Here is a 72,089-nt window from a genome sequence, read left to right on the forward strand (position 1 = left end):
CCTTCCACATTACACTAATACCACCCTCAGCCCTTCCACATTACACCAATATTGTCCTCATCCCTTCCACATTACATCAAAACCACCTGCAGCATTAAACCAATATCACCCTCAGTCTTTCCACATTACACCAATACCAACACCACCCTTTAGCCCCTCAACATTACAGCAACACCACCCCAACCCTCTCCACACATTAAACCAATATCATCCTCATCCCTCTCCCAAAGCGTTACACTAATAACACCCCCATCTCTCTACTCACACATTACACCAACAGCTCCCTCACTTCTCTCCACACATTACACCAATACCACACACAAACATACATACATTTACCAAATCATGTTCCAGCCTTCACCTGCTGTGTCTAACACTCAGCTGCGCGTTACTCTGCACTTCCTGGAAGGAAAGGTTCAAAAGCCCCTGCTGCGGACTGCTGTCACTGCACACTGCTGGTTCCATGGGGAAAACCAAGCAGAGAGATGGGGTTGGATCTTGGGGGTGGGCTGGCCACTAATAGGCCAGGGCCAGCCCTGAACTGACAAAACAATTTTTAAAAAAAAACGTCACAGGGGTCACCGGCCTAACTGGAAAACTTCCAGTGATGCCTATGGCCAATCCGCCATTATGTCCTCTAGTATTTTTATGTACTCAAACCTGGGGTCTGACTAGGATTTAAACGAGGAAAGGACCTGACATAAGGACCAAATGAACAGCCAGCTCCTGATCTGACAATGGCCATTTTGCTTTCACACTTTGTCAGTAGCAAACAAATATTTTTTTTTGCTGAAACATCTCTATCATTGTGTTGCACAGTATGACATTGTTTTCAATGGCTCTCCAATACTACCAGATCAGATATAGCGCCTAACTAGCTTATAGTGGTTTGTATTCTCCCTATGCATAGAAACTGCTGAGAAATACAAGTACTACTTGACATAATGTAGTCATTTTGGCTAACACTTTCCAAGCCACTGCTAACTATAACACACATTTATGTAACTGCACAAATGCAGACACACTTTTTTATATATAATTTTGTCCACTGAGTACTATGCCCCATTACACTATTGGGAAGTGCAATTGTTCAGATGTTTTATGCGACCATCTGCATGATTTCCTCCAAGACGGCAATGCACATGCTAGAAAAAGCAAAAACATTACTTTAAAGTCCTACTATGACTTTCAGACCACCCCCTTAATCTTTATTTTTTGTACATAAATTTGCATCTGCAAAATGTGTTTTCCTGTATAAATTGCATCTGAATTTTGCAAAAGACATCCCATTACTTAGTATATGTCATCTACTACTCTCTCTAACATCCTCACTTCACCTCTCTCAGTGGATTGAATCTGCTACTCATCAGGATGGCCACTGTCTTGATCTTGTTTTCTGTACAGTTATGGCCAAAAGTTTTGAGAATGACACAAATATTATTTTTCCCAAAGTCTGCTGCCTCAGTTTTTATGATGGCAATTTGCATATACTCCAGAATGTCATGAAGAGTGATCAGATGAATTGCAATTAATTTATTTGCCATGACAATGGACTTTATCCCAAAAACAATTATTCTTCATTTTACCCCTGCCACAAAAAGACCAGCTGACATCAGGTCAGTGATTCTCTCGTTAACAAAGGTGAGAGTGTTGAAGAGCACAAGGCTGGAGATCACTCTGTCATGCTGATTGAGTAAGAATAACAGACTGGAAGCTTTAAAAGGTGGGTGGTGCTTGAAATCATTGTTCTTCCTCTGTTAATCATAGTTATCTACAAGGAAACACGTGCAGTCATCATTGCTTTGCATAAAAAGGGCTTCACAGGCAAGGATAGTACTCCTAGCAAGATTGCATCTAAATCAACCATTTATCGGATCATCAAGAACTTCAAGGAGAGAGGTTCAATAGTTGTGAAGATGGCTTCAGGGCCCCCAAAAACAACCAGTAAGCACCAGGACCGTCTCCTCAAGTTGATTCAGCTGCGGGATCAGGTCACCACCAGTGCAGAGCTTGCTCAGGAATGGCAGCAGACAGGTGTGAGTGCAACTGCACGCACAGTGAGGCGAAGACTTTTGGAGGATGGCCTGGTGTCGAGAAGGCCAGCAAAGAAGCCACTGCTCTCCAGGGAAAACATCAGGAACAGACTGAAATTCTGCAAAAGGTACAGGGATTGGACTTCTGAGGACTGGGGTAAAGTCATTTTCTCTGATAAATCCCCTTTCAGATTGTTTGGGGCATCTGGAAAAATGCTTGTCCGGAAAAGGAAAGGTGAGCGCTACCATCAGTTCTGTGTCATGCCAACAGTAAAGCATCCTGGGACCATTCATGTGTGGAGTTACTTCTTAGCCAAGGGAGTGGGCTCACTCACAATACTAACAGCCATGAATAAATAATGGTACCAAAACATCCTCCAAGAACAACTTCTCTCATAGTAACATAGTGACATAGTTGATGAGGTTGAAAAAAGACACCAGTCCATCAAGTTCAACCTATTTTGGATCTCCTGCAATCCTGCACTTATATTTGAAATTGATCCAGAGTAAGCAACGCCAATCTGTTTCAATTGTGAAAACCCTCAGACCCAATATTGCAGTCCTATTTTTACCCTACATCCACTACTGTCCTTCATTTTAATTAACGGTCGTATCCCTGAATAGACTTTTCCACTAAAAATTTGTCTAACCCTTTCTTAAACATATCTATTAAATCTGCCATTACAACCTTCCCTGGCAATGAATTCCATATCTGCTCTTACTGTAAAGAACCCCTTTCTTTGCTGGTTGTGAAGTTTCCTCTCCTCTAACCTTAGGGGGTGACTGTGTATAGGCCTTGGGGTAATAGGTTCCCATGAAAGTTCTCTTTATTGACCCTTAATGTATTTGTACATAATAATCATATCTCCTCTTAGACACCTCTTTTCTTAAGTAAACATGCCTAAACTGGCTAACCTTTCCTCATAACTTAATGACTTCATACCCTTTATCAATTTTGTCGCCCTTCTCTGAACCCTTTCTAGTTCCAAATTATCTTTTTTATAGAGTGGTACCCAGAACTGTACTGCATATTCAAGATGAGGTCTTACCAATGATTTATACAGTGGCAAAATTACACTGTCTTCCCTTGCAGCTATGCCCATTTTTATGCATGCCAATACTTTATTTGCCCTTGCAGCTGCTGCTTGACATTGAGCACTATTGCCTTAAGTCTACTGTCTACGAGCACTCCCAAATCCTCTCAACCATCTAAGAACAATTTGGTGACTAACAATGCCTTTTTCAGCATGATGGAGCACCTTGCCATAAGGCAAAAGTGATAACTAACTGGCTCGGGATCAAAACATCAACATTTTGGATCCATGGCCAGGAAACTCCCCAGACCTTAATCCCATTGAGAACTTGTGGTCAATCCTCAAGAGGTGGGTGGACAAACAAAAACCCACAAATTCTGACAAACTCCAAGCATTGATTAAGCAAAAATGGGTGGCCATCAGTCAGTATGTGTCCCAGAAGTTGATTGACAGCATTCCAGGGCGAATTGCAGAGGTCTTCAAAAGGAAAGGTCAACACTGCAAATATTGACTCTTTGCATAAACTTAATGTATTTGTCAATGAAAGCCTTTGACACTTATGAAATGCTTGTAATTTGCTTAAGAATACCATAGCATTATCTGACAAAAAGGTCTAAAAACACTAAAGCAGCAAACTTTGTGAAAACCAATACTTGTGTTATTCTCATAACTTTTGACCATGACTGTAGGCTATGCTTAGTTTCTCATTTCCTTAAAACTCCTTTCCCCCTCTTGGCTCATCACCTTATTAGCTGCTCGCTCACTCCCAGTTCTTTACCTTCCCTGCTGTCAAACTCTTCCAAGCCTCCTCACACCTGCAGTAATATTAACTTTTTCAACAGTTTTCCACCTCTCTTCAACACCTTCTCTCTGCAATTTCTACATTCTCCTCCCCTGATAGGGCAGTACTTTATTTTCACCAAACCCTAACAAACTGCCCTTCTTCAAGTGGCTCTAGCGACTCTTTATACTCCACGTAGACTTCGTTGCCAACCGTGGCACACTAAAGTAACATGAACTCTACAAAAACTTTCTCATAAAGCAGAATGTAAATCTTGTACCTGTAAGGATTTCATCACATATACTGCTATCTACCACTCCTATCAAAATGCTCTGGACACTGCAAAACAAATATACTTCCAATCTCTCATCTATGCTCACAGCTTCTAACCCAAGACACCTTTTTAGCTAGAGATGGGCAAGTCCGGTTCCCCGAGAACCGAACCCACCCGAACTTTGGGTATCCGAGTACCGCCCGCTTGGAATCCAAATCGAGGCCGAACGTCATCGTGACGTCGTCGGATCTCGGGGCTCGGTTCTCGCGATACTTGAAGATTATAAATAAACGCCTCCACAGCAATCCATCGCCATTTGACAGAGGGAGAGAGCAGGGTGTAGTCACAGGCTGATTAGAGCCGGGACAGAGAATACAATATTCTCATTCCAATTGAGCTATCAAAAATCGCTAGAGAAGAAAGGAGGATAGAGGATTTTGTTTTTTTCAATATTTGGCACTCCCCAGTGCTTTTGGGGTGTCCCACATAATTGTGCATAAATATTTCTGGCTGTCAAAATTACTATCTGTCAACAGTATCTACCAAATAATTTGTAGCACTCCACAGTGCTTTTGGGGTGTCCCACATAATTGTGCATAAATATTTCTGGCTGTCAAAATTACTATCTGTCAGCAGTATCTACCAAATAATTTGTAGCACTCCACAGTGCTTTTGGGGTGTCCCACATAATTGTGCATAAATATTTCTGGCTGTCAAAATTACTATCTGTCAGCAGTATCTACCAAATAATTTTTAGCACTTCCCAGTGCTTTTGGGGTGTCCCCCATAATTGTGCATAAATCTTTCTGGCTGTCAAAATTGCTATCTGTCAGCAGTATCTACCAAATAATTTGTAGCACTTCCCAGTGCTTTTGGGGTGTCCCCCATAATTGTGCATAAATATTTCTGGCTGTCAAAATTGCTATCTGTCAGCAGTATCTACCAAATAATTTGTAGCACTACAAGTGCTTTGGGCTCAGAATGGATTCAAAGTAGGGATGTGCACCGACCACTTTTCGGGTTTTGGGTTTTGGGTTTTGGGTTCTAATGGGTTTTGCCAAAACACCCCCCTCAAGGTTTTGGGTTTTGGGTTCTGATTTTTTTTTTTAAAAAGCATAAAAACTACTAAAATCCTGTTTTTGGGTTTGTTTTCACTCCTACGCTATTATTAACCTCAATAACATTCATTTTCACTCATTTCCAGTCTATTCTGAACACCTCACACCTCACAATATTGTTTTTAGGCCAAAAGGTTGCACCGAGGTAGCTGGATGACTAAGCTAAGCGACACAAATGGGCGGCACAAACACGTGGCCCATCTAGGAGTGGCACTGCAGTGGCAGACAGGATGGCAGTTTGAAAAACTAGGCCCCAAAGAGCACATAATGCCAAAAATAGAGGTGCAAGATGGAATTGTCCTTGGGCCCTCCCACCCACCCTTATGTTGGGGAAATAGGACATGCGCACTTTAACAAACCAATCATTTCAGCGACAGGGCCTACAAAACTGTGGCTGAAATGATTGGTTCGTTTGGACCCCCACAAAACGAGCTGGCAAAAAAAACAAAACACTGGACTTATACGGCAGGATCAGTGAACTTTGTTATATAGCAGTACCACTGGACTTATACTGCAGGATCAGTGAACTTTGTTATATAGCAGTACCAATGGACTTATACTGCAGGATCAGTGAACTTTGTTATACAGCAATATCAATGGACTTATACTGTAGGATCAGTGAACTTTGTTATATAGCAGTACCACTGGACTTATACTGCAGGATCAGTGAACTTTGTTATATAGCAGTACCAATGGACTTATACTGCAGGATCAGTGAACTTTGTTATATAGCAGTACCAATGGACTTATACTGCAGGATCAGTGAACTTTGTTATATAGCAGTACCAATGGACTTATACTGCAGGATCAGTGAACTTTGTTATATAGCAGTACCAATGGACTTATACTGCAGGATCAGTGAATTTATATAGCAGTACCACTGGACTGGACACAGGACAGCACCACTGGAATTATGGCAGCACCATCACTGGACTGAGCAGGACAGAGCACAGGACAGCACCACTGGACTGAGCAGGACAGAGCACAGGACACCACCACTGGACTGAGAAGGACAGAGTACAGGACAGCACCACTGGACTGAGCAGGACAGAGTACAGGACAGCACCACTGGACTAAGCAGGACAGAGCACAGGACACCACCACTGGACTGAGCAGGACAGAGCACAGCACAGCACCACTGGAATGAGCAGGACAGAGGACACCACTAACACACCCTCCCTCTTTCCTGATCAATGCCCGAGTGAAGATGGCGGCGGCAAGCGGGGACTAATATTAATCCGGATCTCGCGAGATCCGACGGCGGGATTATGACGTTTTGCCTCGTTTTGAGTTTTGCGATCGGCGAGAATACCCGAACAGTGCTCGGATTAGGCTCGGATCGGCACTGTTCGGGGGTGTTCTGATTACTAAAATCCAAGCCCGCTCATCCACATATGAGCAGAATGAGCAACCAGGTTCTGTCACCAGTCCTGATGGTAGTGTTCCCAGTACGTCATCTGGGCAAGGCGATGTCAAACTACACAGTGTTTCGAAATCAGTCCAAAAAACAAAAACAAAACATTTTTTTACTGTGTTGAAGCGAAAAAGAAGTGTTACTGAGCAAAAGTTAAGTGCCGATAAAAAAAAAGTTGCCAACATGCCATTCTACACACGCAGTGGCAAAGAGAGAATGAGGCCTTCACCTTTGGCTATTAGTGGCAGACCCAAAAAGTTACCGAGCCTACTATTGGTGCACAACTACTGTTACGCGTCAAAGCCGAGCTGCAAGATAACAGTGAGGCATTAGAGGATAATGTTTGCTCTGATTCACAAATGACACCAATCCCTGTGGAGAGTCCATCCAACAGTGGTATGTCTAATTGTGAGCATTCTGTTAGTGTACCCATAAAGAAGGGCCCTTTCAGCAGTTCTGCTGATGTGTACCTGAACAGCCCGAGTGTAGCCGGTGATACACAAATTGAGGATGCCACTTTGGAAATAGAGGACGAGGGGGAGATTTGTGGAGGTGAAGAGGGCGCTAATGAGGATGTTGATGATTATGATGCAGACAGATACCAAATTGCCTTTCTCAATTTCTATTTATATTCTAGATAATATAACGGCTGAATAGTTTTCTATTTTACTCCTAGTGGAGAGGGGATCTGATGCAGACAGATACCAAACTGCCTTTGTCCATTTCTTTGTATATTCGAATTTCTAGTTCCACACAGGCTGCTTTTTTTATATTCAACTACAAGTGAAGGGGGGGGGGGCGGGGGCATAGATAGCCACCAAACTACCGTGGTCCATTTAATTTTACTTTCTAGTTCCACAGTCTGTGCAGGCTGCTTTTTTTTTTATATACAACTACAAGTGGAGGGAGGGGGGGGCATAGATAGCCACCAAACTACCATGGTCCATTTAATTTTACTTTCTAGTTCCACAGTCTGTGCAGGCTGCTTTTTTTTTATATACAACTACAAGTGGAGGGAGGGGGGGGGGCATAGATAGCCACCAAACTACCGTGGTCCATTTAATTTTACTTTCTAGTTCCACAGTCTGTGCAGGCTGCTTTTTTTCTATTCAACTCAGGGCCGGATTTACCACAATGCAACCTAGGCAATTGCCTAGGGCCCAGCGGGCCCCACAGGGCCCTCCCAGGGCCGGCAGTGAGACCACCCTTTAAAAATGGGCCGCTACTTATGGGCTAGTTCTATATGCTTGCCCCCCCGGGATCAAGTCTGCCAGCCAGCCACTGAATAGGGGTATATGTTATGCTAAAAAACTATAGTGCTATGCTATGGATTTTTTCAGGGAGGGGGCCCCAAACCAATATCTTGCCTAGGGCCCCATGAGGTCTAAATCCGGCTCTGATTCAACTACAAGTGGAGGACGGGGGGGGGGGGCGTGCACAGATAGCCACCAAACTACTGTGGTCCATTTCATTTTGCTTTCTAGTTCCACAGTCTGTGCAGGCTGCTTTATTTAATATTCAACTACAAGTGGATGGTGTAATATACACCCAAAGACGATGGCTACATTGCCAATAATCAAAGATGGAGGAGGTGGACAACCAGGTTTGTCTGTATAATTTGCAGACAAGTGTTCGAATTAAGGACGGCCTACCAGGGATTAAACTGTTTTTTTTCATAATTTATTAGCTTTAGAATTACCTCACTTATCTAAGAAACTGGTGGAGCACTAAATTAGGTTATTTTAGACCAAAAAAATTGTATTTTTTTCAAAAATAGCAAAACAAAACCAAACGAAACCAAAACCAAAACCAAAACAGGCAAGGGCGGTTTTGCAAAACCAAAACCAAAACCAAAACACAAAGGTAATCCAAATACAAAACCGAATACAAAACCAAAACACGGGGGTCAGTGACCATCTCTATTTTTAACACACATGTAAATCTCTTCTAAACCCTCCCACCCCAAACCCTCTGACTACGGTCAGTTCCCAGGATCTTATTTCAAGGACAAAATTGTTAAGATCAGACTTGAAATGGTATCATCTCCCTCAACAAGCAATCGGCTCAATTTCTTTGTAGCACCCTCTGACACTCACTCTTCATTTGATCCCACAAATAAAGAGGAAGCTTCTACTCTCTTCTTATCTTTCTACTCCCCCTCTTGTCCTCTTGATCCCATACCCTCACAAATTGGTAGGTCCCTATCTCCTGTGCTCATTACACCTCTAACTAAAATCTGTAATCTCTCTCTCTCTACTGGTATTTTTACATCACTATTCAAGCATACAGTGATTTCTCCTATTTTAAAAAACAAAATTCATGCCTAAATTCTCTCTCAAATTACCGTCCCATCTCTCAGCTCCCATGCCCCTCCAAATTTCTCGAGAGTTGCCTACACTCGCCTCACACACTTTCTTACAGCAAACAACCTACTAGATTCTCTTTAGTCAGGCTTTCACTCTCAACACTCCACAGAGATTGCACTGACCAAGGTGGTCAGTGATTTGATAGCAGCAAAAACTGAAGGCCATTACTCTCTTCTAATTTTCCTGCTGCATTTGACTCTCTTGACCACTCTCTCTTCATACAAATGCTACAATCCCTAGGTCTTGAAGGCAGTGTCCTATCCTGGTTCTCATCCTACCGATCTAATCTCTCTTTCATTGTTAATTTCTCTGGATCCACCTCTACTCTTCTTCCTTAATCAGTTGGAGTACCACAATGCTCAGTCCTAGGTCCTCTGCAATTCTCTATCTACACCACTTCTCTTGGAAAACTAATAAGCTCCTTTGGATTTCAGTATCATCTCTATGCAGGTGATACACAAATCTATCTATCCTCTCCTGATCTCTCACCATCTGCGTTGTCTCGCGTTACTGACTGTTTTTCTGCCATTTTATCCTGGAAGTTTTTCATCAACTCAAACTCAATCTTTCAAAAACTGAATTAATAATATTCCCACCCAAAAACAGAAGCTTTCTGCCTGACATTTCTATTTCTGTTGATGATATGACCATAAATCCCACCCCGCAAGCTCGCTGACTAGGTATAATCATTGACTCACAATTATCCTTTGTTTCCTACATTATTATTATTATTATTATTATCATTTATTTGTTAGGCGCTACAAGGTTTCCGCAGCGCCGCACATAGTACAAACAGTAGACTATACAGGGTATAACAGTACAGAACAATAAACAAAAGTACCAATACTTCAGAAACCCCAGGCAGGCAGATGCAATAGACAGGGAGCAGAAGAACGGGTAAGGAGACAGAAGGGAAGAGGGCCCTGCTCAAGCGAGCTTACATCCTAAGGGAGGGTTAAACAGACCAGGCACAAGAGGAGCCAGTTGAGGGAATGGGAGAGAGGGGAGAATGAGTGGAGGAGATGGGGGCTAAGTGGATGGTTGGTAGGCTTTGAGAAAGAGGTGAGTTTTGAGTGCACGTTTGAAGGAGCATCGACTCTATATCTAAATCATGTTACATACATCTATAGAACATTTCCAGAATATGCACACATCTCACACAAGACACTACAAAAACCTTAATTCATGCACTCGTCATCTCCTGCATCGACTATTGCAATTCCCTTCTTACTGGTCTGCCCAAAATCAGACTTGAACCCCTACAATCTATTTTGCATGCAGCAGCTAGATTGACTTTCCTTGCAAACTGTTCTTCCTATGCTGAACCACTCTGTCAATCTCTACATTGGTTGCCTGTTTTTCAATGAATCCAATATTAAATTCTTCTACTAACATACAAGGCCGTACATACATCTCCTCACTTTTCTCAAAATATCTCCTAACTTGACACCTCCATTCTGCACAAAATCTTCGTCTCTCTTCCACTCTCATCACATACTCTCATGCCCGGTTTACAGGACTTTTTTCAGGCTGCACCCACTTTGTGGAATTCCCTCCCTCGCACAATAAGACTTTCCTCTAGTCTTCAAACCTTCAAGCGTTCTCTGTAAACCCACCTCTTCAGACAAACTTATGATATTCTTCAACCAGCAGATTAATCTCCCTGGTTACTCTATTACCACCCTCTACACAGCTAACACAAGACAACAACCCTCTGACCAACATTGCTGTGTGACAGATCACACAGCCCACTCAATACTTTTCACCTTTGCATTCTAGTTGGACCAACGTGCCCTTGTGTATCAAACTCCCATTGTCCCATAGATTGTAAACTTGTGAGCAGGGTCCTCTTACCTCTCTGTCTGTGTGTTAGGCTGTGCTAGCTTGTCAGGATTTGAAGTGTATTAAAATTTGGAAACACTGCTACATGAGGAAAACACTCAACAATCATCTGTGAGCTCTGAAATCCTCCACCACCTGCATTGTGCACTGCCTGCACACACCCTGCTGATCTGTTTTTCAACCTTAATTCTTGCATCTGTTGTTTGATTATGACTTGTTGGTTGCACTTTTGCTGTTGCTTGTATTCCCACCTTCAAAACACACAGCTACCTCAGTGCACCTTCCACTGTGGCTAATGTTTTAAAATCTCTCTGCCCTCCTGTCCTATGTCACTGTCTTACTGTTTCTTATTCACTTATCCCTTATCTCTACTGTCCTAACTACTTCCCATTCCCTTGCTGATCCTTTTACATATTTTCTTCCTCTTCACTCTCCTACTACTTCTATAGTCTCTCACTTTACTTACTTGTCCTGTTCTCTTTCCTCACCTCACTTGTAACCTGTCACAGTCCTTTCCTTCTGCCATACTCTCATTTGTCTTTTCCACGCAATATTTCTCTCCTATTTCTTGACTCTGCAAAGTCTCAATTACTACATCTTCTGTACCTTATTGCTCGCCAATCAGCACGCACTTCCACCCATTCTCCCTCATGGCTCCCGACATCACTATTCCATACTACAGACTCAAGCCTATTCCCTCTATCCCCTGTCACTCTCCTGTACCACATATTACCCTTTCTCCCCCGAACACTCAATCCTGCCAACCTTATTCCCATCACTCCTCTTACTCACCTTCGCCTGTCCTGTGCACTATGGAATGCAAGATCTGTGTGCAACAAACTCACTCCCATTCATGACCTCTTCCTCTCCCATTCCTTTGGTCTCCTGGCCCTTACAGAAATGTGGATCTCTCCCTATGATACAGCTTCCCCTGCTGCACTCTCCCAGGGGGGGCTCTCCTTCTCCAACAGTATCTGTTCTGGGGACCGCCAAGGAGGTGGTGTAGGTGTCCTACTGTCTCCTGGATACACCTTCAGTGTTACTCCCCCTGAACCCTCCCTCTCCTTCTACTCCTTCGAAGTTCACTCCATCCGCCTCTTCTCTTCTTTTCACCTTTGTGTTGCAGTCATCTATCGTCCCCCTGGTCCATCCTCTCAATTTTTTGACTTTGCTTCCCATTTCCTTGTTTCTGATCTTCCCACTATTATTATTGGGGATTTTAACATCCATACCGACTCTCCTATTATTACTGCTGCCTCTAATTTCCTCACTCTCACTTCCTCCCATGGCCTCTCCCAATGGACAACTTCTGCCACCCACAGTGATGGTCACTCCCTGGACCTAGTGTTCTCCTATCTCTGTGACTCCTCCAACTTCTCCAATTCTGTCTTCCCCCTCTCTGACCACAATCTCCTTTCCTTTACCCTCTTTTTACCCCTTGTCCCAACTCTCCCACCCAAAGTCGCTCGCACGCTGCATCCCATCAACAGCATTGACCCCATCATCTTTGCGTCCTCTCTTGAACCCTTACTTGCTACCATTTCTTTCCTATCATGCCCTAAAGTTGCTGTCTCTCTTTACAACACCACACTCTCTGTTGCCCTTGAGACTGCAGCCCCTGCCACCCCCCTTCGTCCCCATCAATCTAAACCCCAACCCTGGAACTCCCCTCTTACTCGTCTCATCCAAAAGTGCTCCCGCTCCTCTGATCGCCAATGGAGGCTATCCCGCTCCATTGCTGACTTCACCCACTATAAATTCATCCTTTCCTCCTACTATTTTGTCCTCTCTCTTGCCAAACAAACCTATTTCACATCCCTCATCTCCTGCCTGTCCAATAAGCCCCGACGACTCTTTGCTACCATTAATTCTCTACTGTATCCTCCCCCCACCTTCTCCCCCCTCGTTCATCCCCGCTCTTGACTTTGCCACCTACTTCAAAAACAAAATTGACTCTATACACAATGATATCTGTTCTCGTCAGACTTGCCTCCCCCCACCTGTCCTTTCTATCACTCACTCTGTCACCCTTGGCTCCTACCCTCCTGTTACTGTGCCTGAGATACTCTCTCTTCTTTCCTTCTCTTCTTCTACAATCTGCCCTCTTGATCCTGTCCCCTTCAAGTTTCTCTGCTCCCTCTCTTCCAAAGCCTGTTGTCACCTTGCTCACCTCTTTAACCTCTCTCTCTCCACTGGTATCTTCCCCTTGGCCTTCAAGCATGCTCTCATCGCTCCTATTTTCAAGAAATCTTCCCTTGACCCATCCTCTCTCTCCAATTATCACCCCATATCTCTGCTTCCCTTTGATTCTAAAATTCTCGAACGATTTGTCTTCAATCATCTGACCCACTTTCTCTCTTCCCACTATCTTGACCCTCTCCAGTCTGGCTTCCATCCTTCACTCAACTGAAACTGCCCTAACTAAAGTAAAAAATGACTTGCTCTTAGCTAAGTCCAATGGTCACTTCTCCCTTCTCGTACTCCTCAACCTCTCTGCTGCTTTTGACACCAATGATCATCCTTTTCTTCTCACCACCCTTCACTCCATAGGTCTTCGCGAAACAGAACTCTCCCAGTTTGTCTCCTACATTTCCTGACGCTCTTTTAGTGTGTCTGTTTCTGGCTCTTCCTCCCACCCCCCTCTTCCTCTTTCTATTGGAGTCCCACAACTCTCTGTCCTTGGCCCCCTGCTCTTCTCTCTCTACACCACCTCTCTTGGTAAACTCATTCAAATCATTTGGCCCCCAAATACTACCTCTATGCTGATGACACGCAAATCTATCTTTCCTCCCCTCACCTCTCTCTCCCACTGTCCTAATCCAGGTATCTAGCTGTCTTTCTGCTGTAACTACCTGGATGTCACAGAGCTTCCTGAAACTCAACATCTCTAAATCCGAGCTCATCATCTTTCCTCCTGCCAATCTTGATATCTCTCCAAATCTCTCCCTCTTGCTTGGAGTCACCCTTGATTCAGCCCTCAGCTTTACCCCTCATATCCAGTCCCTCACCAAATCCTGCCACGTCTGCCTCCTCAACATTATGAAAATGCATTCCTTCCTATCTCAGCAAGAAACAAAAATCCTGGTCCATTCACTCATCATTTCTCATCTCGACTATTGCAACCTCCTTGTCACTGGTCTTTATCGCTCTCGCACTTCAATCCATACAGAATGCTGCGGCTAGGCTCATCTTCCTCTCCCACCGCACCTATTCCGCTTCTCCTCTGCGTAAATCCCTTCATTTGCTCCCTGTTTCAGAATTCAGTTCAAGCTCCTTACCCTCACTTACAAAGCCCTTACCAACACTTCTCCCCCTTAAATCTCTGACCTTGTCTCGAGTTACATACCTACCTGGCCACTCTACTCCACCTCTGACCTCCGCCTCAATTCACCCATTACGTCCTCCCATGCTCGACTCCAAGACTTCTGCCATGCTGCCCATATTCTTTTGAACTCTCTACCCCATCTGACTCGACTCTCCCCCAACCTTCAGTCCTTCAAACGCTCACTCAAAACTCACCTTTTCAAGCTCGCTTTTCCTACCACCTCCTAACCATTATATCCATCACCTCTTCTTCCTCGTCTGCCATCTAAATTTTTTCTCCCAGTTGGTCCTACTGACCCTCACCACCCCTCCCTTTAGAATGTAAGCCCTCGCGGGCAGGGTCCTTTCTACCTATTGCTCCACGTCTGTCTCCTGTCCCTCGTACGTCCCGTCACGTCTTTTGCTGCACTCTGTGTGAGTTCCCATAGCATTACTCACACCGCATTGCTGCTGACATGTATTAACTCATCTATTTGTTACTTGCTTCTGTATCCGGTGCTACGGAATCTGTGTCGCCTTATAAATAAATAAATATATGTATTACCCATTATTGTTTTATTAATGTTTGTTCTCCATTGTAAAGAGCTACAGAATTTGCTGGCATTATATAAATAAATGTTGATGATGATGAAGATGTCGTCAATCAGATCATTTTGTGGGGCTAAAAATGCTCCATGGTCACCTGTTGAATGGGAAACATCTCTTTAAATTTACAAATTTCACCCCTGGAGGTTCATTTACATATGTCATCCCGCAACACAAAATCTAACTTTTGCCCATGGGGACAGACGCATAGATGGGTGATGTCATGCAAAAATAGGGCATGAAGTCACAATTGGCATTTGTGCTGTGTGGTTGCAGTTTTGCAATTTCATAAATTACCTTTTATATCCAGGTAGAACAGTGGTGTCTAGAGATGATCAAAATTTCAAGCAATATGAAATCATGCAGTGGTGCAAAGCTTAGGGGATACAATCTTCAAGTTCTACTCCGTTTTGCCATTCGGCGGAATGCCATCGGAATGCCATCCAGCACAATATTTGTAAATATGATATGAATAGAGCTAGGATAATGATAGTCAATTCACTCTGCTTTGTAAGGTGGTTTGCGTAGGATTGGAATTAAAAAGGCCAAATTCCACCAGAGTAACATCCTCAATGAGGTGAATACTTAACTGAACATTTTTGAAAATTTCACTCATGTCTAGTGGTGTTACTTTTGGTCCTACAAGTGAGACGTACATTACCATTTCAGAGAGGCAGCAGATCGAATTCTGATGAGGGGTAGAAGCATAAAGTGTTCTTGCAGCCTAAAACATGACTGAATAGTCAAACTGTAATATAGATAGATAGATAGATAGATAGATAGATAGATAGATATATGTGTGATAGATGGATAGATAGATAGATAGATAGATAGATAGATAGATAGATAGATAGATAGATAGATAGATAGATAGATTTTGAGATAGATAGATGTGTGATATATAAATAAATAGATGGATAGATAGATAGATGGGATAGATAGATACTAGATGCACATTTAAGGCTTAAATATTGATTTTTCTTCAATACATTTTCAACATCACCCAGCCCCTATAGTGGGGAAGGCCACCGTCTGGGTTTGCGTAGGATTGGGATTAAAAAGGCCAAATTCCACCAGAGTAACACCCTCAATGAGGTGAATACTTAACTGAACATTTTTGAAAATTTCACTCATGTTTAGTGGTGTTACTTTTGGTCCTACAAGTGAGACGTACATTACCATTTCAGAGAGGCAGCATATCCAATTCTGATCAGGGGTAGAAGCATAAAGTGTTCTTGCAGCCTAAAACATGACTGAATAGTCAAACTGTAATATAGAAAGATAGGTAGAAAGATAGATAGATAGATATGTGTGATAGATGGATAGATAGATAGATAGTTTTTGAGATAGATAGATATGTGATAGATAGATAGATGTGTGATAGAATAGATAGATGTGTGATAGATAGATAGATAGATAGATAGATAGATAGATAGATATGTGCGATAGACGGATAGATAGATAGATAGATAGATAGATAGATTTTGAGATAGATAGATGTGTGATATATAGATAGATAGATAGATAGATAGATAGATAGATAGATAGATAGATAGATACTAGATGCACATTTAAGGCTTAAATATTGATTTTTCTTCAATAAATTTTCAACATCCCCCAGCCCCTATAGTGGGGAAGGCCACCGTCTGGGCTACAGGGTTTGTAGATAATGTATTACAACTGGAGGGAAAGCTGATTTGGTATAATTAATGGTGCTCCTGGTAATAGGATTTCCCCGCCCCAAGGTATCTTTTTACATAAGATATTGGCTGGAGAGTTATGATTTATAGGGGTCTGAGAATCTGCAAGAGGACTCATGGCAGAAAGACATTCATCAGGAGAGAGGAGAAGAGACAGAAGCAGAGGGCTAGGAGCCTGGTAAATCAGGGAGGGAAAAAATGAAAACACCAGAAGGCATAGAGAAAATACAAAAGCGTTTTATTGATCAATAGCTAGAAATTAGGTCAGAGGTTAATAGAAATCTTGAAAACGTTTTGTTCTCTTAGACAGATAAGGTATTTGTTGGTGTCCTGACTCCCTCCAGTGAACAAATTGAGTATTGTCAGTTAGCTAAAGCAGTACAAGTGTAAAGAGAGTCGTTGGTTTACATGATTTTATTTAGAAGGATCAGACCATTCCCAACTGTGATTTAAAGTTCTGAAGCTCAGACAAACTAATTGCACTTCCTCCACATACTATCATTATCACTGGCCCCAGTGACTTTTCCAATTTGCCCTCCTGCTGTAGGCGCTGGATGTGTCCTGAATATACTGCAGCAAGGGCAGCTCCACATGCAGCTTCCACTAGCATCAATTCATCCTCTGGTAAAAAATATGAGAGAGATGGAGTCAGAGGACTGTGTGAGATCCAATTACTATGTATTTAGCATGGGAAGAAGAGTAGGTGTATTATTAGAGACAGTACAGGAACAAATGAACAAGGGGTTGATTCAAGTAAAGTAGGAGAAGCAAAAACAAGCTCCTGTACAAAATTTATTTATTGAAACAGAGAGATATTCAGAAAAAAAGGAGACAAAATAAATCGAACATTGCTGCTATTCCTGGTTTCTCTGTATGAGATAAATTCAAAAAGTTAGTTGGACCAGCGCATTGTTATTCAGATCTCTAAATAGAATTTATACTATTCTGTACAATGTAGGCAATTCAGGGGCGGATCTAGAATTTTATTTTACAGGGGGCGATTTAGGGGGGGAAGGGGGCGATTTAGTCCCCTCCCCCTTTTTGACAGCTAAGGCTGCCAGCGGCTGCACACTATGTGCAGGTCCGTTCGGCAGAGACAGGCAGGGAGAGTGTGCTGCCCGGCCGCTCTTATTGTGTTTCCCAATCAGAGCGGCAGCAAGCCCCTGCTGGATCCGCCACTGATGCAATTCTATCTATTCTCATTCACTTGGATTTATAGGTAAATATTTATGGAGCTACAATATTTAAATTGTACAGAAATTACATTATAAGTCCAGAAAAAAACAAGTCTGGTACTGTAATAAGTGAAGGTTGTCTGTGACATGTTGAGATATTCACCAGCAAAGTGTCCCAGGAATTAATTGTACAAGTGGATGTGCTGCCATTTTCTGAGTCTCAAATTAGCTGTAGTTACAGGGTAAAATTTGGATAGTTGTCATCAGTGAGTGCACTGCAGTCCTCACCTCATTGGATCACCGTAGCACCTATCCAATTAGATCACTCTTTCATTGCACACATACCAATGCCAGCCACTTAAATCTTACCTGAAGGTTCCACTACTCCATCACCTGCATGGTTCCATGGTGATGTCTGTGGCAGTTAAAGCGGCTATTAAGCGGTTATTAGGGGGGAAGAATCCCCACTAAACTGTTACCCAGCCTAGAGGCTTTCTTATGGGGAAAACTTCATTTTGACTGGTGTTTATCTTTAACACACTGTCATATTGACCTTAAAACAATCTTAATATTTAACTACATAACCCAGAAATTGAGCCTTGACTTGAAGCAACCTGGGGAGAAAGGGAAGTAAGTGGAGTAACACATTTTGGCTCCAAAGTAAGTACAAGCACTCAATAGTGGTTATGTGTTAGATCCTGCTGCTTATGCTTTGTAGATGGTTTGCATACACCTACTGTTTGGGACGGTTTCCCATTAGCATGTGCTAAATGTAAAAATATTATATTTTTACTGTATGGAAAAGAAGAGAGTTATGGAAACAAAATATATGAATGAAGGCAGTCACCAGAAAGAGACAGTAAAATGACACAATAGAACAACCATCCACTACCTACCTAGGAACATCTCCAAAGCCCGCAATGCATCTCTATCATCCACAGTTATAGAGATGACTCTGTATTTTCTTGCACACTCCAATGCTCTGTCACATACTGTTTTTGCACCGAGACACTTTGCAACACTGAAAGATACAGACACTTTAACAATACATGCTTTAATGTACAGGGATTAATAGAGACCACTACCCAATCTTATGAACAAGATCCCTCTAGCCTACTCATGTGCAAGTGTCTGGGTTAAAGAGGCAGCTCTCACTTCAGAAGTGTCAGACTGTCACAGTTAATTGGACAGTCCAATCTGGTGATAGACCTGAAGATGTCAGACATAGACTAGTTCTTAATAACCCTAGTGAATTGCAGCTATAAGAGAGGTAATAATTACAGGCACTTTTCTTCCCAGTAAAAGACTGGTCGCTTGTATTTCTTTGGCTGTGTCCATTTGTTCAGTGGAATGAGGATTACAGAGATTGCGGTATGCAATTGTTTGCCTATGTCACTCACAGAATTCACGGCAAATTGATTCAGTTGCATTCCCCTATTGGCTGCTATAATTAATTTATTGTGTAGAAGTCATTGCCTCTTACGTCGACAAATGATTGTCACTAGTAATACAACATATCTGTCCCCATTCAGCACAAGACTGCACATTTATATTGTGCAGTTTGTGGTATAGCTATGATTGCTATCTGGAAAACATTATTAGATATTTCATTTATCTAGCTAGAAAGGTGTCTTTTCATGTTTTAATTAAGTCATCACCCAACCAGCACACCTATAGGCAGGGATATACATCGTCTTTAGCTACTGTGGTTGTAAGCTGAATAAACAATTCTAAGTCTGGAAAATCTAATAGCAGGTTGGGGTTTAAAATAAAAGCTATTTGCACTGTCTGTGGCTTTTAAAGCTACTGATACCTCTACATTCTATGCCCACCCTGTGGATAAATAATGCTATTTGATTTTAAAAGATTAAGATAATGTTAGATTCAATCTACTAGGGAGTGTACCCAACCAATGGTTTAAACTGGGTAGAGAATTATAGTGGCAAAATAGATCATGATGTTTGATCATTAGTTGATTGCAAATAATTATAAAGAAAAAGAAATGGCTGCAAAGGATATCTGTTATAAATCGCAAGTGTTGTATGGATGAAGCAGTTTCTTGATCACATGTGTTCTAGTCAGAATTATGTCTGTATGACTTATAATATGGAACATGGTGTGTGATATGTATAACAACTGTGCAAAAATGTGCTTTCTCCTTTTTTTTAGTACAGTTTAGAAAAGGAAAGTAAATATTTGATTGGTTGTTAGGGATTGATTTAAATTTTTGCAGTTTCCTCTGGACCAGATTTCATAAATAATCCCATTGTGTGTTTAAGACATCTCACCTTGTAATGTCAGGTAGGGTGACCAGTTTTCCAGCTTGGATGGCTGCATTCAGACAATGGGCTCCTAATGTCTCCATGGCAATGATGGGCACATCAGACCACCCAACCTTGGAAATTCCTTCAACCAATCCAGCCAGAAGGCCTCCACCACCAACTGCAACCACGATTGCTCCTGGTTTCTGAATGCCCAGAGAAGCTTTCAGTTCAAGCACAAGACTAGAATGACCTTCCCTAGAAAAGAGTTTGAAAGTAATACATGGAAAAGGTAATCACTTGTATTAGAAGAACGTTTCTCAATGTCAACTTCCAAGGCTCAATGGAAAGTATTGCTTAATGCAAATTTGCTTTACTACAAGATATATTTATAATATGAAGCATTTCTACTAAGTACAAGATAGTCCACCAACCGGAAGTTCGGCATTTGGAACTTCCTGTTGGTGATCCGTTCCACTGCTGAAGTTAAGGCTGAAGGAAGTCCTTCAGCCCTGGCGTCTTCGCTGCTGTCTTCAGTCTGGCTGTCACAGTGACAGCCAGGCTGAAGATAGTGGGCCCCCTGGTTAGAGTGTGCCGCCTGGCCCCCTGGTGAGCCCGGGCCCGGTACACGGGTACCCCCTGTACCCCCCTGATGGCGGCCCTGCCTGTCATAGGGAGTCAGAAGGTACCATCCAGACAGAAATATCTAACTTCTGGAATATTATGTACAGCAGCATTTCAAACTACATCAGTGATCACACCCCACTGGAAGCAGGTGGATACACTCCCTGTTTCAGTAGTCACAAAACGCATCTGGCATGTCGCATGCATGGAAAAGATCACTTACTACCTCCATGATAGGCCGGACCTCTGGTTCTTTAGAGAAAGCTGGCAATGACCGACCCACATCTCACACTTTCTCAGGGCCGTCTCTTACATAGGGCACGATGGGCAGGTGCCCTGCAGCCCAGGGGGCCCGTCAGAGGCAGCTAAAAAAAAAAAGCTCCTGAAAAAAAGAAGAAGAAAATACTTACCTTGCTCTCAGCTGGCGATCCGGCTCCCTCCCTGGTCCCCTCCTCCGTGCGGCGCTCGCAGTGCATGTCGGGCGTGACGTCATCACGCCCGCCTGACATCCATTGCGGAGCACTTTGCACTTTCTTTCTCCCTTTTCTTGACTGACCTGCTCTCTTCTCTCAAATTTGTACATAGATTGCACCTACTACCCCAAAAAAATAAAAATGTTCATTTCAAAGTATTGGGCCCTTCTTCTATAGACTCTGCAGTGCCTCTGCACATGATTATATCAGCACTGCACCATCATGATTATTGCTAGTCATGACACAGTGCACCCATTGCAGACACAGTTGTTAGGCGCATTGCAGAAACCTTCATAGCACATAAACTCCCATTGCTAGTCACAATGCACAGTGGTCCCATAGCATAGTGATTCCCTTGGGCTACATCCACTGCACTGATATGGGGCCTGATTCATTAAAGAAAGATAAGCAAAAAATTTAGTAAGTTTTCTTACTCAAGTTTTCTGTACAAAACCATGTTGCAATGGAAGGGGTGCAAATTAGTTTCATTTTTTGCACCTTAGGGAAATACTGGCTGCTTTTTCATGTAGCACACAAATACTTGATAGCTTATTTGTACACTGAAATTTAAAGTTGATCTGCCCCAAATATAAATCTGCCATCACAGTTTAAATTTATCTCCCCCTCCAATGCAACATGCTTTTGCTGTACTTTCTAACTTTCTTTAATGAATCAGGTCCATGGTGTATAATTTGTGCAGCTCTTCCTGTACAAGTGTCCCTATGATTTGCCCATTAAACAATAAAGACAAGTAGAGAACAGGAAGACTCAGAACTTCCAGGCAGTACACATGCTGCATGGGGGTTCAGGACAGAAGTACAAGATACTGCTCTGCTGTGGACACTACCTCTGAAACATAGGAGCCAACTTTTTAAAATGATTGGGAGTGCTCTTGTTGTGATCTTCATATGAATGAAAGCTGCCATGCATGTACATGGTTGGGGCTTAGACAGCCCAAATATTGGGGGTGCTCAAGCACCCACAGAGCTGGATCCTGTGCTCTAAATTATGTTGCCTAAACTGACAGCAGTCAAGGTAGGAGAGCAGAACATCGATACTGCTGATATGGTCGGTTGGTGATATACGGAGATGACATTTGCCTCATAGATAGACCCTAAGCAGGTGTCTATGCTGCATTGCCAATAATCCAGCATTAGGTGAGAGGACTATATATGTCTAAACATGACAGGGGCACCCTATGCCAGTGGTTCCCAAACCTTTTTAGTTCACGTCACCTTTAGAGTCTCCATAATTGTTTCAAGGCACCACTCCAAAATAATTAACAAGCAGTCCCATTTTATAAGTAGTTGGGTCAAAAGAACGTAATAAGTATTTAAGTAAAGAAATACTTAGTAAGTTGTTTGCAAATATAATACACCTAAATCCAAGGGAAAATAATATTTTTATATATATTTTTTCAATTATATTTCTGTCAAAGAATAATTTGCAGCTAATAGGATGCTGGGTCCCGGGCGCCACCAGATAGGTAAGGTTTTTTTTGTTTGTTGGTTTTTCCTGGCCACGGCACCCCTGTGACTACGCCGTGGCACCCCTGGGAGCTGCGGCACACACTTTGTGAACCGCTGCCCTATGCTATTAAGCAGGGCAGATAACTCTGCTTTGTTTCAATCTGTACATACAGAGTAAAGCTTAGAAAAGCTATACCTCACTTTATTCTTACAGTAAAGGTGATTGTCTAATATGCCTTATAAGATGTACTTTAGTTTTCGCAACCAGAAGAAGTGGTTTACGGAAAGGAGAAACAGTGATCACTTCTGATGATTAATTCTTCAAGTGTAAATTAGAACTAAAGCACCATTGACAACATAATTAAATGTTAAAACAGATACTACAGTATAATCTAGGTTGTCAGAAATAAACATGAAGGACCACTCAACTAGAAACTTAACTAAAACCTGGTCAAAATAAATGAAATCAAAGCCACAACAAACTATTTCAGAAATTGTCACAAAAGGAATATCCAACTAATTTTAGATGCTGGTAGGTGTCTGTGAGAACATTATCTTTAGCTAGAACACTAGAAAAAGTTATATTACTAAAGCTTTCAAGTCCAAATCAAATCTGGGATAAGACCAACACCAATGTGATATTACAGACCTTTGAATAGTGGATAAACTAGTAAATCCAGCCATGTAAATACAAACTTCCCTACATAGTTTTTCACAATGAAGTGAGAGTGCAGAAGGGGCGGGGCACTGCAAACCATGTCTTTTTGATCATGCACCCACTCTGCTTTTCTGAAAGCCTATTGGAAGACCTAACTCGGCAGCCTATTAGGAATATTTTAAAGGAGAAAAATTGCAGGAGGCCCAGAGACCCAGCCCAAGGTTGTCCACTATGGGACCGGTCCGTTTGGCAAATGCCTCCTTGCCCCCCAGCCCAGTCTGCCCCTGCATGGAGGCATGTTACACATGTATTACTGTTTATGCAGACACAGTTTGTTGATTGAATAGGACATTAGCCTTGATAACTATACTATAGAGGCATATGAGTCTGTGGCCTGAAATAACTTTAACCTTACAAACGAACACTTATTAATGTTAAGTAATAAATAGACTTATGTCACATAAAGCCATTCTATCAACATTATTTTCAATAGGAGATAAGAACACTAGATGAAAAATATTGCAGCTCACTATTCAGATAGAGAAACAATGTAGGGCGCTGCAATATACCCTTAATATGCTTGTACTGCAGCTCTTCAAAGACAGAGTCTGATTCTGTCAAAAGGCAATAGATACATACAAATAGGAGAAGCACAAAGCCACAAGCATAAAAAATGAATAAAAATAAACAATTTATTATGAGCATATATACTCGTTCAACATGTAAATAGGCTAAGATATAAAGCTAACAAACTGATATAGGCAGTAATTAGCTAATATACAGCTGTAAGTAAGCTGACTTCAATAAGTCCAAAGGTATACCCGAATCCAAGGCCAGAAAAAAATATATAGATATATGGTACCATATGTGGAAAAAATATACTGCCGTTGCAGAAACCGATCACGGAATGGCACTTATGCCAAAGATTATATCCTTTTGTGACGCAATCTGTGGCAAATGGTTATATTCCCTGTAACAGTGTCCAGATAACAAGCACCGATAGGTGCAATTTAGCACCAAAAAGTTCAAACAGGTACTTAGCTTTGCTCCATAAGCCCGTGGACTTTATCCAACATGAGTAGTTACAGCCACATGTCTTCAATCCGATAAAAATGGCAATCCGTAGTGAGCTATATCGGCAGTAGTATAAGTCAACCCCGGGGTTGTAAACTGGCCAGTACCCAGTAAGTGGTCTCAGATAACAGTCCTGACGCATTTCCCGGCGTACCGCCGCTTCATCAGAGGCAAATATAACTATTCAGCTATCATTTTGTGATAATTGACACTGACAAGCGCACATTGAGATCAGAAGAAGGTTTTAACCTTCCGAACAAGATAGATGGCACTTCGGTATTTAAAAATGTTAAAATGTCATATACACATACAAATGTGATATTTCACCATACTACCTACTCATTACATATATCGGACAACAAAACTTGCTCTGATACTAAATTAGTTTTTTACCCAGCTATTAATTGGTCTACATTATTTATTATTTTTCACCACTATTATCATTGCATAATATCTGTGCTATTCCCTCTCTGTTCCTCCTCTTTCTGCGCCGCCCTGGACCTCAGTACCCATCACCTGCTCCTTACATAACCCCTACTGCTCTCCCACTCTACCACACTCTACATTTCCCACTCCTCTCAGATTAATCGCACTGACTACTTCCATTAACGTCCATCACCTCCCCCCTTTTCTACTTGTTCTGCACCCTCCCCCAGCGCACGCTACATTGGCTGTTGCTAAACATGCTGCTATATGTTTTTGGAAATGTGTCACAGCGGTGCACACCTTCCTTTTTCTTTTGAAGTTGAAAACTGAGTTGCAAAAGTGGGAAAAAGCTTCTAATCTTCTGTCATATATGTGGGTGTGGTTTACAACAGTTTTTACTCTATATCCAACAGTGTACCTGTGCCAGTTGTTAGAACTGTATCCAAATGTTCCACACCATTATTAAAGACATAGCACTGAAAAAGATGGGCAGTATAAATAACACAGCAGGCCTTATGTTGCTAGTGGATTTTGACCCACGTACTTACCAAAGCAGAGGGTGGTTAAATGGAGAGATGTACAGAGAGCCTGGAGCTTCGGCCAAGCGGTGAGCACAGGCATCAGCATCATCCCAGACCTGTGGAAGATTAATTTTTATTATAGACACTTTCCAAGATTTTTAATACTGAACTATATCAGAATAGAAATTTATAGCAACTTCCCCAATGTATTTTCATTTGCCTCAGAAGGTATTTCTGATGTGACATTACCTATTCCTTCAAATCAGTATCCAACACTACTATGCAGGAGCCGAGCGGTGCACTCTGTTCAGAAAGCAGGGAGGTGCAATAGTAAAACAACTTACCCCACCAGAGAGGACAATTCCTTCCTCCTAAATGACGGTGTTTGCATGTTTCTCATTTAGTTGAGGCCATTTACAAACCACACCTGGGGGTAAATGTATCATACTCCGGTTTCTTCAAGTCGCCGGAAATCGGCGAGATGACAGCTAAAATTTAAAGCGGCGCTGCCCTGTAAAGGCAAGTTTCCCTTTACAAGGCAGCGCCGCTTTAAATTTTAGCTGTCATCTCGCCGATTTCCAGCAACTTGAAGAAACCGGAGTATGATACATTTACCCCCTGATGCTCATCACAAAACACCTTGTCTATGTATGTCTATATGCCCATATATTTATGCAGTGATGATAAGGAAATGTGTGTGTGTGTGTGTGTGTGTGTGTGTGTGTGTGTGTGTGTGTGTGTGTGTGTAAGGATGGGCTCTACAAATAACCTGAGACCCATACTAGCGGATAAAAATATCTATGCATATATCGCCTTTAACATTGTTGTGGTGCGATCAGGGCCGGTGCTAGGGTCCATGGCGCCCTAGGCATTTTTAAAAAAGCGGCGCCGCGCCCCCCCCCCGCAAAAATCGCCGCCCTCCTCCCTCCTCTCCTTACCTTCTCTCACCACCGCCGCCTCTCTGCTCCGTCTCCTCCCCTCCACTCACTGACACTAGTAAGTGGAGGGGAGGAGACGGAGCAGAGAGGCGGCGGTGGTGACATAATAGCCTCTTCCCCCCCTCCCCGTGCATCTGAATGCTGTGCGGCGGCCGTGACAGGTATGGTCAGCGGTCGCCGCACAGTTTTAAAGTCTTTTAGAATTCTGTGGCGCCCTCCAGAGCCCGGCGCCCTAGGCAAGTGCCTAACCTTGCCTAATGGGAGCACCGGGCCTGGGTGCGATGTAGATGCCCTACTTCTTTCCCTGGTGTTTCACTGGTGATATTGGACCTGTTTCTCCCTTTCTCAGGCTCTGTATGATTTAAAGTTAAAGGGTCCTTGCACATATAAGTTTAATAAACATGACACTGGAGGTGACACACATGTAATAGCACAGTACAAACATGGATGTTGAATTGTATCCCAGGCCATCTCTCACTGAAATCACACTCCATTATTTACTTAGCCCATTACTTGGTTGTGGATAGCAATGCAATGGATAGTGGCTCACAGATATGCCTCAAAGCTAACATTAAATCGCCATAAAAGTAGGTGGATGAACAGAGAGTGGTCAGACAGTATGAGTTCAAAGCCAGCCAGGAGCAAAGTACAGAATTTAGATCCAAAGGGTGGTCAGGGAAAGCCATAGCTCAGAAGCCAAACGGTACCTGAAGAACAGAATCGGAATCCAAGTAGTCAAGCAGAGTCAGAAACCAAAGAATGAGCTGGATTCTGGGAACAGGGAGCAGGTAAAAAGGAGCAGGATACAGGAACTAGGGAGAGCGCTGGAGCACAATTTGACCTAATACTCTGACTTCTTAATGGTGCCAGAGTCTCCTTCACATAGAGAGGCTAATTAGCTGTACCATAGCTCAAATTTGCATCCTGTTGCCGGGCAACAGGACACGCATGCGCCGTAGAGCTTGAAGGCCGGCTATCGAGAAATCGTTCTGTTGACTTGCCCTGGCCGCCTAAGATAGGAGACTGTACATGGGTAGAGCTATCTTGAGTTTCCAGATGACAATCCCCCCAGACAGACCAAAGGCAACAATCAAAGGGGTCCCTTACACAGATACACTCATAAATATTTGTTTGATAGTCAGGAACGACTTGTGTTTAGTTAGTGCCGGACAAGCAAGGTCATTACGTTTTTCATAATTGTTTCTGCTTAACAAAACTGGCCAGTTGTACAAAAACATTGGACTTTTATGGTATCTGGTATAACACATTAGCAGCAGATCCTTTAAATCCTGTACGTTGCTAGGTGGGGCCTACATGGCTTGGACTTTTCTTCAGCACATCCCACAGATGCTAGATCAGATGGAGATCTGGGGAATTTGGAGGCCAAGTCAACTTCTTGTTGTGTTCCACAAACCATTCCTGAACAATTATTGCAGTGTGGTAGGTAGGACGCATTATCCTTCTGAAAGAGGTCACTGCCATCAGGGAATACCGTTGCCATGGAGGAGTGTACGTGATCTGCAACAAAGATTAGGGAGGTGGTACGTGTCAAAGTAACATCCACTTGAATGCCAGGACCCAAGATTTCCCAGTAGAACATTGGCCAGATCATCACACTGCCTCCGCCGGCTTGCCTTCACCACATAGTGGATGCTGGTGCCTTCTCTTCCCTGTTAGGCACCTTCTCCGCAGTGACACTAGGTGTAAGAGATGGTCGCCTGTGCTCTGCTGCCTGCTGCGCCCTATTGCCTAGCAACAGGACGCTCCCTTGTTTTTACTGAACGCTGCACGTGCGCATGCTCATGCGCAGTAGACCGTGTGGCCCATTGCTAGCAACGGGACGCTTTGCACTCACCTATCGCAAGTTAACGTTGAGATCCTTTCACCCAAACAGGGTGCTTCTTGCTGCTTAAATAGAAGGATGTCAGAGTATTGGTTCACTACCTTGCTCCAGCACTTACCTGTGGTTCCTGTATCCTGCATACCTCGGTTCTGACTTGGCTTGGTTTCTCCTACTATTCTCCTCGTTAACGTTGTGGTACCTTATTTGCTGGTTTGGTTCTGACTCCTGGCTTGTCCCAGCCCATTTTCTGGATCCTCCCTATGTACTGTTCTGCTTCGCTGGTTATGATCCAGATTGCTCGACTACGCCTGACTACTTCCGTCACTACGCCAGTGACTGTCTCAGAGAACCGCAACCTGCGTATCCCTTGCAGCAAAGTCCAAACTCCCTTGTGGGAATCCCTGGTGAATACCGGGGGTACGTTAGACTTCGCGCCTCCCAGTTCGGTTGCTCCAATACCGGCTAGTGGCCACCTTTGAAAATTCTGTGACATACCCCAGGCAAATGATGCACACTCACACAGCCCAGAGTCAGATTAAGGGGGTATGATCCCTGGGCCCCACAGACCAGGTACTCTAAGAGGGTGCCAGCAGCGGGTCAGTATAGTTATTGGTGGCTGGTTCAGTCTCCAGGAATAACCACTTTACTTAATTTAGACTATAAGCTCCAATGGGGCAGGGACTGATGTGAATGAGTTCTCTGTACAGCGCTGCGGAATTAGTGGCGATATATAAATAAATGATGATGATGATGATGGGGCAGCGCATCTACTGATCCTTCGCTCCCTCCCTCCACCCCCTAGTGTGACTGCATCCAGTTCCAGTACAGCCAGAGGTGACATGGGACGCACACCACGTGACAGATGCTGTCCTATGTGTGTGTGTACAGGGCAAAAGGCAGAAAGAGGAGTCTCCAACACAGTGCTGCAGTAACAAGGTGTGAGGGAAAGGAAGGGGGCTGCTATAATGTGTGAAGGAAAGGAGGGGGTTGCTATAATGTGTGAGGAAAGGGGGGGCTGCTATAATGTGTGAGGAAAGGGGAGTACGCTGCTATAATGTGTGAGCAAAGGAGAGGAGGTATGCTGCAATAATGTGTCAGGGAAGAGTGGGTTATGTTGCTATAATGTGTGAGAAAATGGTGGGGGTCTTAATATATTGTGTGATATGAGGGAAATGAGAGGGGATGTCTTAACGATACATGGGTGGGAGGTAGACTATTAATTTAATGGTGGAGTTTAAGTGGGGGCTAATTATTTAATATGTGCTATTTTATTTGTGGGTTGATGGTGGGGTAATTTAATTTATTGGTGGGCTATTTAATTTAATACTGGGGCCTTTTAAATTAAGATGGGGTGACGGGACCTTTAATTTAATACTCTGCGCAGCTATCCACATGATGTAAAAAATAAACATAAGTCATCAGACCAGGCCACCATATACACAGCAAGGTGCAATGCACTTTGTGTTCTGACACCTGTCTATCATGGCCAGCATTTTTTAACAATTTGTTCAACAGTAGCTCTTCTTGGGATTGGCCCAGATGGACTAGCCTTCACTCCCCGCGCACATCAATGAGCCTTGAGCACCCATGACCCGGTCACTGGTTCACTGGTTGTCCTTCCTTGAACCACTTTTGGTAGGTACTAACCACTGCATACCAGGAACACCCCAAAAGACCTGCTGTTTTGGAGATGCTCTGACCCAAATATCTAGGCATCACAATTTGACCCTTGTCAAAGTCTCTCCGATCCTTATGCTTGCCCATTATTCCTGCTTGCACCACATCAGCTTCAAGAACTGACTGTTCACTTGCTGCCTAATATATCCCACCCCTCGACGGGTGCCATTATACAAGATAATCAATGTTATTCACTTCACTTGGCAGTGGTTTAATGTTATGACTGATCATGGTGTAAATATATATATATACAGTGCTTTTTTTCCCATTGAACGCTGGGAACGGCGTTCCGGCACCTTTTTTTTTAAACTTTTTTTTTACTTTTTTCTCTGCGGTGCTGCTACAGTGCAGCACCGCATCTGTGTGTGTGTGTGTGTGTGTCCTGCTTCCGTCGGCCGGAAGCAAGGCAGCGGGAGGAGCAGCGATCGAACTAAGGAGAGTGAAAAGAAGTATGCAAAGAAGGTAAGTAATACTGACTACAGAAAGCGGGAAGGGGCGAAAGTAGAAGAAGGCTACAGAATAAAGGGGGAGCAGAAAGAAGGCTACAGAATAAAGGGGGAGCAGAAAGAAGGCTACAGAATAGAGGGGGAGCAGAAATAAGGCTACAGAATAGAGGGGGAGCAGAAAGAAGGCTACAGAATAAAGGGGGGGCAGAAAGAAGGCTACAGAATAGAGGGGGAGCAGAAAGAAGGCTACAGAATAAAGGGGGAGCAGAAAGAAGGCTACAGAATAGAGGGGGAGCAGAAATAAGGCTACAGAATAGAGGGGGAGCAGAAAGAAGGCTACAGAATAAAGGGGGGGCAGAAAGAAGGCTACAGAATAGAGGGGGAGCAGAAAGAAGGCTACAGAATAGAGGGGGAGCAGAAAGAAGGCTACAGAATAAAGGGGGAGCAGAAAGAGGGCTACAGAATAAAGAAGGGGAGCAGAAAAAGGGCTACAGAAAAAGGAGGGAGGTGGAAAGAGAGGGCCACAAAAAACCAGGGTGCAGAATAGGGGTGAGAATAGCTAGCGGCCATATGTGAGAAAAGTTGGTAGGCAGCCGCAGCAGGGGACATATATATATAATTTTTTTTCATAAAAGATTAATAAGACGTGAGTTCCGGCACCTTTTTTTTTACAAAAAAAGCACTGTATATATATATATATATATACATACATACATCAGGGCCGTCTCTTCCATTGGGCAGGTGCCCGGGGGCCCTGCAGGCAAGGGGGGCCCGTCCGAATCCATAAAAAAATATATATATATATTTATTTATTTTTTTAAATACTTACCTTGCGGTCACATCAGCAGTGATCTGGCTCCCTCCCTGGTCCCCTCTTCCGTGCTGTGCTTGCAGTGAATGCTGGGCGTGATGTCACGCCAAGCATTCACTGCAACCACAGCACGGAAGAGAGCAGAAGAGACTCAGCGGCGCGGAAAAAAGAAGAGGATCGGACTTAAGGTAAGTTAAGTGGGCCCCTATATATATATATATATATATATATATATATATATATATATATATATATGTAAAAAAAAAAGTGATTATATATATAATCACGTTTTTTTTTACATACATATATTTTTTTTTTACACACACACACTATTTTTATATATATATATATATATATATATATATATATATATATATATATATATATATTTTTTTTTTTTTTTAGGGGCCTGGTACACTGCATTGCCCGGGGGCCCATAAAGTTGTTAAGGTGGCCCTGACATACATACATACACACATATGTATATATATGTATATTGTTTAGAAAAATGGAGAAGGTACTGATTAATAAATTCAAGTCATGTGTTTGATTAGGTAGGAAAGAACATAATTTGGAGAATGTGAGATACTTTCATAGTGGTTCTTTTTCTACTAATCCACATAAGTGGGTTGAATATGAGTGCAGAATGCATATTTTACTCTTTCCATTCAGTATATTACCTTTCCTGTCACCACCACTTCTGCTCCAAGATCCTGCAGTTTGTGTATAATTTTTTCAGGAGTGCTTCCAGGAACGACAATTGTGGCAGGCAGCCCTAGTTTACTACAGGCATAAGATGCTGCAAGCCCTGCGTTTCCACCTGTGAGAGGGGGAACAGAAAACAGATTGCATTTAAGAGGGAGATAATTAGGGAAATTGGAGTGTTTAAGAACGTGTACAGTAGAAAAACAAAGGGATCAGCGAGCAAGGCAAGTTAGGAATGAACAGCATGACCCCAGAGAGTGTTGCAGAACAGATAAATAGGAATACGTATTTAGCATAAACACAAGATTTGGGTACCTGAGGAGCAGACAAATTTCTTACATCCCTTCTTTGCCAACTGCAGAGGAAAAAAAAAACTTAATTTTAAAATGAAACAATATGATGTTCTTTGCATAGTTCAGTGGCTGTGTATGTCTCCTGTGTATGTATCACTATACTGAAAGCAGTGTGCATGAATCTGGAGACTGCACAAGGCAGGATTTGTTTCCTATGCATATGTACTCCTGCAATGCTATTACAAAAAGATCCTGTCATTGTATTATAAATGCAGGAGAAGTGCAGGATTTCACAATTTAAAAAAAAAAAGCTTTGCTTTCTATGCAATGATCAGTGATAGAAAGCAGCAATTTTTGTTTTACATCAATGATTTGTTTTTTAAATTGTCAAAGATATATAGGGGGGTACAAAAATAAAAAAAATGGGGGTGGACAAAACAAGGGGGGACATGGGGAACCCCCATGCTTGGGGGAGCAGTTGTTCAAGCAGGATAAAACAGCATTTTCTTAACAGGGTAAGCAGCGATTGGCGCAGCTCTCAAGATGCTATTACAAGTGACAGTGTTTGTAATAACAAGTAAAAGGCCAAACAATGTCAGGGACATGGCTTAAAGAAATGTAAGAAAAATAAACATTTTATTGTAATATAGAACAAAAATATTATAAGGGCTGCCAGAAGATTGGTCGTGTGCAGTGAAGCCTTCATGCTCCGGCCCTGAATAGTATCCATATATATTTCTATTTATTTTATTCACAATACAAGTTTATTTCACTTTTAGATGGTCTTTATGTGGAGTTAGTGGCGCTATCGCTATATAAATAGATGATGATGCAAAAATAAGACCCATAATCTCATGCATGTATAAAAGATTTTAAGTAGAGTTGCCAAATCAGTGTTTTAATAATTGTCATATATAATTTACAAGCATCATGTTGCTGACTAACTGGGACCAGGAGACATGATTACCCGAAGTCTACATCTCACCATCTCACTTGGTCCCAATCAGCCAGTCACAGAACCAATATAAATCATCTGTGTCTCTTATTTAATTTTGAGTTGGCATCCTAAGTAAAACTATACAAAATGCAGTGATTTTATAAATGTTTTCTCTGATACATTATTGTAACTTTAAATTTAACTTACATTTAATTTAACATCAAACAACCATCATGTGGGGTGATCTTACCTTCTGACATAAGTGTCCTATACCACGTATTTTGAAGGACCCCATTGGTTGGATATTTTCCAGCTTCATGAGGACCTGAGTCCCAGCCATCTTGGATAGTGCAGAACTCTCCTTCAGTGGAGTGACAATGTGAAATGGAGTTTCATCTTGGGTATCCATCACTATTAGGATTATTGTCTGTGCTGTCAGGAGAGAAATTAATGTTTAACTTTTGTTGATACATCTACTTCACCTCATACCAAGAGTGTCCAATCAGTATTAGAATGAGTCGGTAAACAATGGATGGATTATACTATAGTTACTCCAAGTGGCCAAAGCAGAAGTTTTAAAAGTGGCAGTATGGAAAATATGAGTAAATAGAATTTGATAGTGTTACAATGAGGCCAGTAGGAGAAGTGGCGATAAGGCATCTTATACACCCCTAATTTGACCACAGGTTACTCCACAATATGTATTTACTTATCTTATGTGTCTCATAAGATAAGATAAATTATCTTATTGCTAATAAGACCATAGACCTGCATAGAAGTTCTGCAAGGAACAGTAAGAAAAACCTATAACAAGAATAGAAATATTCTTAGCTACCTACATGAAATACTTAGAAGCTGTGATGCCTACTAAAGGAGGTGGTACCGGTTACTGACTAACAGAGTGCCCAAACTTCTGCACATTTTCAATGTTATATTCAACAAATAAATAGTAAATGCACATTTAATGTGCAGAGATATGCCATGTATCCTGCAGAGGTTTTGTTAACGTAGATTCAGTGAAACATGCAATTTGACCAAGTATGTTAAACTTTACATATAACTAAAAAAAACACACCATATCAGCACACTCGGCTATGTTAAACTTTACATATAACTAAAAAAAACACACCATATCAGCACACTCGGCTACTATCATCATCATCATCATTTATTTATATAGCGCCACTAATTCTGCAGCGCTGTACAGAGAACTCATTCACATCAGTCCCTGCCCCATTGGAGCTTACAGTCTAAATTCCCTAATATAGACACACACTCACACACAGACACAGACAGACGGCGAGGGAGAGACTAGGGTCAATTTTTGATAGCTGCCAATTAACCTACCAGTATGTTTTTGGAGTGTGGGAGGAAACCGGAGCACCCGGAGGAAACCCACGCAAACACAGGGAGAACATACAAACTCCACAGTTAAGGCCATGGTCGGGAATCGAACTCATGACCCCAGTGCTGTGAGGCAGAAGAGGGCACAAGAGCTGCTATAATATAGGTGGTATCTAACCTGTAAATGTAAATTAATAATCAATGGTACCAAGTGCTACAGTCATGGCCAAAAGTTTTGAGAATGACACAAGTATTGGTTTTCACAAAGTTTGCTGCTTCAGTGTTTTTAGACCTTTTTGTCAGATGTTGCTATGGTATACTGAAGTAAAATTACAAGCATTTCATAAGTGTCAAAGGCTTTTATTGACAATTACATTAAGTTTATGCAAAGAGTCAATATTTGCAGTGTTGACCCTTCCTTTTGAAGACCTCTGCAATTCGCCCTGGCATGCTGTCAATCATACTCTGGGCCACATACTGACTGATGGTCGCCCATTCTTGCCTAATGTTTGGAGTTTGTCAGAATTTGTGGGTTTTTGTTTGACCACCCACCTCTTGAGGATTGACGACAAGTTCTCAAAGGGAATAAGGTCTGGCCAGTTTCCTGGCCATAGACACAAAATTTCGATGTTTTGATCCCGAGCCACTTAGTTATCCCTTTTGCACTATGACAAGGTGCTCCATCATGCTGGAAAAAGCATTGTTCATCACCAAACTGTTCTTGGATGGTTGGGAGAAGTAGCTTTTGGAGAATGGTTTGGTACCATTCTTTATTCATGACTGTGTTCTTGTGAGTGATCCCACTCCCTTGGCTGAGAAGCAACCCCACACATGAATGGTCTGAGGATGCTTTACTTAGAGCCACTTAGTTATCCCTTTTGCACTATGACAAGGTGCTCCATCATGCTGGAAAAAGCATTGTTCATCACCAAACTGTTCTTGGATGGTTGGGAGAAGTAGCTTTTGGAGAATGGTTTGGTACCATTCTTTATTCATGGTTGTGTTCTTGTGAGTGATCCCACTCCCTTGGCTGAGAAGCAACCCCACACATGAATGGTCTGAGGATGCTTTACTGTTGGCATAATACAGGACTGATGATAGCGTTCACCTTTCCAAGCGGTTTTCCAGATGCCCCAAACAATCTGAAAGGGGAATTATCAGAGAAAATGACTATACCTTAGTCCTCAGCAGTCCAATCCCTGTACCTTTTTGCAGAATATCAGTATGTCCCTGTTGCTTTTCCTGGAGGAAAGTGACTTATTTTCTGGCCTTCTTGACACCTGGCAATCCTCCAAAAGTCTTCGCTTCACTGTGCATGCAGATGCACTCACACCTGCCTGCTGCCATTCCTGACCAAGTTCTACACTGGTGGTGCCCCGATCCCACAGCTAAATCAACTTTAGGAGATGGTCCTGGCGGTTGCTGGAGGTTCTTTAATGCCCTGAAGCCTTCTTCATAACTATTGAACCTCTCTCCTTGAAGTTCTTGATGTTCCGATAAATGGTTGATTTAGGTGCAATCTTACTAGCAGCAATATCTTTGCCTGTGAAGCCCTTTTTGTGCAAAGCAATGATAACTGCACATGTTTCCTTGCAGGTAAGCATGGTTAACAGAGGAATAACAATGATTTCAAGCACCCCCCTCCTTTTAAAGCTTCCAGGCTGTTATTCTAACTCAATCAGCATGACAGAGTAATCTCCAGCCTTGTCCTCGTCAACACTCTCACCTGTGTTAACGAGAGAATCACTGACCTGATGTCAACTGGTCCTTTTGTAGCAGGGCAGAAATGCAGTGGAAATGTTTTGGGGATAAAGTTCATTGTCATGAGAAAGAGGGACTTTGAAATTAATTGCAATTCATCTGATCACTCTTTATACCATTCTGGAGTATATGCAAATTGCCATCATAAAAACTGAGGCAGCAGACTTTGTGGAAAATAATATTTGTGTCATTCTCAAAACTTTTGGCCATAACTGTACTGTGTATCCAATGTTAGTGTAAAATAACAGGCATGGTGTATGATGTTACAACCCCTTAATCTACGCCATACCTGAACTGCAATTTTCAGCCATGTTGTTATCAGGAAGTATCAGTGTGGTAACTATAACATATCCTTGGAAAAGTACTTCAGGGGTTAAATTCCACCTCCACAGTGAACACTCAGTTGTTAAGTGAATTAAGATATCATTGTTATTTCTGTTTGCTCCCCATTGTCCACTAGTGATCTTTACAGCCAGCCAGGAGCCAGACCCAGTAGGGGTCACCTGATTGAAGACACCTGGGAAGGTAGGGGAGGGGGGGCTGGATAGTGTAAGCAGTCCACCAGTTAAGACCTTTTGCAACTTCACTGGGCAAGCAGATCCCAAAGGGGGATTAGGAGGTGATAAAAGAAGCTACCTGGGAAGCTGGACACTTGTGTGATTCACTTTTGGCCAAGAGGTGATGCTCTGCCAGAGAGTTGCTGTGGGACATATCTCACTGTATTTATCTGAACTGATTTCCTGTTTTGTTGGACCTGCTACTGTTAAGGGGACTGTGCTGTACCTATCCCACTGGATTTATTTGAACTGATTTACTCACTTGTTGGACCAGTGGTGGATCCAGGGGGGGGGGGGGGCGCCTAGCAGGGGCTTGCTGCTGACGCCTGTGCAGGTCCATTCTGCAGTGACAGTGTGCTGCCCGGCTGCTCTGATTGTGTTTTAAACACAATCAGAGCAGCGGGACAGCACACTGCCAATGCTGAACGGACCTGCACATACTGTGCAGCCGTCAGCAGCCTTAGAAATTAGTAAGGGGCGGGGCCTAAATCCCGTCCCCCTAAAATCGCCCCGGGTAGAGCAGTTTCCTAGATCCGCCCCTGTGTTGGACCTGCTATCGTTACGGGGCCGTGCTGTATTTAATCCTTTTCTGCAGAATAAATCACCCTTCCATTTTTCCCTCTAATATCGTGTCTGAGTGATTTGGGAACCACGTATCTTCACAGTTAGTCTGTTACTTAAAGTCTTAAGATCTTAGAACGGTTAAAGTGAAGTCTTGCTCCCACAGTATGTTTAATAGCAAATGGATAAAATTATCAGAGATCTTTTACAAACAGCTATACATTGGCAAGTAGCCATCACCACCCAAACTTGCTGGCAAGCATTCCATCAGGACAATTCTAGAGGGTGAGGTGTAACTGCACAAATCTTACTGACTATGTAAAATAAGCTGAACAAATTAAAGATCAATTATTAGAGAAAACATATGATCAAGAGTTTGTCAAAGGAGCATCTGAAAATGTGAAAGGGAAAGATCTTGACACATTACTCACATATAAAAGTCACAAAAAGAAGACACACAAAAGTGTGTTTTCACCAGAAAATCCAGAAGTGTTTTTTTTTATTTTTTTTAAGGCACCAGATTTGAAGAACAGCTAATGACATTCAATCACATTAAACACAGTCCCTCAATCAAATATAGCTGGATTCTATTTCTGTGGGAAATGCATCAACTGTCAAACTTTGGGATGTACAAGTACAAAATCAATAGCTGAATTCAAATCTAAAGTTTCAAATAAAATATATTAGATGAAAGATCTTCTAAAGTGACACAGATAATGATATACTTATACTGTATATCAGATCAAATGGCCCTGTGAACAACAGTGTGTGTCGGTAGAACGATCAGACAGCTTAAAGTGAGAATCAGTAAAAATTTGCAGAATATATGTAGAGGTTTAGAATCACATAGACTTTCCAAATAATACGCAGAGGCACACAAGTGTGACCAGGGAGGTCTAAAATTTATCACTATCCAGAAAATTAAAAAATAATGGCGGGGAGGCAATTTCATTCTGAACGCTAATAAAGAGGAAACAAGGTGGATCTTCAGTTTGAAAAATTTGTCCACAAATGGGCTAAATGTGGATTTTGATATCCAATCTTTATTATACTTAGTATACCTGAGAAAACTCTTTTATATTTTGATATATATATATATTGGTATGTTTTATATTTCATAATAATCATTATGTCATTATGATCACAAAATCAAAATATATAGCAGGAGCTAGAAGCATTTTTGCAAATATATAATAGGAATGAAATCACAAAACAAAACTGAACAGCGCAAGAAAGTGTCTGTAGAGTGTATACAATAAAAATGTACATACTATAAAAAGGTACTGTGTGTATATATAAATATACATACAAACACACATATATTTATGTAGATTTTTCTTGTAGAGCGTATAAAAAAAGCAAATCCACATAATATAGCCCTGATGAAGTGCTTGGCAAGAAACATGTAGGGTGGTCTTGCTGCAAGTTTTATTAACTTTTTTCGCTGGTTGGTCCGAACCTGTGATACCACGTTTTGTGACAATACAGATAAGCTCTATATTTATTTGTTATTGTAAATGTCCTTAACCGTTGTGATAATGAAATCTTTTAGAAACTACGCAGTTCATATAAGAACTATACACATTGTATTTGTGTTGAAAAATTATTGCACTATGAGTGCTTTCCGTTCTACACACACACACACACACACACACATATATACATACATTCACAAACACATCTTTTTTTATTTTATATGCTCTGGAGACACTTTCTTGCACTGTTTAGTTTTGTTTTGTGAATAATCATTATGAAATTTATGAAATGGATGCATTTGATGTAAGAGATACATAAATTTAATTGTTGTAGCTAAGGAGCATATTTAAGATGCATCGCAAAACATGATAGTTTTCAATCCTCCTCGCATCGCTAAGGATTGAACTAACTTTCATATTGATTAAAAAACCTTCACACGAACAGCAGTTCCAAAAAACTACTGTTCCTGTGAAGTGCAAAACTTACTAATAATTGCCTCTTTTCTTCTCCTCCCATGCAATGTCTACTGTGATGATATTTTCTCCATTCACTCCCTTTGTGCATGCGCACAGAGATCCTGGACTGCAAGAAGGTGAGTCATGTGAAAGGGAGGGATCACATGATCCCTCCACACATGCACAGTGCAGCTCTGCTCTTTGGAGCAGAGCTGTCAGCAGTGAAAGTATTCAAGTATGTTAATATACGCCAGCTTCAGCTGGCACACATTAACATACTTGAAAACTTAATTTTGGTGATTGGTAAATAACGTTACTGAGCACGCCCTATACGCTGTTATGAGGAGTGCTTAGTAAAACGACGAAAGATGCAAAGCAGCAGATATCTACGATATCTGCTGCAATGATGTGATAATAACAGAAGTTTTTCTGGGATTTAAGTGGGAATTTAAGTTTGATAAATAGGACCCTATGAGTTCTTATACGTGGAGGTTGAATAATGTACATCAACCACATACAGATTTCCATAGGCGTTACCAGCTTGCCCTCCAAAGTGGAGCGTAAAGCAATTGTTGAGTAGTGTGGTCACTGTAGTGGCAGTTCTTTACGAACGCATAAACTTTTATGGTTATTTCTGTACAATTATTTCCTGACTATCATTGTATTCATTGTGATTATATTTGTCATTATTAATAAATTGATTTTTATTTCTTATTGCCAGTCAATGTTTGCTCTGGCAGAAACAAGGGAGGAGGAAGTTACAGACCCCTTAGGGGCCCGAGCTTCACTGCTGGTGAATCTGCAGATGACGGCCCTCTGCTCTGCCCCATGGCATGACAAACTGGTGCCAAAACTGTGAGAAGGAGACAAGTTAACTAGGGGTTAAGAGTCGAGTTACTTGGGGTCTGGTACAAAACAGAAGACAGTAAGAACGTCAGAACAACCTAGGTCAGGAACGAGTAGGTAACCAATCTTAGTACAGAATATGAAGCTGAAGAGGAATATGAACAGTTTGGGTCTAGTACACAAGGATCAGTCAGAAGAAATACTGGAGCACTGAACTGCATACTCAACATTGCTTATATAGGCTTTTCATATTCAAAATCTACTCTGCTGTTCATACGCTGCTATGGGAAAGTGGAGAAGCAGCAAGGGGAGTGGGAGTGCAGAAGCTGGATGCCGGAACCTGAAGGGAAGAGGACTGTGGGAGCTCGCTGGATCCGTTAAGTGACAGCTGGACTCCAGGTGCAATGCATAACAAATACTTTGGTTTTAACAGCCGTTAGCACATTAATTTAATTACACACAATGGGCCTGATTCATCAAGGCACTCATACTGAGTGCAACAACCTCTTCTTTTAAAATGCACCTAAAATGGTTCTGCGCACTCCCAAGCTCAACGGATCTGAAGATACGTGCCCTGTTGAATTCGAGTGTAAGTCTGCCGTGCTCTACTACACAAGACACTGCACAATTCTTCCAAAGCCTATGTGGATATAAATTGTAAAAAAAATATACAGAATTAATGCCACTAGTTAATAATAAAGGCATTAAAGATAAAACAGGTGTTTTTTTCTTTAAAAAAAATAAAAAAATATTTATTTATTTTTACCATGAAATACATTTATTAGGATGAGACTGTCATCACTACTGATCAGGGCTTATAGACTAGCCCTGTAGCTGGAGCAAGGGATACAGCAGAAAAACTAGTAACTTTGCGATGCCAAAGCTTGATTGGGATGTGGCTGTATGTGCTTGAGCATTGACTATGACAAAATGCCCCTTCCTTGCCCTGTTCACTCCTCGAAATTGTAGGCTCTAGTAAGTGTCCTTTGCGTTCAAAGATGAAGCAGACAGCTCTGCGTTTACTGGCCGATTGTCATAAACTTACCCGTCCTCGCTCCAGCGCTGTCCACTCTCTGCTATGGGAAGTGTCACATGAACGCCAAGTTTGGGGCAGGGATTTTGCACTGCTGGTTATTTCAACCTCACTCTGACACTCGGTGAGTGTCAGAGCAACTTGTATGCTTCCTGGCTCCTGATTCCTCGTGGATCTCTGTGACTTCTCTGTTCCTGATTTGATTCCAGTGTACCAGTTCTGGCTGTCTGACCATTATGATTCCTCTGCGTTTGTGTACCAATTCGGCTTGCTTACTATCCACTACGTTTATCCTGTGTTCCTGACCTGGCTTGTTTGCCGTTGCTTGTACCTCTGCCACCTGTCTGTGTACCAAACCTAGGAATTCGCTCACACTGAGACAGCCTGCTGATTCTGTACTGTGCTACCTGATAGTGTACCAGTTCCGGTTGTCTGACTACGTGTTCTTACCTGCTCATCTCATTCGCTAATGCTACATCTAGCGGCAGACCAGAGGACCGCTCCCGGCAGCTAAACCCATCCCGCCTTGCGGCGGTTCTTGGTGAACACAGGGAGTCCGTTTGACTCCGCACCTCTGGTAGGCCAGTGTCAATTGTGATTAGCACTAAGATCCAGCCTAATCTGTTACAGTTTGCTTTGATCATGGATCCAGCAGACAATCCCTCTCCTATGGATCTTTTAAAGCATCTGGTAGGAAGAGTGGAGAAGCAAGAAGCCAATCAAGAGCAGCTTCTAAAATTTCTTCAGAGTCTATCCGTCCGGATGGATGCCATCCAGAATATTCTACTTCCGGATCGTCAGCACCTGTGGTCTCTGCTCCCGACCCTCCTCTTACAGCTGCTGCAACTACCTCCCAGTTGCATATACCTAATTCCCCTAAGTTTAATGGGCATCCCAAGCTGTGTAGAGGGTTCCTGAATCAATAGGCCAGTGTCAATCGTGATTAGCACTAAGATCCAGCCTTAACCGTTACACCTATGTCAAGGTTCTGGACATGCGCAGAGTGATTTTTCGCATGAAATCAGCAGGTACGTGCCTTGATGAATCAGACCCAATGTTTTTAGCCGTATCTTAACGGATTCTCTTGGAAGAGACAGATTACACCAATAGATATGCAGACTTATATGATGGGAAATTGTAAGTAACACTGAAAAAATATTTTACAAGTGTACAAAATTTTACAGCTATATTTGTTTAATTATTGTCTGACAATTAATGTATTCAGAGTGATTATATTGTCATTCGTCAAACTGTGGCTGCCACTTTGTGGTCTGAAGTTATATTTATGAGAATTGATTATATTTATCCTTGTATAGAAAAGTGTAAGTAAAATTGAAAAAATATTTGATTATTTTGTGAATGTAAATGAGCTTACATTTTGCTATGTTTCTTTGGACTGTTATGGACTGATAGGGGGGTATTCAATTGTTAGCGAGTTCGCTAAAATACTCGCGCTCGAAAAATATTACCGTTAACACGGTAATTACTCGCTGGATTTCTCCCTGAGCTGTGAGCTGAAATCCAGCGAGTAAATTACCGTATTAACGGTATTTACGCGCAGATTACCGTATTAGCGGTAATATTTTTCGAGCGCGAGTATTTTAGCGAACTCGCTAACAATTGAATACCCCCCATAGGATTTACACTCCTCTTGATACATTGTTATATTCATTTGGAGGGCTGTTCAACAGAGAGGACTGAGCCATTGACATCATTTGTTTCATATCCAGAACTAATGGTGGGAAAAGAGTGGAGGAATCTCATATTTAAGTTGGGACAGGACCTATTCAGAAGGTCACAAATCCATTATTCTGCCATTATTTAAGGAGTTACACAATCTGAAGTAGGACAATTATTTCTCATAAGGACTGAAATGGACAGGAACTTTGGAGTGATTTGTATACATACAATTTCAGAAATCCATAATCATTTGTACTGGTGATCATATCCAATTATTATTGTTACTGTTGGAGTAAGACTTCCTCCTAATCATTCCAAGATCTTAAAACTTTACTTAACAGACTGACATTGGATATGATTGTAGCACTTTGTAATCTTGATTACTATTTTGCATACAACTGTAACAGAAAACATTGCTTTCTTCTGGCCCTCTACCATTCATTTGTTTCTGCTCATCATCTTTCCTGTACTGGTTTACATCATCATATTACTACCTAAATGGGCCTGTTTAGAATTGATTATGATGGTATTTCTATTCTGTCTCCTGGACTGATGGCTCCAACCCCTCACATGTTATTATTATGACACAGGAGGTCAATTTCTTTCATTTGGTGTGTTCTTAATACAAACATCAACAGTCTGCTTATTTAAGATAGTAATATAAAATACATATTACAACCCCAGTAGAGGATCCTAGTATGTGCTCTGGATACCTCCTACGTTATTACTTGTAGATACCACAGCAACAGGTTCTCAAACAGGTTGCAGTATATAAGGTGTTACTTTATTAATAGTTCTAATAAAGGATGAATAACACAGAATAGTTGAAAAATACTATTGTCATATAACTTATAAATGTGCCCAACAAACAGCCAAACAGAAAAAGCTGCTGGCACCCCTGAATTCCCAGTCTCCCACCATCCTGGGAGTCCTGCCAAAGAAGGATAAAACTGGAATAACAGAGCAATTTCAATGCACCTTAATTTTAACGGTAGTACTACAAACTCACACCCAGCCAACATAACTGGTTAAGCTCATACTTGCCTATTCTCCTGAAATTCGGGAGCCTCCCGGACTCAAGAAAGAGTAGGCAAATTTCCCGGACCCTGTAAAATGCAGAAATTCACGGCATTGAATAGGGGGGGGGGAAGGGGCGCGGGGGTTAATCGTGTCATTAAGCCCACCCCCCGCTATTCAATACCTTGAATTTCTGTATTTTACGGTAGGGGTGGGGCTATAGTGACATATTGAAGTCGTCACGCCCAGTCTTACCCTCAGTCACATGACCTGTACTACGATTTCCCAGAGTACAGATTTAAAAAGTAGGCAAGTATGGTTAAGCTGTTTCGCTGTGGTGGGTTTTGAAACAGCTAATTGTTCTTTGCTGATGGGGTCACTACAGTTCTGAAAGCGTTTGCACACTAACTCCATACTTTGTAAGGTAAACAAAGTGTTAGGGATCTAGCCAGTGCCCACACTTTGTTGTCTCCTAGATACTATCATCAACATCAATATTTATTTATATAGTACCCGCAAATTCTGTAGCGCTTTACAATGGGGGACAAACACAGTAATAAACAATACTGGGTAATATAGAATGTGTTTTATAACACGAGTCAGCAATACTCTCCATTCCAGGGCCAGTGCTAAGAGGAAAGTCCCCTGTGCAGGACTGACCTGTATTAAATAGTCTGGTGATACCCAGGGACTTCCTATTGTCCAGCTCTCTGTCTGTACCATGTCAACCAGCTTGCAGCATTTCACTACAAGCTCTGCAGACAGGCCAAATGCTCCATAAAAAGCTAATGATAATTACTACCTTATACTCTATATTAAAAATAATGAAAACCTTAAAAGAATTATTTGTGGCTCCAACAGTTATATTTTCTTTAGAATAAATCTAAATCCCCCCCCCCCCCCCAATTTCATCCTAAATTTATCAATTCATCTTTAACTTCAGAAACTATAAAATCTTTTTCTCAAGCTATATTTTAACACAAAACATATTAAAATGTCATCATTTATGACATAGCAGGAACAATAAAAACAAACAATATAGTAGCCACTAGATGGGGGTACAGACCTGTTTTTCCAATAAAAATAGAGATCTGGAAGTATATGATAAAAAGAGATCATTAATAAAACAAGCCACATTAATGCAAAGATCTGACAGATGTATATGGTTAATGTATATATATTTGTTTCTATTTTTCATTTCCTCCAGATGTATCTAGGCAAAATAACTTCTATTTGTAAAACCCACAAGCATATGTAAATAAATGATAATGATGAAACGTTGCCTTTTGTAGCATGCAACCTTTGCTGGCTGACTAATCTATGAGTCCAGAGTCTATTGTGAAAGTAATCCTTCCTCATATGACTAGAACTGTCCGGCCACACATGACTTCTGTATTATCTATGCTAGAGGTGGGCAACCTCTGTTTCTCAGTCTGTCCTACTCAGCAGGAACTGTCAAACTCAGGCTACTCATTTCTGACATAGATAAGGCAGAATCTTTATTTATAGATAAGGCAGAACAAGAGGTCATGTGCGACTAGACAGCCTTAGGCTAGGTACACACTACAGTGCTTTCAGCCAATGATCTGGTCAACCGGACAATAAACGACTGATTGATCCGATATCACAGTAGCTTGTACCCTGGAACTATTATCGTTCCTAAGCACATGAAATCGATGATCGTTCAGCAATGGAACAATGTTGTTCCAATTCTGCAGTATGTATGCACTGCCGATCAGGATCGCCATATAGTTTACAGAGTCATGGGGCTAGATTTACTAAGCTGCGGGTTTGAAAAAGTGGGGATGTTGCCTATAGCAACCAATCAGATTCTAGCTGTCATTTATTTAGTACCTTCTACAAAATGACAGCTAGAATCTGATTGGTTGCTATAGGCAACATCCCCACTTTTTCAAACCCGTAGCTTAGTAAATCTAGCCCATGATCTTTTCAGCAGATGGTTATGACAGATGAAGATCACAGATCTGAAGATAAATCTTGTAAAACGTGTATAGTGTGTACACATGAATTGACATGCTGATCAGGATTTCTTTTTTTTTTTCAGTCGTTGGTAAAATCGTTATAGATAACACATTGGTCGAAAAATTCTGTAGTGTGTACCTAGTCTTAGCCATAAACTTTCACAATAGACACTGGATACAAAGACCCTCTGCAAAACTTAGTGCATAGTACTAAAGGGAATGTTATTTCACTTATAAGAAAAGAGAACAACATTGCAATGTCAAATACATAAGCATGTCACTTAAAGATACTTTGACTTTTGTTACATATGAATATGTTATATATAGTTTCTTAATTTGACCTTTTTTCTATGTTGTGAAGACATTGATTTGAATGATGATCTCAGTTTACAGCAACAATTTTAATAGGATATAGAAGTGTATATTTTAAGAGTCTGTTAAGAGAACTTAATAGTATTACTGTACCTTATATATCCACACTCCAACTATAACAGCAGGACAGGAGTTATCAGTTGTTGCCCAGATCAAGGTTCTTTAGGGAGTGTCTGCATGAAGAAGGGAGGGAGCTATTAGTCACTGTAACGTTATTGTCACTAGGAAAGGCAGAGGGTAAATAGCGTTCGCAACAAACATATACATTATAGAAAAGTAGAACTTTTTTCACTCTACAGAAATGACGATAAAAATACTGTAGACATGCTGTAGCTATTTGGTTTCTTTCGCAACATGTTCTACCTGAACACAAAACCAACCACTAACTCTAAATCCTTTTTCTAAATCTGTCCTTTCTGCTAAAAATATAACTTTTCGAGCAAACCGTCAGCCATATTTTCACAACTGATAAGATTGATTGTGGGGTCTTGTGATTCCCTAGAACTGCATGCATAGATGTTGATGTCATTACTGCTGTGTCAGTCAGGTCTGCTGTGGACTTTTGTCCTCATTTCTTCCAGGAGCTAAGCACTTATCTCTGTTTTGCAGAGTCAGGGAATGATCATATGATTAGCTGACCTGAACATGACAGCATCAGGGCCAGTGCAAAGTCTCTCTGCGCCCTAGGCAGAATTTCAACCCGCCGCCCCCGCACACATCAAATACACATTTCCAAGACCATAATACTCTTGACTTTTGTAAAAAAAAATAAGCCTTACCTCCTCCCGCAGTCTAGATGCAGTGATATTTGATGCAGAACGCTGACCAGACTCCACTGCTGCCCAGGGTCAAACACAGGATTTCTAGAGGGCAGGTATCCAGGCATTAGATTTCAGAACAAAAAACTTGACACAATAAGCCTATGTATTATGTACTTGTTAAAAGTAATGGGCATCTTCTTTCTTTTATTGGTACAAATGGAATGACAAGTAATCCAAATAGATGTCCCTTCATCACACATATGTCCCGTGCATCACACTTAGATGCCAGTGCATCACACTTATATGTCCTGTGCATCACACTTAGATGCCAGTGTATCACACTTATATGTCCTGTGCATCACACTTATATGTCCTGTGCATCACACTTAGATGCCAGTGCATCACACCGCTACCCCCTTGCATCACAATGTCCCCCATCCATCACACTATCCCCCTGCATCTCAATGTTCCCCCCCTTGCATCAAAATGTGCCCCCATCCAGCACACTGTCCCCCCTGCATCACACTACTGTTCTCCTTTTTTTTTCTCTTAGATATAGTCTTAGATATAGACGAAATGCGTTGAGAACTATTGTGGAATTTGAGCCAGTTCAGGGCTGCTGAATAAATTGTGGAACACCTTAGTATCCTTTCTCTGGAACTGTAGGAATACTGGCCGAGAGGGATGCTTCTAGCTTAAGCTGGGTACACACTACAGGGTTTTTGTCCAATAATCGGCTCAACCAGCCGACATACGACCACTCGTTCGAAAGTCGGGTCAGTGTATGTAGTGACACGATGATCGAAAGTCTGCCCAAATAGACGATTATCGCCTCATTTGGTTGGTCGTACCGTTCATTTTTTTCCGATCAATCACCTAACGATCATGTAGTGTGTATGCACTCATGCTAACGATCTCCATAGAGTTTACAGAGTCGGGCTCTTTTCAGCCGATGTTAGCACTGAATGTCAGAGTGAATAAATGAAGACAGTGCTGTAGAAGGAATAATTAATTTGTTCGTTCTGAGACAGATTATTTCGTTTCAGAGTCACAGAACGAAATTCGTTAGGACATGTGGATAGCTATAACAAGGCGGTTTTAATCAGTGTGACAATGTGACAGTAGTGAATGAATGAATATTGTGCTGTCATTCTAAGGACTAGAGGACCAAAGGACCAGATGAAGAGCACAGATCTGAAGGTAAATCGTGTCAGTGTGTATGCATGAATCGTCAGACCGATCGGACCTTTAGTCGTAGGTACAACCGTTTGAGATAGCACGTCGGTCTGAACAATTCTTCATTGTGTACCCACCTTTACAAATTCTTATACAGATAAGCTGATTTTACCTGTGATATTGTGAGTGCATTTATGTATGTTATTAAAATGTATAATTGTTTGAAAATACTACACCATATGTGGCTTCTTTGCTTTGTTTGAATGTGGTAACGAATATCAAAGATGACCAAACAGCATTGAACGATACAGATAAGCAAGTTTTATTCTCTATCTGACGACAAGAAGTCTTCAAAGAAGCTCAAATATACTCGAGGGGTTGATCACTTGATATATACCTATACCTACAATCATCTGGTGCACACATTAGCTAAAAAAAATTGACTGGAATAAGGGTGTTTTAACAATACTACACTATTAGGCGCCTATCCCCTCCTCCCCCTTTTTTTTTATCATGTAGATTTCCAGACTAAACATCTGCCATTTGGAATAAGACAGACACTTGTACACGTGGAAAGCATTAATATTTTTTAAAAACTTTATAGACTTTTAACCTGATTAATGAGTAAAGCACCACGTTGTATTTGTTTCTGTGTACACATACTGTATAAATATATTTACATTATTAGCGCAGTGTGCTAATTTATATCATTGCAAATGTATTGATTTTTGATACTGTGTATAAGAAATTTACTGATATTTTTTTTATATTGTGTGTATCTTGGTATGGGAAAATGTATTGATTTATAATGTATTATGCAAAGACAGAGGAAGTTTGTTTCACTGATAGCAGTTAATGCTAAGTAAATCTTTTAATCGCAGAAGTGACAAAAACCTGCTTTAGCCGAAAGCATAGCAGGAGGTCGTTACCTGTTGTCACGTCTTGTTAGAGAGACAGGAACCTGTCTGAACAATGTAGACTCAGGATACAAGTAATGTAGGATATCACAGATTGCTGTGAATTTTAAGTTTTAATTTGAAGTTAAATTGCTTTTAGTCCATGTCTAGAGAAATATCACATCCTAATGTTAAATTATCTGATGTAATATCAGATGTTTTGGGGACAGGTCAGAAAAGGGGCTGGTTTACCCCCTGACAGACTGTGTCCAAAAAAAGCACTGTTTAACCTGGTAATGTATCATTATACCATCTGTACTTTCTGGATATCACTAGTACCTCAAACTAGTGTATGTAACTGTCCTTTTCAGAACTACCTGAGCTAATAAACATCACTGATTAAGGAACCCACATTGACGCCTGCTGTAATTCCAGCGACCTACAGATTAGACCCAATCTAATCCGCTATCCGGCTGTTCTGAGGTTGGAATCCAGCATCTAGTACCAATGTTCTTCCCGCTAACCTGCAGCAACCCTGATCTGAAGGCCAGAGGTCAGGGGTACAAGCCCAGGTGGGTGTACCAGAAAGGGGGTACACTAGCAGTGACAATTACTCAGAAGGACGTGGTTCTAGGTGCCGCTAAGGACCCTAAGTGGTGGCAGCAGGCTTCTCCTACTGTGACAGGAGGGGTGCAATTTGGGATAAAGAAAAAGGATGGTGGCAAGGCAAGCCCAGCCGGTCACCAGCAACACAACAGGGTCAGGGCCAAACGCAGAATTTGTAGAGAGTGGTTTCTACGCCATGCCGCTAGTGGGAGTGACCAGCATGCATTGGGGCGTGGCTATAATTTTAGACAGTGCTTGGTGGCAATGCTGTGTGTACTACTGTAAGGTGTATGCAGTTCTCCTTTTCGAGCAGAGCTGTGTGAAGAGAGAGGGGTGGGGACACACAGCAGGGCAGAGAGGGTCGGGGGGACACAGCAGTGGAGAGAGAGGTGGGAACACACAGCAAGGGAAAGAGACAGTGCAGATAGAAACAATCAGAAACGATCTGCACACAAGCTGCAAAATCGCTGGTCCTAGAGACAGGGTTCAGTCACCTCAAGCATACAGTGCCCCAGGTTGGGAGGGGGGTTTTCAGGCACTAGGAACTCCCACTGAGTGCATCCCTGAGGGTGGCATAGGAGGTCCATCCTGTCACACTCAATAAAAATCCCAACAAGTCCCCAGCAGGTAACCTCTCAGCTCAGAGTCCCCACAAGCACAAAAGAGGGCTAGTGGGCCAGGGTTTTTGATCCAGTCGGTTGGTCTGTATGTCTTGCTAATCCCAGCCACTTGGCCAACTCTCCTCCAACTTGGTGGAACTCTGAGTATCAGTCTCCATATCGATGTAGGCTCACCAATTCCCCAGAATCTACAAGTATCTCCCAGTGGAGAGCAGGGCCGGATTAAGGGGGGGGCACAGGGGGCATGTGCCCCGGGCCCCCCTCTCTCAGGGGGCCCCCCGGGACCAGCTGTGGCTCTTTTTGCTGCCCCCAAATGTCAGTCTACAAGGGGCAGCACAGGGTTCCGTTTTTTAAGTGCTCTCTTGGCACTATAAGCACAAGCATGCTTTTGCTTTTTTTTTTTGAGTGTTCTGGGCTTCCTTAGCTGCCGTGTAGATGACAGTGTGAGGAGGAGCAGAGAAGATCTGCCCTGCCTGTCTGTGGGGGATAAGGTAAGTTAAGATCTGCTGTGTGTGTGACTTTCTGTGTGTGTGACTGTGTGTGTGAGACTTTCTGTGTGTGTGTGTGTGTGTGTGTGTGTGTGTGTGTGTGTGTGTGTGTGTGTGTGTGTGTGTGTGTGTGTGTGTGTGTGTATTTGTGTGACTGTGTGAGACTTTCTGTGTGTGTGAGACTTTCTGTGTGTGTGTGTGTGTGTGTTTGTGTGACTGTGTGAGACTTTCTGTGTGTGTGAGACTTTCTGTGTGTGTGTGTGACTGTGTCTGTGTGTGTTTCAGCCAGAGGAGGAGGCAATTATGAAAATGAAGGGGATAATTGTGGACAAGGAGAGTGGGTGATTTATGGACAAGGAGAGGGGATGATTTATGGACAAGGAATGGGTGATTTATGGACAAGGAGAGGGGTGATTTATGGACAAGGAGAGGGGGTGATTTATGGACAAGCAGAGGGGGTGATTTATGGACAAGGAGAGGGGGTGATTTATGGACAAGGAGAGGGGGTGATTATGGACAAGGAGGGGGTGAATATACAAATAGAGGGGGTTGCAGAGTGACAACCCAGGAAGGGAAACCAACGCTGATGAGAAGGGGGTTGAAGATGCTAAGTAGGTGGGGAATGAGGAGTGAGAGGGAAGATAGAGAATTAAGATGAAGAGGATTGAGGAGTTGGATGTTGGGGATATAAATGGAGAACAGAGAAGTACGATGTGCTCAGACCTAGATTGTCTATTTATTGTGGACCCTCTCTCCATGCCCCAGGGAAGTAGCATTTCTAAAAGTGGGCATTATGTTAAACATGACAAAATTATGGCATAATGTACAAAATGTAATATGCCTCCATGCTAGCTCTGTTGCCTTGCAACAAATCAGGCCTGCTAGTGCTTAGCTGGACTAGGCTGTTAGGGATAACCAATATATACTTACATATAGTAAGGTTATTTTGTTAATTATTTGTGGAGTGATTGTGAGGTATTTAATGTGTGCTTGAGTTTGGGGAGGAGCTCTATTTATTAAATGTGAATATGAATTATAAAATGTTGGCAATGGTTTTGAAAAATAGGTTTATTTATTACATGTAAACTCTATTCATTTATACCAGGCTGTTTGGTGGGGAGGAAAATAAGTTTATTAAATGTGTACGCTATTAATTTAATGTCGGGGCTGCTTGGGGAAAATAGTTCTATTATTAAAAGTGAATAGTATTAATTTAATTTAATTCCAAATTTGGGGCTGGTTGCAGGGAGGGAGGCCTAATTATTAAAGGGGGTGCTATTGATTTATTAACAGGACTCTTTGGGGACTCCTAAACTTTATGTACCTGTTTTTGATTCAAAATAGGGCCCCGACATCCCAGAATCTACACAAACGGCAACTGAGCTTAATACACCAGCAGCCACAGGTGGTGAAAGCGACAACAGCAGGTAGGAGAGACCAGGACCATCTTCCAACTGTTCTCAATATGGTGGGACTGTCCAGAATTTGGGTGACTGTCTCACTTAGTCAGGATTTGGTCTGACTACAAGGATAGTTGGGAGATATGTCCTACTTCACACTGTTATGCTTGTAAAGGCAGAGTTGTGTGCATCTAACAGTAGTGCACATAGCATTGCCTGTTTATTTGTTTAAAATTAATATCATATTCGACAATATGGGGCCCCCCTGTCTTAAGTGCCCCGGGCCCCCCAGAACCTTAATCCAGCTCTGGTGGAGAGATGACAAACAGTCCTAGAGGTTCAACACTCGATCTGGCTGAGCAGGTCCCTGCTTCAAACAATCCTCTCTGGCAGTGATAGAGTACGTCTACTCAACACCTCTCTCCAAATTCCCCAACAACAACAACCACTCTCCCCTCAGGGTTTCCCTTTTTGTCTCTCCCCAAAATCCCCTGATCCTCCTCTTCCCTGGGCCAACCCCTTGGGTCATGTTCCATTTTCATTGGTGGTGGATGGAGTCTAGGTGGTAACAGAGTATGACCTCAGTAGTAGACCACCTGCTGTTTCTCTGCTATCAAGCTTGGTGTGGGACGTGCTGGGACAATGGTCAATCAATAGTCAAAATCCCACCTCCTAATTTTAGATAAACTAGACCCTCCGTTCTTAACCCCTTCCACTGCTTTGTGATGTCAGCGGGTCCCCAGCTGTTCCATACTTCCCCCTTCCCTTTTGCTCACCTAAACAATGCTGGATCCAGCGAAAGGGTTGGCCCGTTATTCCCACTGTGGTTTCTGGGCTCGTCACAGACAGCATCCCTGCTTTTCCATGATACAATGCACATATTTTGGTTTTTCAAGGCTTTTTCCTGTGTATTGTGTCTTCCCAAGGAGTTAGTTTCATATAATCAGGTTTTCCTATGCATCTGTGTGGAATATCATACTCTTTTTATCTAACTTATCATCAAATCTCTGCCATGTTTTAGAAGAGATTTAAAATACGTATAATACTAGAAGGGTGTTTGAATAAAGCACAGTAATACTAGTTGTAAAACCAATTACCATACACACACTCTTTTGGGGTCAGTCTGCTACTGAGAATTTATCAACATTCTAGCCTTCTCCCAAGGCAACAGATTACATGAAAATATATGAGTTGTCTGTTTATTTTAATAAACTGTTTGCCAATTGTATTCCTATATGAAAATCTGTTAACTGTTTTATACAGTAAGTATTGGGACTCTCTATTTAATAATGTTCTGTCTTTGTGTTCTTACTGGATTCACTTGTCAAATAGGCTTGGTTTTTATAACGAACATTAAAGGCAGATAATTGTTTAGCTAAAAGTAAGTCTGGTTAAAGTTTTGGTTGTAATTTGGGATAAGTCAGGGAGCAACTGAAGACTTCCTATAGGGTACCAGCACTTGAGCCAAATCTTTATTGTGGCAGAACAGGGTATTTAATAGTGAGTGTGAGATATAATTTTGAGGGATTTTAATAATTATTTTAGACAGGTCAGGAGGCTTTTTCACGCATGCCAAGGTGAGGCTTGTCGTGACTAATAGAATGGAAGGAAAATAGGACAAAGAATTTAAAAGGAGGCATCGTTTTATGTCATATGTCATTCAAGATGCATCTCAATTGGATGAAGATTTTTGAGATTCCGGAATGCTGCAGGCAAAAGCGACTTGTGTGCTTATAGGGATCTGTAGCTGAATACCTGCAGCTCCAACTGGAGGAGTGCAGCAGGGTGATACATGCATATATACCCACATTCAGCTCCACTTTGGATACAACTTTGACACAGATACAACAACCGTGCATGCCAGTGTGTACTCCTTCTATGTCTTAGTGTTGCTTCTCTGTTTCTGTGTTTTTTTTGTGCTGAAGATGATGGTGACTGAGAGATTGGGGCAATGGTCTTTCTAGACAAAAGCATGATTTACCACACAGAGAAAGCATTTTCCTAGAAGCAGTTATTGTGACAGGACCTATTATAGTATGCTTTACAGAGTGAAATGTGGTGTGTCATGATGCTGAACGCAACCAATAATAGCGGGTATTCCCCCTAGAACACTTAAGGGCAAATTCCATTGCAGAAATTTTAGAAATTCTACAGCAAAATGTGGAACAAGGTGAATACCTTGCAGAACAAGGCAAGCAAATCTTGATCATCTCTAACTCTAGATACATTTGCTAATGAAGATATCAGTATATTAGTCATGTACAAATGATTTCTAGCGTAAGTTTATTGAGACACTTTGTAAATGGATGTGTTACATAAGCTACCTCAATTACACATTTGGCCATATCAACTCATTTGTAGTGCCCACGTAATATCAACTATCTATAAAAAAAACACATTGAAATTAGCCATATTTAGATTGTTATTTTAAAAAGAACAGTATTTAATTTGCCATGTAAGATGGTGGATATATAAAATTGAGCAACTGTGGGTTGTTCATGCCTAATGTGAGCATTTACTTGACAAATATCAAGGAGTGGTCAGAAATTCCTTTGGAATCATAAGTCAACATAAATACCTGCTTATCAATGTATGCTCTGTGAAAACTAATTCTATCCTTCCGATGTATGATGTGCAGGGCCGGATTAAGGGAATGGAGGCCCCTGGGCTAAGGGTGCCTCCATTCCCCCGTGAGGCCCCCAATGTGAGCCACCCGCCGCCCCCCTTCCCCCCAAGCGCTTACCTGTCACTGCAGTCCTTCGTCCCCGGCGTGCTGTAAACTCCTTACTGAGGAGATCTCGCGAGAGTTCACTCGCAAGATCTCCTCAGTAAGCAGAGTACTGAGCGCCGGGGACGGAGGACTGCAGTGACAGTCCTCAGCCCCACTGGTCAGCCTTGGAGCTTGCAAGAAATCTCGTTAACATTAATGATCATGTGTTTAGCCTGCAATCCATCTCCACCATCCATGCCTCAACTGCCCCACTAACTTGCTCACTCAACCCAAAAAATGCAAGCAAAACAGCAGTACTAAATAAAATGGTTTCATAATCATTGACATAGCAAGAGCTCCAAGTAATTGTCGCAGAATCCCAGAACCCACCGGTCTCCTAGAGTTCTCAACCACTGGGCGCGTCCTAACTCATCCCATAACAGCCTTAGAGATAAAGAACACTTTCATATATTCTGCCAAGGAGGCAGCGTTGGATATCTTTGTAATGTCCTTTTGGTATTTGCTCATTTAAAAGCCAGCATGTTGTCGCTCTGACCTTTGTCGCGCCAACCATGTGACCCCAAGAAATATACCCACTGCTGCCAGGCTGCTTGCTAAGCTCTCCTGGTGGAAAGGGCCAAGGATGTATTAATGAGATATTCTATGCAGGCTTGAAAATCTGCCAAACAGAAGAAAGACAGAGGGTGCAAATGAGATTGGCGTCTGGGGCCAAGCCCCTAAAGCGCAGCCATTGAAAGCGAGAAAGAGCATCCGAACATGTTTAGCCCTAAAAGTGATGTCATGTTCTAAAGAGTACAAAACCAGATGACACAGCAGATTGACTGCTGGCAGCAAAGAAGCGCTCATTGACCTCATTGACCAAAGTTCTACTACTACTATGACTGTGAGGAACAGCTCCAGTTCTAGTAGTTTATTTACCAAATAAGTGCAACACCAGAACTCCGGCCAACTAGCGGCGCCATTGCCCAAGAAAATATTCCCAGATACCAGGCAAGTAACACGATCAACAGGCACCGAAGTGTAGGGGGAAGTGCCTTTTAAACTTTGGAGCCAGAATTGGTTATCCAATAGGGAGTATGCAGATGACATAGAAGATCGAGTCCGCGCATGCGCAGAGCCGAAAACAGGACGCCAACGGCCGGAGCATGGAGGTCAGTGGGAGACAGGTAAGTGTGTCAGACCTTGGTTATAGAAACCGAAAGACCGCCGTGTGACAATATCAATGTGAGCTTCTGGTCTAGATTCCAGGTAGGTGGGCACAAAGATACAGAACCCCAACTAGTGAAGGATCGGTAGGCATCCTCGCCGATGCCTCCCATGCCACTGGCTGCCAACAAATCCTTCATAGCCACGTCTGTGAAAGAGAACATGTCTACATATATGCCTTCCCATATACTATCTCTTGCACTATTCCGGATCCCACACATTACTGCGGGATCCGAAAGACCGCTGGGGCGTCACAGAGACCAAATGACATAATAATACTCATAGTAGCCGGAATGAGTATTGAAAGCCGTTTTCCACTCATCTCCTTCCCTGATGCGGATGAGATTGTATGCCCCGCAAAGGTCAATTTGGTAAAGATGGTAGCACCTCTAAGTTGGTCAAACAGAACCAAGATGAGAGGAAGTGGGTAGGTGTTTTTAATAGTGATTTTGTTAAGACCTCTGAAATCAATATACTGGAACGAAGTCCACCATCCTTCTTGGAGACAAAGAAACAGCCAGCTCCCACCGGAAACTATGAAGGCTAATAAAGCCTTTTTGTCAATTCCCCTCAACATATTCCTGCATGGCCAGAGTGTCAGCCGCTTTTTTAGATCCCAGAATTCACGGTACTGAGGGGGAAGTAATTCAGAAACAGACTGTAGCCTGAAGAGGCAAGCTCAAACAATCAGTTTGAAGAGGCAAGCTCAAACAAGTCTGAGAACACGAGGAACTCCACTGGGTAATCTCCCCTTGTGCCCAATCAATTACAAAGTTATGAAGAAGCAGCCAGGGATGCCCCAATATCACCGGTACAGACGGTACGGTAAGGTAGAAAGACAGAGTTTCTGAAGGGTTCCCACTGTCAGGTGTAACGGGGGAGTTTCATACAAGACCTTGTCGTCTGGGAGTGATCCTCCATCTAGACCACATACAGTAATAACCGTACTGATACTCTTGAAGGGGATTCCAGAAGACTTGGTGAATTCAATGTCCAGATAATTTCCAGCAGAACCACTATCAATGAAGGCTGAGATATCAATTGAATGAGCACCTTAAGTGATGTGCGCGGGAATCAAAACTGCATTTTTAGAGGAGATAATCTGCAGACCTAGGTGAACATCCTCTTTATTTCCTAGGCCAACTTTTTTCCTGACTTGTTAGGTCAGGAACAAGAAAAATGTCCTTTGATGCCACAGTAAAGGCATAGACCTTGGGTCCATCTTCTGTTTTTTTCTTCTGCAGAGAGACGGTAGGCTCCTAATTACATTGGTTCTTCCATGTCCAAGGACGCAGAAACAAAAGCAGATGATGGACAGGACAGTGCCTCTTTCTCCGCCTTTCTCTCTTTGATCAGTCTATCGATTTTGAACTGTTCCGACAAACCTAAGCAAATTGACTGCGTAAAGCAGGATTGTTCCATTCGCTGTCGGTAGACCATCGCCTGAACTCGGCACAGTATTCCTCAGCAGAGCACCGACCCTGTTTTAACGCCCTAAGGTGAGCCTCGACTGCAGTCACCTGATCTGGGTCGTCATAGAGCAGGCCTAAAGCATTAAAAAATAATGCATCAACGGACTCTAATGAAGGACTTGCTGGAGCCAGACTGAACGCCCAGGACCAGGGATAATACCGACCCTCCGAGCCTAAAGAACCGGGTTTTAGTCGGAAAAAAAGCTTGCAACTTTTTTTAAAATTGCAGAATAAAGCTCTCTCCCCAGAGAGACAGTCTGGCAGGTTCAATTTAGGTTCTAGAGCAGGTGCCATGGGACCTTGCTAGCCTGGAGAATTCCTAGAGGCTTCATCTTGTACGGATAAACGATGCAATAGTCCTTGAACCATCTGGGACAGGGTTTGGATCTGCCCTGCTAAGACTTGGCCTGGAGAGGGGTTCATCCCGTTTTCTTCCATGAACAATCCTCTCCAGTAAATTCACTGGCCAGTTATAATGTTAGGGCCTACGACTACCAGGATGAGCTTTTAAAACAGTAGTGTAGAGATCTTCACCTTTAGCAGCCGCCTTTCCCATGGAGCTTTATGTGCTCACAGGTACTCAGATGACCCAGGACTTAGGCTCAGAGTAGTAAAAGCTCATCCAAGATAGCCGTAGCGCAGATGGACCCAGGAGCGCTAGCACAGACTGGAGTAGGTGATCAGAGGCAGGCAGAGGTCTGTAACAAAACTGCGAAGTCCAGAATACAAGCCAAAAGGTCAGGGTCACAGGCAAACAGTGAAGTCCAGAATACAAGCCAAAAGGTCAAGGTCACAGGCAAACAGGCAAGGTACAGGCACGGGTCACAACAGCAGATCAGGCAAATAGATATCCAAGAGCAGGTCAGCACAGCACAGGACTGGAACGCTATAACTGGCAGGGAGGCTAAGCCCACCCTACCTTAAATACTGAAGATAGTCATTCAGGGCCTTGCCCTGAAACCAGCCCCAGGCACTGATTAATTATTAAATACAATATTCCTGCTCCTGCTTAGGGGCAGACGTGCCCTGCGAGCTCTCCGCTGGAGCCCAGCCTGCTTTCTATTCTGGGTCCCGCATTATGCCCAAGGAGATGCCGCCTTCCGTGCTGCCTGCCTCTGTTGCTAGCCTACCCATCCATGGGCGGTTATTGTGGTCCTCCTGAGAGCCCCGTCCATCAGCCGTCACTTACCACAACCCCCGACTTGGGCCTTCTCTCCGGGTGTTCTACTCACCTGCACTCCTGCGGTCTCCTGCTGTCCGTGGCCTGATGACTTCCTGCAACCCATTGCCCTGCCGCCGCTGCCTCCTGCTGTAATCCCGTCGGCGCTGCCACTCCAGGACGCGGTCTGGGCCTCCCGACAACGCTGCCACTTCAGGACGTGGATCCGGCCTTCTTCCTTCTGCTACTGCCGCCTCCTCCTGCTCTAATCCCGACGGCGCTGCCACTCCAGGACGTGGATCCGGCCTTCTTCCTTCTGCTGCCGCCGCCGCCGCCTCCTGCTCTGATCCCGACGGCGCTGCCACTCCAGGACGTGCATTCGGCCTTCTTCCTCCTGTCTCCTGCTCCGATGTCCTGCTGCCTCCTGCCACTGCTTCTCGTGGACCAAGCTACTGATGCTGCCTTACGCTCTCTGCACCTCCCCCGCCCAGCCGGAATCAGTCACGACAGGCTGCCCTCCACTCCCTGGCCCTGTGTCTCTCTCTGATGCCGCTGCCTGTCCCCACGGATGCTCAGTGAACCCCCTCCGTCTCTCCTACTGCCCCATTCCTCTCTCTGGTCCTCATTGAACTCTCTCCCACCAACCCAGGACTCTCCCTGTTCCCCTGGACACTCTCCTGGACCTACTTGCACCCGTCGCTTCTTCTGCCCCATTCCTTGGACCCACCGAATCCTTCCCCCTGGACTTGCCGGTGCTCCTGCTCACCCCCTTGAAGGCACCGCTCCTGTGGACTCTCCTGTTCTGGACTACCCGCGATCACACACCACCTCCATCTAGTGTTCCCTGTCCTCCCTGCCTGGTATTGTTTCCTCAGCATTGCTAATTTTTTCTTTTTGCATCTCCCACTGTCTTTGCTTGGTATTTTACTCTGTCCTTATTTCTTTAATGTTACCTAATTGTTTTGCCTTGTAATTCTCTTTTTACTTTTATTACTTTTGCTCTTATTATTACCAGTCTATTACTTTTATTTTTATCACTTTTATTCATTTTATTACCAGCCTACTGCATTATTGTTTTGTACCATTGTTTGACTATTGTGGTCCACACCTCTGCTGGTACTTTACTTTGTCTTATTTCTTCATTGTTACCTAATTGTTTTGCCTGAAATTCTATTCTCTTTATTTTTATTACTTTTGTTCTTCTTATTACCAGTCTATTTCTTTTACTTTTATCACTTTTATTTTTATTACCAGCCTACTGCACTATTGTTTAGCTTCATTGTTTGCCATTGCTGTCCACACCTCTGCTGGTATTTTACTTTTTCTTTGTCTCTATTTCTTTGTTGCTACCTACTATTGTCCTCTCTGACTCCTCCCCTGCCTCTTCCACCTTGGTTTTCTCACCCCTCCTCCACCCTTATCTCCTTTCTAGCACCATGCCTCCACGTTCCTGCCCTATTCCCATCCTCTCCCCTAGCCCCCGCCCCTACATTAACGCTCCCCCTCGCTCCACCAACCCCGCCACTCTCCTCCACATCACTCCCCTTCCCTCCCTCCCCTTCTCCTGTGCCCTCTGGAACTCCAGATCTATACGCAACAAACTGCCGGCTATCCATGACCTCCTTATCTCCAACTCTCTTAACCTCCTTGCTATCACCGAAACCTGGCTCTCCTCTGCTGACACTACTTCCCCCGCCGCTCCCTCCCATGGTGGTCTCACCTTCACCCACTCCACCAGACCGGATGACCGTCCAGGTCGGGGAGTGGGACTCCTCCTATCCCCCAATTGCACTTTTCGGGTCATTCCCTCCGAACCGTCCCTCTCCTTCTCCTCCTTCGAAGTCCATTCCATCCGCCTCTTCTCCCCCATTCACCTCCGTGTCTCAGTCCTATACCGCCCCCCGACCCCTCTTCCCTCTTTCTCGACAACTTCGCATCCTGGCTTCCCCACTACCTGTCCTCTGACCTTCCCTCTATCATACTTGGTGACTTTAACATCCCTATTGATCTCACCTCTGACCCTGCCTCCATCAAACTTCTTGCCCTTTCCTCTTCCCTTGGCCTCACTCAGTGGACCTCCTCCCCCACCCACTGCCTTGGTCACTCCCTTGATCTTATCTTCTCTCATCGATGTGATCTCTCCGACTTCTCCAACTCTCCCTTCCCTCTCTCTGACCACCACCTACTCTCCTTCAATCTTTCCTCTTCCTCTGCCCCACCCCTCCCTAAATCTACCCTCACTAGGCGTAATCTTGACGCTGTTTACTCTACTTCCTTTTCCTCCACTCTTGAAACCCTACTCTCCCCTCTTCCCTCCCTGGTCTGCCCTGACCAAGCCACCTCTCTCTATAACCACTCTCTCACCACTGCCTTGGATGCCGTCGCCCCTGTCACCTCAGTTTGCCGCCGCCGCTTAATTCCCCAACCCTGGCACTCCACTTTCACCCGCTTCCTCCAGAAGTGCACTCGTGCTGCTGAACGCCTCTGGAGGAAATCTCGCTCCTTGGCTGACTTCCTTCACTTCAAGTTTATTCTCTCCTCCTACTGCTCCGCCCTCTCCCTTGCTAAACAATCCTTCTTTAAGTCCCTCATTTCTTCTCAGTCCTCTAATCCCCGCCGCCTCTTTGCCATGTTCACCTCTCTCCTTGCCCCTCCGCCTCCTCCTGTCCCACTCTCCCTCTCTGCTACTGATTTTGCATCCTTTTGCTCCTCTAAAATTGAGGCCATCAGACTTGATATCTCCTCCTCCCTTCCCTCTCCTGCCTCTCTCTTCACTCCTCCCTCTTCACGCATCCCACCCTGGTGCTCCTACCGCCCTACTATGGGAGATGAAATCTACTCCCTCATTCTTTCCTCTCCCCCGTCCACCTCCCACCTGGATCCCATCCCCTCTCACCTTCTCCGCTCCCTCTCCCCCACTGTCTGTGCTTACTTAGCTCACCTCTTCAACCTGTCTCTCTCCTCTGGCACTGTCCCCTCCTCCTTCAAACATGCCCTTATCACTCCTATTCTAAAAAACCCCAATCTTGATCCCACCTCACTCGCCAACTACCGTCCCATTTCACTTCTCCCCTATGCTTCTAAACTTCTCGTGCGAATTGTCTACAACCGCCTCACCTGTCACCTCTCAGACAATTCCCTCCTTGACCCTCTCCAATCTGGCTTCCGCCCCCTCCACTCCACTGAAACCGCCCTCACCACTGTAACTAATGATCTCCTCTCTGCTAAATCCAGGGGTCACTTCTCCCTCCTCATCCTCCTGGACCTATCCGCAGCCTTTGACACTGTAGACCACTCCCTCCTCTTGCAGACCCTTCACTCTCTCGGTCTCTCTGGCTCTGTCCTCACTTGGTTCACCTCTTACCTCGCCAACCGCTCTTTCTCGGTTTCCATGTCCGGATCATCCCCCCCCTTCCGCCCTCCCTGTAGGAGTACCTCAGGGCTCTGTTCTTGGCCCTCTACTATTCTCACTCTATACTACCTCCCTAGGTGTTCTCATCACCTCATTCGGCATTCAGTATCACCTATACGCCGATGATATTCAACTTTACATCTCTTCCCCTGATCTTTCCCCCCCCCTCCTCTCTCGTGTATCTGACTGCCTCTCTGCCATCTCCTCTTGGATATCCTCACGCTTTCTCAAAATTAACATTGCTAAAACCGAACTCATTGTTTTCCCTCCATCTAAGTCCCCATCCCATTTGGATCTCTCCATCACTGTCAACAACTCCACTATCTCTTCTGTCCCCCAACTCCGCTGCCTGGGAGTCATCCTCAACTCCTCGCTCTCTTTTGCCTCCCACATTCAATCCCTTGCCCAATCCTGTCATTTCCAACTTCGCAACATCGCCCGCATCCGGCCCTTCCTTTCTCATGAAGCAACCAAAACTTGTCCACGCGCTTATCATTTCCCGGCCGGACTACTGTAACCTTCTCCTCACCGGCCTCCCCCGCTCTCGCCTTGCCCCCCTTCGTTCTATACTTAATGCGGCTGCGAGGCTTATCTTCCTTTTCTCGCCGCTCCTCTTCTGCCTCCCCTCTCTGCCTTGCCCTACACTGGCTCCCCTTCCCTTACAGAATCCTCTTCAAAATTCTTACCCTCACATACAAGGCTCTCTCCCATTCCACTGCCCCTTATATCTCCAATCTCCTCTCCATCCACACTCCCGCCCGGTCCCTGCGATCGGCCAATGACCGTCGCCTCTCCTCCTCTCTGATCACCTCATCCCATTCCAGAATTCAAGACTTCTCCCGAGCTGCCCCCCTGCACTGGAATGACCTCCCACGCTCCGTCCGTTTGTCCCCTAACCTGTGCTCTTTCAAACGGGCACTCAAAACTCATCTCTTCTGCAAAGCCTACCAGCCTTCCACCTAACCCTCTCTCCCCCCTCACTCTCTTCACTTCGCTCCTCCTCCTCAGTAGTGGGGAGCACTTGCTCCCCTCCTCCCACTCCCTTTGTGCCTGCCGTCTGTCTACCCTCCCTATAGGATGTAAGCTCCTTTGAGCAGGGCCCTCCTCCCTCCTGTCTCGCTACCTTATCTTCTGCTCCACTTCAATATATTTGCCTTGCCTGGAGCCTCTGAAGTCTTGGTACTACTCGTTTATTGTTTTGTACTGTTATTCCCTGTACGGTCCATTGTTTGTACTGTGTACGGCGCTACGGAAACCTTGTGGCGCCTTATAAATAAACGATAATAATAATAATAATACAAAAGTTCATAAGCCCACATGTTGTTTTAATTTACCGCGCACGCGCCCGGCTGCCCGGTATTGCCGGGACGCTGCGCTGAGAGGCTTGGCGTCCGGCCGTTACCCTATGTCAGGATGGAACCGGAAGTGATGTCCCGGTCATCAGGGAGAAGGCAAGGTTTCCAGGCAGCGAGGAGAGTGAGCCGCAGCTGCAATGGACACTGCCGCGGCTCGTAACACTCAGGGAGGAAAGTGATGAGTAGTAAAATCGGTCGAGGATATGAACGGGACCACTAGGGCTTGGGTGATGGGTGGGGTGAGGAACATGAGTCAACCTGTGGGCAACTCCGTTGGGTGCAGGAAGTACCTGAATCTCTGAGTGCCTTGGCCGGGAAAGGCCAAGAAGGAACAGGGCAGTGGGGTGAGCCCGATGGTGGAACAAGGAAGGACCCAGGGCAGGAAACTAACAGCTGGCTGTACCCCCTTATATCATCACCCTGTGACCTGTGCTCTGGGGAGGGGTTGGTGACCGGTCATGCTACTACCTGGGTGGACTGTCAGTGATGGTGGAAGAACACCTTTAACAGACCCCAAGACTGAGATATACTGGGAGGGATACTTGCAGGGGCAGGGGGCCCAAACAGATCTGATGTGAGAGGGGAATATCATGCCAATCAAGGGGAGGAGTAGAGGATCCTCTCCCCACTGCCTGATGTTTGTCTATAGACACCGCAGCAAATCCAGAGCCGGGCAATGTAGCTGCCCACTCCGGAGTGTGCATGCGCCATCTTTGCGCATTGACCATTGAGACCAGAGCGCAACTTTGGCAGCCGGAGTTACTAGGGATCTCTGGCCCCCACTCAGGCCTCAAAATGTGTCGAAGTCAGCAAATTGGATAAAGTCATTTCAATTAAAGTCTAGCAAACTTGGTTGTCTTTGTTTGAAAAGATGCGTACGGTACGCATCGACGTACAAGGGCACGCTACGGCGTGAAAGGGCGTACGCATCCACTACACGTGGCAGCAACAGTAATTGGTCTTTTACCATACATTTGCACAAACACGCATACTTATAAAATAGTACACATTATTGGTAGTTGCAACACATAGTCAGTTATGTCGAAATATAGTAGTATTTATATGTTATATCAGAGTTACTTGCATATTAGTGAAATACACAGAACGGGTTAAAGGAATAACATCATGAGTGGTATCATAATGAACCTTGTTACATATCCTACTGTTTGGTGCGCTCTGCGAGGGAATCGCAGAGTGCATACGCAAGTTATGAATGATAGGGAATTATGAACTACTTAAGACTAAGGAATTCTGGCGGGAAGAGCAGAGCATACCCCCTGCAGAGATGACCCCCTCCTTTGGATTCCTTAGGATGAACCAGCCAATGATTGACGACCCCTTGGACATTCCTGAGACCCGGACCAATAGATGCAAGCCATACCATCTTCATTGTATTACTGTACTTGATTGTGTATATAAGCAGCAGCTTGTGATCCAGAGTGCAGACTTCTTGTCCCCAGACTTCAGGATTGAATGACTGCACTGGATCCAGAGCGCCTGCGTTAAGTAACGGCTGTATTTACTATTACATCGCTTGAGCATATTTTTTTCAACTTATTGCGAATAAATCTTTGTGCGTTGGAAACACAAATCGAGGTTCGACAATCGTTATTGGTTAGCGACAATACGCACATTACAATTTGGGGGCTCGTGAGCTTTGGAGGTTTCGTTGCCGATGATACGCAAGACCAACGGATTTCGGTTCCTCAACAAAGGGTGGAGACGCGTCATAAACGGGTAAGAACGCATGGTGTTCAAAACCTGAATTTTACTCTGTGTTGCGAAACCGAATGTCCGTTTTGCATTATCTAGGGCACGCTAACTAGAACCTAGGGACAAAAGAGAAAACTGTTTCTTTTTTCTGTCATTGTGCGTTTTAACTGTATTGCATTGTTTAGCGTATGTGTACTTCCTGCTGTGCGTACGCGAACTTCCGGTAAACTTGCCACGTGGTTAAACAATCGTGTTGATAGTTATTATACATGCATAGTATAATTACTTGTGAAAGCCTCTGAGACATTATTACTATTGTTGGGAACTTTTGATTTTCTGCGCAGAAAAGGTGTATAGTGTGTGATGTTGTAACATAGATACACTGTTTTATTGTTGAGGTGCTCAGTTGCTGTCTGACGAGGCGGATTGCCCAACTGAAGGACGGTATACAGGGTAGGTATACCGAATGCGAAAACTGGGTTTTCGCAAAGCGCTACCAATAGATCGCAAGGTTTGCTAATAATTAGTATTGGTAGGCAGTGCGATCCTGTCGCACCGTTAGTGCGAATTGGTGAAGCAGCTAGGAGGAATTATACTGGAAAGGCAGGTTGATTGTATCGACTTTGCGCTCCCAGCGATAATAAACTCAGCAGATTTTGTGGTTTAGCCAGGGTATCGAGGAGCTGATAGCCCTTGGGGCCCACAGTGATATTTCTGTATTAGGGAAAAGCGAGTGAGCGCGGCTAAAGGAAATACGTTCACCGAGGATTATAGATCTCTAGCGGTGAGTATAGCAACAGAGTTGAAATTATTAGGTGGAAAGAACAGAGCATTGCGGTGTGTCTGTATTTCACATTTGGCCGGAAGGAACAGAGCATTGCGGTGTGTCTGTGTTCCGGGTAGAAGGTATATTGTTCAACATGGGTGCTAAGCATACGCTAGAGATGGTCAGTGTACTGCCTAAGGAAGGCCCTATTGGTTCAGCGAGGTTTCTCATGTGTAAGAAGTATGGTGCATATGCAACTGTGTATTGTGACACGTGGGTCGGGATGACCAAAGCTTGTGATAGGCCTTTCCCAACAATAGGGAGTTTTAATGCAGAGGTACTGAATACTGTAAAAGATAGAATATGGTTGATCAAGTCAACGAAAAAGAGAAATAGACATAATGATTGTTTAAAATTGTGGCAAATGGAAGGTAACACGTGGCAGAGCAGCGAATGCAAACCGGAAATAGGCGTGGCGAAAAGCGCGCGCAAGGCGGATGTAACCATTGAGAAGCGTGGCGAACTCAGCGCAAGCGCGCCCCCGCCACCTTATGTGGCGGGAGGGGTAAGTACAGCCGTTGTTAAAACTGAAAATAGAAAAATTACTAAGTTGTACCCTGTTTTAAATCAGTTTCAATCAAGTGTATCTGAAAACGAAGATGAACCCACTGTGATTTCGGCCATTGCCCATGCTGTTAATGTACTAGAGGCTCAGCGCAAGTATGAGAAAATGGCTGAGATAGGTGAGAGTAGCGTGATCACTAGGAGTGAAAGTGTTCTAAATCTAGGGCCTGTAAATCCTGTAGCGTCCCCTGAAGTTAGTGTACCAGAGGGTGTGTTCCCGGTCCGCACAATATCAGTTCCCAATGGGAAACCGGATAAGGATGGTGTAGTTCCTTTAAGAAATGTTACAATGCATTGTCCCTGGACTAGATCAGAATTACGTTCCATTATGACTGAATTCCCAGATCCTAGAAAAGAGTTAGCTAAATGTCAGAAATTTGTTAAAGACTTAGGGAATGCTCATGAACCAACCAGTAAGGATTGGCGGGTAGTGTTGAGGGCGTGTCTTCCTCCCAATACTAACATACAAAAATTTATTGGAGATTGTTTGTTGGAGGAAGATGACACCCTGACTGATGAGATTAACCAACGGAATATAGAACAAATTGTCAAACACTTAGCCATCTGTTTTCCAGTAGTAGTAAATTGGAGTAAGATTTTCACCATTAAACAAAAGGATAGTGAAACTGCCTCAGATTACTTTGCTAGAGCTATAACAGCGATTGCACGATTTACTGGGATATCCAACATAAGTGAGGACCCACATCACAGAGAGGTAGCTGTAGGGGTACTGATGGATGGCCTTAGGGAAAATTTAAAGACGAGAGTACAAACCACATTACCTAATTGGAGAGGCGTCACGGTAGACTTCCTTAGGGAGTCTGCTGTGGAGCATGACAAGAACCTTTTTAGAAAAAGGGAAGAGAAAAGTGATAGGTTAATGACGGTAAGTATACAGGCTCTAGAAGGGGTGCATACACGACCACCAGCATACAACCCATATAACAGGAAACCTAAAGTGATCAGGTGTTTCAACTGTAACGAGGAAGGACATTACAAGAGAGATTGTAATAAAGAAAGACCCAATACACATAGGGGTGGGTCACATAGATATCCTCCAAGAAAGGATTCACATAGACTAGAAGACTCACATCTACCCGCGCATATTACGGCAGCAAATGCTGCGCGGGAAATCAATAGTCAGCGCTAGGGGTCAGGTCATACCTGTAGTCTACAGCCAGTGAGGTTAACTGAGAGTCAGAGTGAAGAACCAACAATGATAGTTGACATAGCTGGCAGGAAACAAACTTTTCTTGTAGATACAGGGGCGGCCCGATCTGTGATAACCTCTCCTTTCAATCTACAGGTGACCAGCAAAACTATTCCAGCTATGGGGGTGACGGGAAAAGTGTTACATTATCCTCTAACTAAACCCGCCGAAGTTACTATCGGGCCTCTGTATACTAAGCATTCGTTTCTCTTGGCTGCAGCGGCTCCTACTAACTTGCTAGGGAGAGACTTGTTATGTAAAATGGGATGTGTCATATACTGTACTTCAGATGGTGTGTTCCTAGATATACCCGAGAAGGTTGCACATGAGGTACAGGACATATTGGACACCCCTCCAAGGTTAATGTTACACTCTCCTGTTATAGAACAAAGTCCATCTCAAGTAAAGGGGATGTTGCTGGAAATACCAGGTTCCCTATGGACCAGAGATGGACAGGAAACTGGACTGATGGCAAACGTAGCCCCTGTCATGGTCAATCTAAAAAGTGGTAGGATAGCTCCAAAAATCCCACAGTATCCATTAAAACCAGAGGTGGAACTAGGGGTATATCCTGTTATTGAGAGGCTGTTACAACAAGGGATTTTAATTCGTACAGCCAGTACAGCAAATAGTCCCATTTTCCCTGTGAAGAAGAGTGGGGGGAGGGGCTATAGATTAGTCCAGGACTTAAGGGGAATTAACAAAGTTGTTGAGAGCCAATTCCCCGTAGTGCCGAATCCAGCTGTCATCCTCATGCAGATTCCACCGTCTGCCAGTCATTTTACTGTCATTGATCTATGTTCTGCTTTCTTTTCAGTCCCTCTTCACCCTGACTGCCAATACCTTTTTGCATTCTCCTACAGGGGAGTGCAATACACATGGACCAGACTACCCCAGGGGTTCATTGACAGCCCCAGTATTTTCTCCCAAGCCTTACATGACTGTTTGCAATCCTTTCAACCCCACAATGGGTCTGTTCTAATTCAATATGTGGACGATTTGTTGTTGTGCTCTGATTCTTTTATGTCATGTTTACATGATACTAAATTGTTGTTGCTTCATCTTTCACAAACAGGGCACAAGGTGGCAAAGGATAAATTACAGCCATGTCAGACTAAGGTCAAATACTTAGGACACTGCCTCACTAAGGGGCTAAGACACCTGACAACCGACAGAATTGAGGCCATACAACACATGACCCTGCCGCAGAGCCAGAAGCAGATTCGTACTTTCTTGGGGATGTGTGGATACTGTAGGTCCTGGATCCCAGGTTTTTCTATTCTGGCATTACCATTGCAGGAGCTAGTCTCTTCCTCAAAACCAGAACGTGTCATACACACAGAAGAGTCGGAGCAAGCGTTCTTTAATCTTAAAGATAGTCTGACAAGAGCACCTGCATTGGGAATACCTGATTATGAAAAGCCTTTTGAGCTATTTTGTACAGAAGCTGATGGCTGTGCAGCAGGTGTCCTCACACAGAAACATGGTGACGCTAGCAGACCGGTAGCATACTACAGTGCACAATTAGACAATGTGGCAAGGTCACTCCCAACATGTCTCAGAAGTGTAGCAGCAACGGCCCTTCTAGTAAGTAAGAGCGAGGATGTAGTATTAGGACATAATTCAACCATCTATACACCCCATGCTGTATCAGCTCTGTTAAATTCAGCCCAAACCAGACATGTTTCTTCAGCTAGATTCACAAAGTGGGAACTAGCCCTGATGGCACCCTCAAACATCACCATCAAACGATGTAGCACCCTAAATCCAGCTACATACCTTCCGTATGTGTCTCAAGAGACACAAAGGGTGGGAGGTGAGGAGACCCTGGTTGATGATGAGTTAGGCAAGAATACTGACACGCATGACTGTATGGAACACCTGAATCAGACCTTTACTGCAAGGCCCGACATATGTGACACCCCCTTAGAAAATGTAGATTTTACGTTTTATACAGACGGAAGTTGCCATAGACAGACAGAGACAGGAGAGCTATGTACTGGTTACGCTGTTGTAGACGATCAGGATGTGGTAGAAGCTGAACCCCTTGGTCCACCTCACTCAGCCCAGGTGGCGGAACTAGTAGCACTAAGGAGAGCGTGTGAGTTGGCAGAGGGTAAATCAGCCAACATATATACTGACTCTAGGTACGCCTTCGGGGTAGTGCATGATTTTGGGGCCCTTTGGCGTCTTAGAAACTTTACGACAGCAGCAGGTACACCAGTGGCACACTCACAACACATAAAAGGACTTCTGACAGCGATACAGTTACCCAGAACAGTAGCCGTCATAAAGTGCAAAGCCCATACCTGTGAAGAAGACCCAGTGTCATTGGGCAACAACAGGGCAGACGAAGCTGCTAAATGGGCAGCAGGGCAACCTATGACTGTATCGACCGAGACTATGATGGTTTTTCAGACATTAGACACGCAGAAATTAATTGAAATGCAAGATTTGTGTTCCCTGCAGGAGAAGGCGGTCTGGAAGGCGAAGGGATGTGGTCAAGAGTCCTCAGGACTCTGGAGGGATGGACAAGGTAAGCCTGTAGCTCCCCGAACATACTATCCAAGCCTGGCTGAAGCAGCACACGGCCTGACTCACCTGGGTAAAGAAGGTATGTGCAAACTGGTGAGAGCATACTGGTGTGCTCCCGGATTTTCCTCTCAAGCTAGTAAGAAAGCAATGTCATGTCTTACTTGTTTGAGGAAAAATGTTGGGAAAACTATTCCAACTGAGCCATCCCACATCCCTCCTACAGACGGACCTTTTCAGGTAATACAAATTGACTATATCCAACTACCACCGTGCAGGAATCTGAAGTATGTGTTAGTGTGTATTGACGTGTTTTCCGGTTGGGTAGAAGCATATCCGGCAGCCACTAATACTGCTGTGTTCACTGCAAAGAAAATTGTACAAGACTTTGTGTGTAGGTTCGGTATCCCTAGAATCATTGAAAGTGATAGGGGTACCCATTTTACTGGTGATGTCTTCCAAAATATGTGTAAACTCATGGGAATCAGTAGCAGACTTCACACCCCTTACCGACCACAAGCCAGTGGTAAGGTGGAGAGAGTAAACGGTACTATCAAGAACAAACTAGGTAAGATAATGGCTGAAACTGGGTTGGCATGGCCTGAGGCTTTGCCGTTGGTCCTCCACAGCATTCGAACCACTCCTAGACCTCCTCTTAATCTGTCCCCCTTTGAGATACTGTTCGGACGACAACCTCATTTGATCGTGAGTCCACAAGACGACTTAAAGTGTAATAATGAAGTGACTGTACAATATCTTATAAGAATGAGTAGACAGCTGAAACAACAACAACAAAAACTAAAAATGCTGTCACCTGGTATGCCAGAGACGAACTGTCATGATGTTGAACCTGGAGACTATGTTATGATCCGCAATTTCTTACGTTCAGGTTGTTTAACAGACCGTTGGGAAGGCCCGTACCAAGTGCTGCTGACCAGTACTACATCACTGAAAGTTGCAGAGAGAGACACTTGGGTCCATTCCACCCACTGCAGGAGAGTCCATAATCCGGAGAAAGTGCAAGACAAGACTCAGACCGACGACATAGAGCTGTCACTTGTGAGCCTGTTCCGGGAGACCTAAAGCCTGCAGTTGAGACACCTGAACCAGAGACGTTGCCTCAGAACTATCTTTCCAGCGATGGAGTGGCGGTTTTTGTTTTTCTTTTGTTCCAGGATTTTCCTTGTTTTTACTTTTTCTAGGACATTCTATTTTTGTGAAGGAGGATGGAGGACGGAGGAGAGTTCTGGGAGTGATACGGATGAAATAGAGGCCGAAGAAAAGTTAATAGGATATCCTGAGCAGCCCATTATCAAACTTGGTCCAGGGGTTATGAAAAGGTCTGCTAGCTCAGGAACTCGGAGGCAGTGTGAGGGGCTATTGTCTGATGAGTATTGTATCTGCAAGTTCTGCAACTCCCTAGTTGACGAGAGATGCATCCAACGATGCCAGTCCCCCAGTACTCTGAATATAGGCGGGCATCCATTGGAGGATTATCACTCCCTGGTGGGTAAGGTGCTAAACCAAACTGAGTGTTGGGTGTGCTCTCACGTGCCTCAAGGGCAGCATAACATAGGACTAGTGCCATTCCCGCTAAACATATCCGAAGTACTCGAATTAAGGGGTGGGAGGCCCATAGAAGGGAGGTACAATAACACTAGGTCCCCTAGTCTGACGCTTCGACAATACTCCATAGGCAGATCGTTGCTGTGCCTAAACATATCTCATGCAAAGCGCCTGGAGAATTGGGAGGCTGACCTATCAGATCAGACAATGGCTCGCCACACTCATTTTAGAGAGAGACTCACAAGGTCACTACTAGGCAGGAATGCTGATGGAAGTCACAAGTTAGGGCGCATAACCAAACATAAGAAGGTATCTATTGGAAAAGTCTCTACAGATAAATGTGAAAATATCATTAATGCCGACACGTGTCTAGAGCAGATGGAGACACTAGGCATGGGTAGTTTTATCAAAACTCTGTGTGATATAATTCATGGGCATACTGTTCCTTATGTTCTCCCTGATGATGTGTATTTTGTTTGTGGGAGGAAAGCTTATTCCTGGGTGACTCCG

At 43.4% G+C, this 72,089-nt stretch overlaps 1 protein-coding gene across 2 annotated transcripts; it reads right to left on the reverse strand.

The window, feature by feature from the left end:
- Positions 1-16,710: 16,710 nt before the first annotated feature.
- SDSL (serine dehydratase like) lies at positions 16,711-44,619 on the reverse strand. Of its 2 annotated transcripts, none has more exons than XM_075192299.1 (8): positions 44,599-44,619; positions 33,053-33,234; positions 31,888-31,927; positions 31,548-31,687; positions 25,180-25,268; positions 19,935-20,165; positions 18,543-18,667; positions 16,711-17,092 (listed from the first exon to the last, which is right to left on the reverse strand). In XM_075192299.1, exons 2-8 carry the CDS (start codon positions 33,209-33,211, stop codon positions 16,899-16,901), a joined length of 978 nt encoding a protein of 325 aa, XP_075048400.1. In that variant the 5' UTR covers positions 33,212-33,234; positions 44,599-44,619; the 3' UTR covers positions 16,711-16,898. The 2 variants fall into 2 exon arrangements, with proteins under 2 accessions (XP_075048400.1, XP_075048393.1); XM_075192292.1 differs by lacking the exon at positions 44,599-44,619 and adding an exon at positions 38,988-39,074.
- Between the last annotated feature and the right edge of the window lie 27,470 nt (positions 44,620-72,089).

Source organism: Mixophyes fleayi, chromosome 1, assembly GCF_038048845.1.
Source record: "Mixophyes fleayi isolate aMixFle1 chromosome 1, aMixFle1.hap1, whole genome shotgun sequence".
NCBI lineage: Eukaryota > Metazoa > Chordata > Amphibia > Anura > Limnodynastidae > Mixophyes > Mixophyes fleayi.

Bases quoted from the DNA above. Each gene is read 5' to 3' on its own strand.
- SDSL (XM_075192299.1), bottom strand. From the start codon at position 33,211: ATGGATACCCAAGATGAAACTCCATTTCACATTGTCACTCCACTGAAG. The intron at 31,688-31,887 runs GTACCCAAATCT...CCCCTCTCACAG, and splicing joins GAAATTTGTCTGCTCCTCAG to GTGGAAACGCAGGGCTTGCA. The intron at 17,093-18,542 runs GTAGGTAGTGGA...ATTTTTTACCAG, and splicing joins GGCTTTGGAGATGTTCCTAG to AGGATGAATTGATGCTAGTG.